General features: G+C 45.1%; 1 long non-coding RNA gene across 1 annotated transcript; it reads right to left on the bottom strand.

The window, feature by feature from the left end:
* Positions 1 to 40,993: 40,993 nt before the first annotated feature.
* LOC143809525 (uncharacterized) lies at positions 40,994 to 53,014 on the bottom strand. Its single transcript, XR_013222318.1, has 3 exons — positions 52,796 to 53,014; positions 51,645 to 51,694; positions 40,994 to 41,240 (listed from the first exon to the last, which is right to left on the bottom strand). It is a non-coding gene; the product is annotated as an uncharacterized LOC143809525 (long non-coding RNA).
* Positions 53,015 to 72,089: the final 19,075 nt, after the last annotated feature.

The following is a 72,089-nucleotide window of genomic DNA, read 5'->3' as shown; positions in this document are numbered from 1 at the left end:
GTTCACCCTGGTGATCTAGTAGCAGTTAAAGAAGAGACATTGCAGGAGACAGAGTTAGGAAGTAAGACCAATGTAGTGGTGTGGGTCTCTGAGACTTGTAATGCAGTGCATGAGCTGCCAAACAATTCCCCAATGGGGGTACCTTTTTTAAAAATAGACTAGTGCCATCGCAGCCCCCTTGCCCAAACCTTACCGGCCTATAACAGTACAGAGCACGTTCACTATGGTGATCTAGTGGCAGTTAAAGAAGAGATATTGCAGGAGACAAAGTTAAGAAGTAGGCCAAATCTAATGTCATGCCCAATTCCCCAATGTGGGGTCCTTTTTTTTTTACTAAAAAAATAGTGCCATCACAGCCCCCATGCCCAAAATTCACCATACAGAGCACATTCAGCCTGGTCATCGAGTGTCAATTAAAGGACACATTGCAGGAGACAGAGTTAAGAAGTAGGCCCAATGTAATGTCATGCCCAATTACCCAAGTGGGGTCCTGTTTTTACAAAATAAAATAGTGCCATCACAGCCCCTGTGCCCAAAATTCACCATACAGAGCACGTTCACCCTGGTCATCGAGTGTCAGTTAAAGGACACATTGCAGGCGACAGAGTTAAGAAGTAGGCCCAATGTAATGTCATGCCCAATTCTCCAAAGTGGGGTCCTGTTTTTACAAAATAAAATAGTGCCATCACTGCCCCGTGCCCAAAATTCACCATGCAGAGCACGTTCACCCTGGTCATCGAGTGTCAGTTAAAGGACACATAGGAGGAGACAGAGTTAAGAAGTAGGCCCAATGTAATGTCATGCCCAATTCCCCAAACTAGGGTCCTGTTTTTACATAATAAAATAGTGCCATCACTGCCCCGTGCCCAAAATTTACTATACAGAGCACTTTCAGCCTGGTCATCGAGTGTCAGTTAAAGGACACATTGGCGGAGACAGAGTTAAGAAGTAGGCTCAATGTAATGTCATGCCCAATTCCCCAAAATGGAGTCCTGTTTTTGCAAAACAAAATAGTGCCATCACAGCCCCCGTGCCCAAAATTCACCGTACAGAGCACGTTCACCCTGGCCATCTAGTGGTTCTGGATGATGAGGATGAGGATAAGGAGGAGGATAACAACAAACAGACCAAATCTGGAAGTGCATACCCATGTGTGGTTGTGAAGAGGTGCATGAGAATACACCTCCCCAAAAGAGAGAATGTATGAGGTTATGTTTCTCTGCTTTCACTTGGTAGTGTACAGAAGTCTTTCCCAATCTAGCCTTTGTTCATTTTTATAAGAGTCAGCCTGTCAGCATTTTCAGTTGACAGGCGGATGCGCTTTTCTGTTATAATTCCACCAGTGGCACTAAAAACCCGCTCTGACAGAACGCTAGCAGCAGGGCAGGCTAGGACCTCCAAGGCGTAGAGAGCCAGTTCATGCCACGTGTCCAGCTTGGATACCCAATAATTAAAAGGCACAGAGGAATCACGGAGGATGTTTGTATGATCTGCAAGGTACTCCCTCACCATCTTGCCAAACATTCCACTTCTTGTGACAGCACCCCTTGCCTCTGTGCTGTCACAATGGGAGGGTCTGAGAAAACTGTCCCAGAACTTTGCCATTGTTCCCCTGCCTGAGCTAGATTGTACTTCTGTCTCTCTCGCTTCGACTCCTTGGTTGTACAACAAACTCTGACGTCTGCTGCCAGCGTTCTCACATGGGAATTTTCTAAGTAATTCTGCTACAAGGGTCCTCTGGTACTAAAACATTTTAGTACACCTCTCTGCCTCTGGTAGAAGAGATTGAAAACTATCCTTGTATCATGGGTCTAGAAATGTCACCAACCAGTAATGAGCGTCACCCAAAATTTTTATAATGCAAGGGTCATGTGAAACGCAGCGCAACATAAAGTCAGCCATGCGTGCCAGACTGCTAACAGGCAAGACTTCCGTGTCCTCACCAACAGGACGACTGACCATGCTGTCCTCCTCCTCCTCATGCTCATCCTCCTCCTCCCTGTCCTCAGGCCATCCCCGCTGAACAGACGGTATGACAGCTGTGTTTGTAGTACCGTCTATAGCACATGAAAGTAGCTCCTGTTCTTCCTCCTCCTCATTGACTACCAATTCATGTTGAGAAGACATGAGGCTGGGCTGAGTGTAATCCCCCTGTATGGTTCCTTGCTCCTTGTCTGTTGTGAACTATACTTTTTGGCTCCCTCTTGTGGTCACTAGTGATTTGGCACTTGGATTGTCTTTTACCAGGTTTGTGCTCACCTGCTTCGTTAGGCCTGGGGTGTTGCTATTTAAACTTCCTGGATTCTCAGTCCAGTGCCTGGCATCGTTGTAATCAGTTCACTTCTGTTTGCTCCTGTCTTCAGGTCCTGGTTCTTTGCAAGATAAGCTAAGTCCTGCTTTCGTACTCTTGATCATTTGCATTGTTCATATTTTTGTCCAGCTTGTACAATATGTGATTCCTGTTATTGCTGGAAGCTCTAGGGGGGCTGATATTCTCCCCCCACACCGTCAGTCGGTTTGGGGGTTCTTGGATATACAGCGTGGATATTTTGCAGGGTTTTTTGCTGACCATATAAGTCTTCTTACTATATTCTGCTATTAGTCAGTGGGCCTCTCTTTGCTAAATCTAGTTCATTCTTACGTTTGTCTTTTCTTCTTACCTCACCGTTATTATTTGTTGGGGGCTTGTATTACTTTGGGGTCTTTTCTCTGGAGGCAACAGAGGTCTTATTTTCCCTGATAGGGGTAGTTAGTTCTCCGGCTGGCGCGAGACGTCTAGGATCCACGTAGGCACGTTCCCCGGCTGCTGTTAGTGTTTGCGCTAGGATCAGGTATATGGTCAGCCTAGTTACCACTTCCCTATGAGCTGGTATTTATGTTTTGCAGACTTTGCTGTAATCTTTGAGGTCCCCTGCCATTGGGATCATAACACTTGTCCTCATGCTCTGCCTGCAATGCATCCTCTTTAATTGTGAGCAGAGAGGTTTTCAGAATACTGAGAAGTGGGATGGTGACGTTAATTATGGCATCATCGCCGCTCACCATCTTGGTGCAGTCCTCAAAGTTTTGGAGGATGGTACATATGTCGGACATCCATGTCTACTTCTGAGGTCTTATCTGTGGATTCTGAACTGAATATTGACGGCCTTGTTGATGTTGGTAGTCAACAACTGCCCTCTTCTGCTCATGAATCCTTTCCAACATATGCAGCGTAGAGTTCCAGTGTGTGGGAACATCACACAACAGTCGGTGAGCTGGAAGCTGCAAACGCTGCTGAAGCACGGCAAGGGTGGCTGAAGCTGTAGCTGACTTTCTAAAATGGGCAGACGGGCGGAGTACTTTCACTAGCAGATCAGGCAGCTCCAAATAGCTTTTCAGAAAACGTTGAACCACGAGGTTAAGCACATAAGCTAAGCAAGGTACGTGTGAGAGCTCACTTTGCCTCAGAGCCGCCACCAGGTTACGGCCATTGTCACACATGACCATGCCTGGCTGTAGGCTTAGCGGTGTCATCCAAACATTCTGACTGCTCTTTCAGTGATGTCCACAACTCTTCTGCATTGTGCGGTTTGTCGCCTATGCAGATTAGCTTCAGCACAGCCTGTTGCCGCTTGGCTGAGGCACTGCTGCAGTGCTTACAGCTTCTGACTGATGTGTTGATTTCACAGATGGAGGATGAAGAAGAGGAGGAGGAGGTGCAGGAGCTGTAGACTGTGGGGGCAACCCTGATTGATGTAGGGCCAGCAATCCTAGGCGTGGGGAGGATGTGTTCCATCCCAAGGTCCGACTGGGTCCCGGCTTCCACTATGTTAACCCAGTGTGCCGTTAGTGTGATGTACCATCCCTGCCCACAAGTACTTGTCCATGTGTCTGTGGTTAGGTGGACTTTCCCTGTAACAGCATTGTTTAAGGCACGGGTAAAGTTGTGGGACACATGCTGGTGTAATGCCGGTACGGCACACCAGGAGAAAGAGTGGCGACTGGGGACCGAGTACCTTGGGACGGCCGCCACCATCAGGTTGTGGAAAGCTTCCATCTCAATGAGCCTAAAAGGCAGCATTTCTAGAGCAAGCAGAAGAGAAATATTAGAATTTAGGACTGTGGCCTGTGGGGCCTTGGCTTGGTATCTCCGCTTGCGTTCCAAAGACTGGGTTATAGACAACTGAAGGCTGTGCTGGGCTGTGCTGCTTGACTGTTGGCCACAGCAGGTGCAGGGCTAGAGTCATCTTCACATGCATGGTGTACTGGGGATTGTCTTCTACGCAAAACAGTGGAAGAAGCAGTGGTGTGACCTGCAGGCAGTGGTCCTGGAGCCTGGGGTTTTGCTGCCACATGCCTGATCATGCTGATTGTGGTCAGGCTGGTTGTTTTGCTACCCGTGCTGATGCGCGCATGGCAGGTGCTGCAAATGGCCTGTTTGGGGTTATCGGCAGAGTCTTTAAAAAATAACCAGACTCAGGAAGATCTAACAGTTGGAATGGCAACTTCCCTCATGTTGGTGTTACGGGGAACGGATGTCCGCCTTCTGTCTGTGGCCACCACACTGCTTCTTCCTGCCTGTTGGAGTGATATGCCTTCTTCTCCATGTGTGCTGCTGGCTGCCCTTGCTCTGTATGTCCTCCTGCCAGGATGGGTCAGTCACATAGTCATCCACCACCTCGTCTTCCACATCCGCACTCTGCTCCTCCTCCTGACTTTCTGGCAATTGTTTCTCATCATCGTCCACCTCTCCTGACACTTTCCCGCCATCACCTTCATGTGACAAAGGCTGGTCAAAGCTTTGGGCATCTCTACATGCGATCTCATCTGTCCCCACTTCAAGTTGACCGGCCGAGAGTTCTGAATCTTGAAATGGAAAATTGAACAGTTCTTCAGAGTGTCCAAGTGTGAGATCAGTTGTCTCAGGGCACTCGGCATGGTGGGAGGAAGGCGGATTAGGGTGAGGAATATCCGGGCCACACTCACGGCTACTCAGACTTGACCATGTGGAAGACATGGTGGTGGTGGTGGCTAAGTGACTGGAAGCGCTATCCAACCAACAACCGTTTCACACTGCTCTGGCTTCAATAGGGGTGTGCTGTGGTCACCTAGAAACTGAGACAGGAAGGTCGAGCGAGAAGATGTGGGTCTTTGTTGTTGCACACTTTCACCTTGCCCACAACCTCGTCCTCGGCATGCACCATCATCATCACGTCCACTTCCCCGTCCTTTGCCCCTTGCCTTTCCCATTTTAAATGGACTACTGCACTATTTCAAATGCTCAACACAAATATATTTATTAATAGTGAAATAATATCTGATCAGTATGCCTGCAAATCTACGATTTTTCAATCCCAAACACCAAGCAGGCCTCAGCCTGATATAACAGACTGTATTCAATTTTGGGGGGCATTTTTGTGAAGTGAATTTATGCAAAATAGTTCTGTATATAAGTAGAGTAACAGACAGCAAAAAAAGGGGTCCACCGGCCTACAATGACCAAACTTGGAGCACGCAGATATATGAGGGCTGTCACGGAAATGCCACACTGGCAAATTGTGGTCTTTTTATAATTTTGGAAGTTAAATAGTGCTGTATAGAATTAGAGTATCAGACAGCAAAAAAAGGGCTACAACGGCCTACAATGCCCAAACTTGGAGCACGCAGATATATGAGGGCTGTCACGGAAATACCACCCTGGCAAATATGTGGCCTTTTTATAATTTTGGAAGCTAAATAGTGCTGTATGGAATTAGAGTATCAGACAGCAAAAAAAAGGGGTCTGTTGTGAATTCCGCTCTTGGGCTCCCTCCGGTGGTTGTAAGTGGCACTTTTGTGAGTTCTGCTCTTGGGCTCCCTCCGGTGGTTTTAAGTGGAACTGCTGCTCCTTGGATTTAGCAGTCAGCAGCTGCTTCCACTGATCGTCTATTCTGGCTCGGCTATTTATCCTGGCTCTAGCCTTCAGCTAGTGCCAGTTGTCAATGGTTCCTGGTTGGATTCACATCTTTCTTGGATTTCCCTGATATTCTGACCAGTTCAGCAAAGTTAAGTCCTTGCTTTGTTCTTTTGCAGTCCACTTGTTGTGGACTTAATCGTTCAGCACATTCTATGTTTTTTCTAGTCCAGCTTGTCAGTATGGATTTATTCAGTTAAGCTGGAAGCTCTGGGAAGCAGATTTACCCTCCACACCTTTAGTCAGGTGTGGAGATTTTTGTAAACTCTGTGGTGGATTTTTCTAGTATTTTAATACTGACCGCACAGTATTCTGTCCTGTCCTATCTATCTAGCTAGATTGGCCTCCTTGCTATATCCTGGTTTCATTCTGTGTATGTCATTTCCCTCTCCACTCACAGTCAATATTTGTGGGGGCTGCCTATCCTTTGGGGATTTTCTCTGAGGCAAGATAGCTTTCCTGATTCTATCTTTAGGGGTATTTAGTCATCCGGCTGTGACAAGGTGTCTAGGGAGTGACAGGAACATCCGACGGCTACTTCTAGTGTTGTGTTAAGTTCAGGGTCTGTGGTCAGTAAAGGTACCACCTCCTCCAGAGCACTTCCCATGTTGCTCCTAAACCATCAGTTCATAACAGGGGGCAACTGGCCTACAATGACCAAACTTGGAGCACGCAGATATATGAGGGCTGTCACGGAAATACCACACTGGCAAATATGTGGCCTTTTTATATTTTTTGATGCTAAATAGTGCTGTATATAATTACAGTATAAGACAGCAAAAAAAGTGGTCCACCGGCCTACAATGACCAAACCTGGAGAACGCAGATATATGAGGGATGTCACGGAAATACCACACTGGCAAAAATGTGGCCTGTTTTTTGTTTAAATGCAAAATAGTGCTGTATAGAATTTGAGTATCAGACAGCAAAAAAAGTGGTCCACCGGCCTACAGTGCCCAAAGTTGGAGCACGCAGATATATGAGGCCTTTTTCAGTGAATTTAAAACACAAAAAAGTGGCACAAGGCTAGCATACACAACTATGCTACGTATGCCTGGCAAACTATGATTTTTCGACAGGCCTCAGTCTGAGAGATCACACTGTTTTTTTTTGGGGGGGGTGAATTTTTGGGAAAAAAAATGCAACTAGGTATATAGTAAAGAAGCTACAGCAGCAGCAGACAGTTATGGAGCTTTGGGAGGGAGGCAGTGGGAGCAATGGAAGCACATACAGTGCCTGCAGGCCTTGCACTGATGTGGATATGCTGTGCCCTGCCTACCTAGCACTGCAATATCGGGACGCACGAATTGGCCCTAAAAAGGACTGTTGGTTTCTGAGGAGTTGTGGATGTAACAGTTGCAGACCTACACTAACTATAAAAACCACGATTCTGACCATCTCGGGAGCAGCTCTCCCTACTCTCGCTGAATCCGGAGCAGAATGCGGTGAGCAGGGCGGTGCCAGGTCTCTTATATTCGGGATGATGCTGTGCTGCCAGCCAATTATTGCACGACCACAAAAAGATGGCTGCGGCGTTTCATGGCCTGGCAGACAATCCCTGCACCATGATTGGGTCCACCAAAACTGCTGGGTGGAGACACTAGTTACCGCCGAATAATCCCGGAAATGTTCGCTGCTCGCCGAGTACGCTGAGCATAGCGATACTCGCGCGAGTAACGAGTAGTGGTGAGCACGTTCGCTCATCACTAGTAACTTTACCATCCTTATCACATCACTATCCGAAAATCCAAAATGACTCTTCAAAACTTTTCACTCCCTGCTAAGTGCTCAAGTACAAGCCCCGGTCACCAACCTCAGTGCTGACAATCTGTCACTTATTTCCTAGAAAAAAGCAACCACATCAATCAGGACATTTTCAACCACTCACCACAGAGCTTTGATCACGTTCCCTCATGCACCTCCAGTTCACTTTACACCTTTGAACTGGTGACAGAAGAATAAGTAACCTGGCTCCTCGCTTCTTCTCACCTTACAACCTTCACCAGTGAACCCATTTCCTCACATCTCCGCCATCTATCAGTCTAGTTTCTGGTCTTTGTACTCTACAGAAACTGCCCTTACTAAAGTCTCTAATGATCTACTAGCTAAATCTAATGGTTTTTGTTCCCTGCTGAGCATTATATAAAGGTGGTAGAATGACATGTGCCACGTCCAGACGACGTCTGTATCAGGGAAAGCCTTGTTTATTTTAGCAGAACAATGGGAAACTACACCCTGCATCAATCACAGCAGTATGAGTTTGTAGAAGAAGAGTTCAGGTGATGAACCAGCTGCCTACAGTCTGGAAGTTTCACCATTGGAAAACATTTGGCGAATTGTGAAGAGATAAATCCTGCAATGACCCCCCCGAACTGTGGAGCAGCGAGAATCTGATAACACGAGGACAACATTTCTCTCCCAAAATTCAATTGATTGTCTCACTTCCCCAATGTTTACAGACTGTTGTGAAAAAGAAGGGTTTTGTCTGAATCGCATTATTGTGGGATTTACATGGAATCTCCAACATAAGTTCTCAGCGTAGCACACAAGAATGTGATCCGAGCCTTATTCTGGAAGCGATCAAAAAATGTTATGCACCCCAAAATGTTACCAACAAAAATCCTAATTTATCTTGCACAAAACCAGCCCCCACTCAGGCCCATCATCTGTCATTGGAAATATCGGGGTTCCCACATTACTGGTAGAACAAAGTCTCTGGAAAAGTGCCATGGCTCCCACCCCTCAAATAAAATCCAGTGAATTCTTTGCTACCAAATCTAAAGACCCCTCCTGAGCCCCACTGTGCATAAACCACAGTAAGCGGCCACACGTTTGGCATTACTGTAGTGGGAAGAGTGCACTTAATTTATGGGGTGCGTGTCACCAGCAGCACAACTGGGCACAATCTATGGGGGTGCTACAATATATGGGTGCTCTACACTTTATGAGGGCACAATGTATGGGCACTAACCTTGCATATTTGCAATTCTCCAGAATAAAGCCTGGCATGGGTGTTACAAAATAGTCACTGCAGCCGTAAATGAATTTATTGAAAAGTGCAATTTCTACAGTGGGGGCACGTTTGGGTTTTTGTCTGCTGTTCTGGCACCTTAGGGGCTCCAAAAATGTCGCCCACAAGCTATTCTAGAAACATCTGTTCTCCAAAAGTCAAATAGTGCTCCATCCTTCCCAGACTTGACATGTGGCCTAACAGTAATTTCTCACGACGTATGAAGCAGCACTGCATTTGGGAGAAACTGCACAATAAATTGTGGGGTCTAGTTTCACTTATTAACCTTTGTGTATCAGACAAATTTGCAGCAAATACAAAACTTAGGCTCTTACCATTAACCCCTTCCCGACCTTTGACGCCATGTAGGTGTCATGAAAACCCGTGCCAATCCGACCTGTGACGCCTATGTGGCGTCATGGAAAGATCGCATCCCTGCAGATCGGGTGAAAGGGTTAACTCCATTTTCACCTGATCTGCAGAGACAGGGGGAGTGGTACTTCAGCCCAGGGGGGGTGGCTTCACCCCCCCCCCCCGTGGCTACGATCGCTCTGATTGGCTGTTGAAAGTGAAACAGCCAATCAGAGCGATTTGTAATATTTCACCTATGAAAATGGTGAAATATTACAATCCAGCCATGGCCGATGCTGCAATAGCATCTGCCATGGCTGGAGACCCCGATCTGCCCCCCCCCCCCCACCGATCGCCCCCCCAGTCGTCCTTTCTGCCCCGATCTCCTGTCCGCTCCCCTCCTCCCTCCTGTCAGCTCCCCCGGTCCTCTTGTCCGCTCCCCCGGTCCTCCGATCCCCCCCCCCGTGTTCCGATCCCACCCCCCCATACTTACCTAGCTTCGATGTCCCTCCCGGTGTCCAGCCGTCTTCTCCATGGGTGCCGCCATCTTGGAAAATGGCGGGCGCATGCGCAGTGCGCCCGCCGAATCTGCTAGCCGGCAGATTCATTACAAGTACATTTTGATCGCTGTGGTAGGTTCTATCGCAGCGATCAAAATAAAAAAAATAATAAATAACCCCCCCCCTTTATCACCCCCATAGGTAGGGACAATAATAAAATAAAGAAAATATTTTTTTTTCTTTTTCCACTAGGGTTAGGGTTAGAACTAGGGTTAGAACTAGGGGTAGGGTTAGGGTTAGGGTTACGGGTAGGGTTAGGGTTAGGGGTAGGGTTATGGCATGTGCACACAGTGCGGATTTGGCAGCGGATCCGCAGCGGATTGGCCGCGGATCCGCAGCGGATTGGCAGCGGATCCGCAGCGGATCGGCCGCGGATTGGCAGCAGATCCGCAGCGGATTGGCAGCGGATCCGCAGCGGATTGGCCGCGGATCCGCAGCGGATTGGCCGCGGATCCGCAGCGGATTGGCAGCGGATCCGCAGCGGTTGGGCCGCGGATCCGCAGCGGATTGGCAGCGGATCCGCAGCGGATTGGCAGCGGATCCGCAGCGGATTGGCCGCGGATCCGCAGCGGATTGGCCGCGGATCCGCAGCGGATTGGTCGCGGATCCGCAGCGGATTGGCCGCGGATCCGCAGCGGATTGGCCGCTGCGAATTCGAAGCAGTTTTCCATCAGGTTTACAGTACCATGTACACCTATGGAAAACCAAATCCGCTGTGCCCATGGTGCGGAAAATTCCGTGCAGAAACGCTGCGTTGTATTTTCCGCAGCATGTCAATTCTTTGTGCGGATTCCGCAGCGTTTTACACCTGTTCCTCAATAGGAATCCGCAGGTGAAATCCGCACAAAAAAACACTGGAAATCTGCTGTAAATCCGCAGGTAAAACGCAGTGCCTTTTACCTGCAGATTTTTCAAAAATCGTGCGGAAAAATCTCACACGAATCCGCAACGTGGGCACATAGCCTTAGGGTTAGGGTTGGAATTACAGTTAGGGTTGGAATTAGGGCTAGGGTTTGAAATAGGGTTAAGATTAGGCTTGTGGTTAGGGTTACGGATAGGGTTAGGGATGTGTTGGGGTTACAGTTGTAGTTAGGGTTGGGATTAGGGTTACGGTTGGGATTAGGGTTAGGATTAGGGTTAGGGTTGGAATTAGGGTTACGGGTGTGTTGCGGTTAGGGTTGTGGTTAGGGGTGTGTTGGGGTTAGGGTTGTGATTAGGGTTATGGCTACAGTTGGGATTAGGATTAGGGGTGTGTTGGGGTTAGTGTTGAAGTTAGAATTGAGGGGTTTCCACTGTTTAGGCACATCAGGGGTCTCCAAACGCAACATGGCGCCACCATTGATTTCAGCCAATCTTGCGTTCAAAAAGTCAAATGGTGCTCCCGCCCTTCCAAGCCCCGACGTGCGCCCAAACAGTGGTTTACCCCCACATTTGGGGTACCAGCGTACTCAGGACAAACTGGGCAACAACTGTTGGGGTCCAATTTCTCCTGTTACCCTTGCAAAAATAAAAAATTACTTGCTAAAACATAATTTTTGAGGAAAGAACAATTATTTTTTATTTTCACGGCTCTGCTTTATAAACTTCTGTGAAGCACTTGGGGGTTGAAAGTGCTCACCACACATCTAGATAAGTTCCTTCGGGGGTCTAGTTTCCAAAATGGGGTCACTTGTGGGGTGTTTCTACTGTTTAGGCACATCAGGGGCTCTGCAAATGCAATGTGACGCCCGCAGACCATTCCATCAAAGTCTGCATTTCAAATGTCACTACTTCCCTTCCGAGCCCTGACGTGTGCCCAAACAGTGGTTTACCCCCACATATGGGGTATCAGCGTACTCACAACAAACTGGGCAAGAAATATTGGGGTCCAAATTCTCCTGTTACCCTTGTGAAAATAAAAAATTGCTTGCTAAAACATCTTTTTTGAGGAAAGAAAAATGATTTTTTATTTTCACGGCTCTGCGTTGTAAACTTCTGTGAAGCACTTGGGGGTTGAACGTGCTCACCACACATCTAGATAAGTTCCTTGGGGGGTCTAGTTTCCAAAATGGAGTCATTTGTGGGGAGTTCCTACTGTTTAGGCACATCAGGGGCTCTGCAAACGCAACCTGATGCCCGCAGAGCATTCCATCAAAGTCTGCATTTCAAAACGTCACTACTTCCCTTCCGAACCCCGACGTGTGCCAAAACAGTGGTTTACCCCCACATATGGGGTATCAGCGTACTCAGGAGAAACTGGACAACAACTTTTGGGGTCCAATTTCTCCTGTTACTCTTGCAAAAATAAAAAATTCTGGGCTAAAAAAATATTTTTTAGGAAAGGAAACACATTTTTTATTTTCACGGCTCTGCGTTATAAACTTCTGTGAAGCACTTGGGGGTTCAAAGTGCTCACTACACATCTAGATAAGTTCCCTTGGGGGTCTAGTTTCCAAAATGGAGTCACTTGTGGGGAGTTCCTACTGTTTAGGCACATCAGGGGCTCTGCAAACGCAACCTGACGCCCGCAGAGCATTCCATCAAAGTCTGCATTTCAAAACGTCACTACTTCCCTTCCGAACCCCGACGTGTGCCAAAACAGTGGTTTACCCCCACATATGGGGTATCAGCGTACTCAGGAGAAACTGGACAACAACTTTTGGGGTCCAATTTCTCCTGTTACCCTTGGGAAAATAAAAAATTGTGGGCTAAAAAATCATTTTTGAGAAAAGAAAAATTATTTTTTATTTTCATGGCTCTGCGTTATAAACTTCTGTGAAGCACTTGGGGGTTGAAAGTGCTCACCACACATCTAGATTAGTTCCTTGGGAGGTCTAGTTTCCAAAATGGGGTCACTTGTGCAAGAGCTCCAATGTTTAGGCACACAGGGGCTCTCCAAACTCGACATGGTGTCCGCTAATGATTGGAGCTAATTTTCCATTCAAAAAGCCAAATGGCGTGCCTTCCCTTCCGAGCCCTGCCGTGCGCCCAAACAGTGGTTTACCCCCACATATGGGGTATCATCGTACTCAGGACAAACTGGACAACAACATTTGGGGTCCAATTTCTCCTATTACCCTTGGGAAAATAAAAAATTCTGGGCTAAAAATCATTTTTGAGGAAAGAAAAATTATTTTTTTATTTTCACTGCTCTGCGTTATAAACTTCTGTGAAGCTCCTGGGGGTTATAAGTGCTCACTATGCATCTAGATAAGTTCCTTGGGGGATCTAGTTTCCAAAATGGGGTCACTTGTAGGGGAGCTCCAATGTTTAGGCACACAGGGGCTCTCCAAACGCGACATGGTGTCCGCTAACGATTGGAGCTAATTTTCCATTCAAAAAGTCAAATGGCACGCCTCCCCTTCTGAGCCTTGCCGTGCACCCAAACAGAGGTTTACCCCCACATATGAGGTATCGGCATACTCAGGAGAAATTGCCCAACAAATTTTAGGATCCATTTTATCCTGTTGCCCATGTGAAAATGAAAGAATTGAGGCTAAATAAATTTTGTGTGAAAAAAAAGTACTTTTTCATTTTTGCGGATCAATTTGTGAAGCACCTGGGGGTTTAAAGTGCTCACTATGCCTCTAGATGAGTTCCTTGGGGGGTCTAGTTTCCAAAATGGGGTCACTTATGGAGGAGCTCCAATGTTTAGGCACACAGGGGCTTTCCAAACGCGACATGGTGTCCGCTAACGATGGAGATAATTTTTCATTCAAAAAGTCAAATGGCGCTCATTCCCTTCCGAGCCTTACCATGTGCCCAAACAGTGGTTTACCCCCACATGTGAGGTATTGGTGTACTCAGGAGAAATTGCCCAACAAAATTTAGAATCCATTTTATCCTGTTGCCCATGTGAAAATGAAAAAATTGAGGCTAAAATAATTTTTTGGTGAAAAAAAAGTACTTTTTCATTTTTACGGATCAATTTGTGAAGCACCTGGGGGTTTAAAGTGCACTGCTCACTATGCTTCTAGATAAGTTCCTTGGGGGGTCTAGTTTCCAAAATGGGGTCACTTGTGGGGGAGCTCCAATGTTTAGGCACACGGGGGCTCTCCAAACGCGACATGGTGTCCGCTAAAGATTGGAGCCAATTTTTCATTCAAAAAGTCAAATGGCGCTCCTTCCCTTCCGAGCCCTGCCGTGCGCCCAAACAGTGGTTTACCCCCACATATGAGGTATCAGCGTACTCAGGACAAATTGGACAACAACGTCCGTGGTCCAGTTTCTCCTTTTACCCTTGGGAAAATAAAAAAATTGTTGCTAAAATATCATTTTTGTGACTAAAAAGTTAAATGTTCATTTTTTACTTCCATGTTGCTTCTGCTGCTGTGAAACACCTGAAGGGTTAATAAACTTCTTGAATGTGGTTTTGAGCACCTTGAGGGGTGCAGTTTTTAGAATGGTGTCACTTTTGAGTATTTTCAGCCATATAGAACCCTCAAAATGACTTCAAATGTGAGGTGATCCCTAAAAAAAATGGTTTTGTAAATTTTGTTGTAAAAATGAGAAATCACTGGTCAAATTTTAACCCTTATAACTTCCTAGCAAAAAAAAAATTGTTTCCAAAATTGTGCTGATGTAAAGTAGACATGTGGGAAACGTTATTTATTAACTATTTTGTGTCACATAACTCTCTGGTTTAACAGAATAAAAATTCAAAATGTGAAAATTGCGAAATTTTCTAAATTTTCGCCAAATTTCCATTTTTTTCACAAATAAACTCAGAAATTATCGACCTAAATTTACCACTAACATGAAGCCCAATATGTCACGAAAAAACAATCTCAGAATCGCTAGGATCTGTTGAAGCGTTCCTGAGTTATTAGCTCATAAAGGGACACTGGTCAGAATTGCAAAAAATGGCAAGGTCATTAAGGCCAAAATAGGCTGGGTCATGAAGGGGTTAAAATATCATTTCCACTTCTCAATGTGATAAAATTCTGTTGGCACCTGTTTGTTTAAAGTACTCACTACACCCCTAGATGAATTCCTTAGGCAGTGAAGTTTCCAATGTGGGGTCACCTGGGGGGTTTCTGCTGTTGTGGCTCCTCAGGGGCTCGACTAATGGAGCCCACAATCTATTCAAAGGGAATCTGGATTCTAAAAGACAAGTAGCGCTCCTTCCCATCCGATTCCTGCCAAGTGCTCACTAGTGTGCAACCACATATGGGGGACTGCCACATCTAGGCAGAATTGCATAATAAATTGTGATGTCCCATTTCTCCTATTACCCCTAGCGTAAATTATACATTTTGTGCTAAAATAGTATTTTAGTGGGATTTTTTTTTTCTTCTCACATCTAAATGTTCTAAAGGTTTGTGAATCATCTATGGTTTAAAAATGCTCAGTGCACTCCTTGATTAATTTCTTGAGGGGTTTAGTTTCCAAAATGTGGTCACCTGTTTGGGGTTTCTGATGTTTTCACATGTCAGGGGCTCTCCAAATGTAACATGACTTTCACAATCTACCACAAACAAGTTGTGCTGTTTCCTTTCCTAGCCCTGCCATGTGCCCAAACTAAAGTTTGTGACTACACATGATGTGTCATTGCATTCAGTAGAAATTGTGTAGCAAATTATGATGACCATTTTTACCTATTATCCATTGTAAAAATTAGAAATTTGGGGCTAAAACAACATTTTTGAGAAAAAAATGAAAGTTTTCACTATGACAACCTAATGTTATCAAATTATGAATAGCACCTGTGGATTTAAAATGCTCACTATACATCTAAATAAAACCATTGAAGGGTCATTTGTTGGGGGTTTCCACTGCTTAGGCACATCAGGGGCACTCCAAACGCGAAATGAAGCCTGCGCAGACCATTCCATCAAAGTCTGAGTTCCAAAATATCACTGTTTCCTTTCTGAGCTCTGCTGTGCACGCAAACAGTAATTTTCCCCCACATATTGGGTATCGGCATAGTCAGGAGAAATTGCACAACAAATTTTGAGGTCCATTTTCTTCTGTTACCCTTGGTGAAAATAAAAAAATTTGGGTCTAAACGTATATTTTTGTGGGAAAAATATTATTTTTTTATTTTCACAGCTCTGTGTTATAAACTTCTGTGAAGCACCTAGGGGTTCAAGGAGCTGGCCACTCATCTATAGTACAGACCCAAAGTTTGGACACATCTTCTCATTTAAAGATTTTTCTGTATTTTCATGACTATGAAAATTGTACATTCACACTGAAGGCACATGTGGAATTATATACTTAACAAAAAAGTGTGAAACAACTGAAATTTAGTCTTATATTACACTGGTCAACAGCATTTTTGGTGCCAAAGATATTTCATCGAATTTAGGGTATTTTTGGGGGTGCTGATTCTGAATATGTCATCAGTTTTGCCAGATTGGCTCAAGTTTTTGAGATTTTTGGTATCTTATTTATAGCACTTGTTGGTAAATGCGACGCATCATCTCATTAATTTCTTTGGATTAGTACTTGAACTGAGCAGTTCTCAATATAGTTTTGTGTTAATTAGTGTTCTAAAAGTTTGTTCATAGCTTGATTTTTGCACTAACTTTATGTTGTTGTCTGTTTTCCAGTGAAAAGCATGAACTCATCAAGAAGAAGTTGTCTTAACGATCCAGACTCATTCTGTTACATTTGTGGTGAATACACACTGCCAAAACATAGAAGAAACATAACAGACTTCGTAAAAAAAGTGTATTTTGCCTATTTTGGGGTTATGCTTGGGGACCAAGACAAGTTTTGGGCACCACACATAGTGTGCAAAGCATGTATCGAAGTATTACGAAAATGGAGCAAAGGACAAAGAAAAAGCTTCAAATTTGGTGTTCCAATGGTGTGGAGAGAGCCAAAAAATCATCATGATGACTGTTATTTATGGTAAACACAGGTACAGGCACATCTTCACAATGAGGGACAGGCCTTCTTGCAGATTCCATGTTACTCCCATTTTCGTTTCTTATGCTTATTGAATCCTTGCACTTGCACTGCACAGAAATAACAGTCATCATGATGATTTTTTGGCTCTCTCCACACCATTGGAACACCAAATTTGAAGCTTTTTCTTTGTCCTTTGCTCCATTTTCGTAATAATATTGTATATATTATACCTTTGTCCACAATACTGTTTGATGTCTGTATGGTATAATTTGGTGGTATGAGTATTTATTAGTGTACGTGTTTCAATTCATATGCACGCACCTTCTCTAAATATTTGTTACATTGTTCAGTGCTAAAATGACATTTGTCTCCAACTGTCTGGGGGGTTGCATGTAGCCTACTAGCTATGTGCTGTTTTTTCTGTTTTTAAATGCTTTTAAATGTATGTCTCGTTTTGATGTGCCTTTTTGAATAAAGTTGCTATCTTTTCATGGTCGATCCCAGTGTTATGCATATCCTTTTTCTTAGTTTTTTTTCATAGTCTTTCTCATATGCATATGGTTGATCCCTGACTCACTTATGCTTTGTGGTGCCCGCTACCTTTTTTGTATAGGTTCTTCAAAGTAGCCACCTTTTGCTTTGATGACTGCTTTGCACACTCTTGGCATTCTCTTGATGAGCTTCAAGAGTTAGTCACCAAGAATGGTTTTCACTTCACAGTTGTGCCCTGTCAGGTTTCATAAGTGGCATTTCTTGCCTTATACATGGTGTTGGGACCATCAGTTGTGTTGTTCAGAAGTCTGGTGGATACACAGCTGATAGTCCTACTGAATAGACTGTTAGAATTTGTATTATGGCAAGAAAAAAACAGCTAAGTAAAGAAAAACAAGTGGCCATTAGTGTTGAGCATTCCGATACCGCAAGTATCGGGTATCGGCCGATACTTGCGGTATCGGAATTCCGATACCGAGATCCGATACTTTTGTGGTATCGGGAATTGGTATCGGGATTAATATCAATGTGTAAAAGAAAGAATTAAAATAAAAAATAGGGATATACTCACCTCTCCGACGCAGCCTGGACTTTACCGCCGTAACCGGGAGCCGTTGTACCTAAAAATGCGCGCTTGAAGGGCCTTAGATGATGTCACGGCGCTCTGATTGGTCCGTAGCGGTCGCGTGACCGCTAGGCGACCAATCACAAAGCAGTGACGTCACCTAAGGTCTTTCAAGCGCTTGAAATACCTTAGAAGACGTCCGCAGCTTCTGATTGGTCGCGTAGCGGTCACGTGACCGCTACGCGACCAATCACAAAGCAGTGACGTCACCTAAGGTCTTTCAAGCACTTGAAAGACCTTAGGGTGACGTCACGGCTTTGTGATTGGTCGCCTAGCGGTCACGCGACCGCTACGGACCAATCAGAGCGCCGTGATGTCATCTAAGGCCCTTCAAGCGCGCATTCTTAGGTACAACGGCTCCCGGTTACGGCGGTAAAGTCAAGGCTGCGTCGGAGGGTGAGTATATCCCTATTTTTTATTTTAATTCTTTCTTTTACACATTGATATGGATCCCAGGGCCTGTAGGAGAGTTTCCTCTCCTTCAGACCCTGGGAACCATACAGGATACCGTCCGATACTTGGTGTCCCATTGACTTGTATTGGTATCGGGTATCGGTATCGGATTAGATCCGATACTTTGCCGGTATCGGCCGATACTTTCCGATACCGATACTTTCAAGTATCGGACGGTATCGCTCAACACTAGTGGCCATCATTACTTTAAGAAATGAAGGTCAGTCAGTCCGAAAAATTGAGAAAACTCTGAAAGTGTCCCCAAGTGCAGTGGCAAAAACCATCAAGCGCTACAAAGAAACTGGCTCACATGAGGACCATCCCAGGAAAGGAAGACCAAGAGTCACCTCTGCTTCTGAGGATAAGATTATCCAAGTCACCAGCCTCAGAAATCTCAGGTTAACAGCAGCTTAGATTAGAGACCAGGTCAATGCCACACAGAGTTCTAGCAGCAGACACATCTCTACAACAACTGTTAAGAGGAGACCTTGTGCAGCAGACCTTCATGGTAAAATAGCTGCTAGGAAACCACTGCTAAGGACAGGCAACAAGCAGAAGAGACTTGTTTGGGCTAAAGAACACAAGGAATGGACATTAGACCAGTGGAAATCTGTGCTTTGGTCTGATGAGTCCAAATTTGAGATCTTTGGTTCCAACCACCATGTCTTTGTGCAACGCAGAAAAGGTGAACGGATGGACTCTACATGCCTGGTTTCCACGGTGAAGCATGGAGGAGGAGGTGTGATGGTGTGGGGGTGCTTTGCTGGTGACACTGTTGGGGATTTATTCAGACTTGAAGGCATACTGAACAAGCATGGCTACCACAGCATCTTGCAGCGGCATGCTATTCCATCCGGTTGGCGGTTAGCTGAACCATCATTTATTTTTCAACAGGACAATGACCCCAAACACACCTCCAGGGTGTGTAAAGGCTATTTGACCAAGAAGGAGAGTGATCGGGTGCTACGCCAGATGACCTGGCCTCCACAATCACCAGACCTGAACCCAATTGAGATGGTTTGGAGTGAGCTGGACCGCAGAGTGAAAGAAAAAGGACCAACAAGTGCTAAGCATCTCTGGGAACTCCTTCAAGATTATTGGAAGACCATTCCCGGTGACTACCTCTTGAAGCTCATGAAGAGAATACCAAGAGTGTGCAAAGCAGTCATCAAAGCAAAAGGTGGCCTCTTTGAAGAACCTAGAATATAAGACATCATTTCAGTTGATTCACACATTTTTGTTAAGTATATAATTCCACATGTGTTAATTCATAGTTTTGATGCCTTCAGTGTGAATGTACAATTTTCATAGTCATGAAAATACAGAAAAATCTTTAAATGAGAAGGTGTGTCCAAACGTTTGGTCTGTACTGTAGATACATTCCTCAAAGGTTCTAGTTTCCAAAATTGGGTCATGTGGAGGTTTCCACTGTTTATACACATCAGAGGCTCTCCAATTGTGACATGGTGTCCGCTTTCGATTACAGCCATTTTTGCATTCAAAAAGCCAAACAGTGCTCCTTCTCTTTCGAGCCCTGCTATGCACCCAAACAGTAGTTATTCCTCATGTACGGGTTGTCGATGTAATCAGAAGAAATTGTACAACAATTTTTGGGATTATTTTTCTCCTGTTACCCGTCTTAAAATAAAAACATTAGGGCCAAAGTAACATTTTTATGAAAAAAAGGAAAATGTTCATTTTTTTTCCTTAGACATTGCTTTAATTCTTGAGTTTGATTTTGAGGCCTTTGAGGGGATACATTGGTGGAAATTTTGAGTTATTTCTGTCATATAGGCCCCTTAAAGTCACTTCAAATGTGGTCCCTAAAAATAGTTTTGTAAATTTTGATGGAAAAATGAGAAATTGCTTTTCATGCTTTAACCCCTTAAGCCCCGAGGGTTGTTTGCACGTTAATGACCAGGCCAATTTTTACAATTCTAACCACTGTCCCTTTATGAGGTTATAACTCTGGAATGCTTCAACAGATCTTAGCGATTCTGACATTGTTTTCTCGTGACATATTGTACTTCATGATAGTGGTAAAATTTCTTTGATATAACTTGCGTTTATTTGTGAAAAAAATGGAAATTTGGCGAAAATTTAGAAAATTTCGTAATTTTCGAACTTTGAATTTTTATGCTACAGTTTATAACGCAGAGCCGTGAAAATAAAAATTCTTTTTTTTTCACAAAAATGATTTTTTAGCCCTCAGTTTTGTATTTTCACAAGGGTAACAGGATAAATTGGACCACAAAAGTTGTGGTCCAATTTGTCCTCAGTACGCTGATACCCCATATGTGGGGGGAACCACTGTTTGGGCGCATGGCAGAGCTCAGAAGGGAAGGAGCGCCATTTGGAATGCAGACTTAGATGGATTGGTCTGCAGGTGTCACGTTGCATTTGCAGAGCCCTTGATGTACCCAAACAGTAGAAACCCCCCACAAGTGACCCCATATTGGAAACTGGACCTCTTAAGGAACTTATCTAGATGTGTTGTGAGAACTTTGAACCCCCAAGTGTTTCACTACAGTTTACAACGCAGAGCCGTGAAAATAAAAAATCTTTTTTTTTTCCCACAAAAATGATATTTAGCCCCCCAAATTTTTATTTTCCCAAGGATAACAAGAGAACTTGGACCCCAAAAGTTGTTGTCCAATTTGTCCTGAGTACGCTAATACCCCATATGTTGGGGTAAACCCCTGTTTGGGCTCACAGGAGAGTTCGGAAGGGAAGGGGCACTGTTTTACTTTTTCAACGCAGAATTGGCTGGAATTGAGATCGGACGCCATGTCGCGTTTGGAGAGCTTCTGATGTGCCTGAACAGTGGAAACTCCCCAATTCTACCTGAAACCCTAATCCAAACACACCCCTAACCCTAATCCCAATGGTAACCCTAACCACACCCCTAACCCTGACACACCCCTAACTCTAATCCCAACCCTAATCCCAACCGTAAATGTAATCCAAACCCTAACCCTAACTTTAGCCCCAACCCTAACCCTAACTTTAGCCCCAACCCTAACCCTAACTTTAGCCCTAACCCTAACTTTAGCCCCAACCCTAACTTTAGCCCTAACCCTAACTTTAGCCCCAACCCTAACCCTAACTTTAGCTCCAACCCTAACCCTAGACCTAACCCTAGCCCTAACCCTAGCCCTAACCCTAGCAATAACCCTAACCCTAGCAATAACCCTAACCCTAGCCCTAAACCTAGCCCTAACCCTAACACTAGCCCTAACCCTAGCCCTAACCCTAATGGGAAAATGGAAATAAATACATTTTTTAATTTTATTATTTTTCCCTAACTAAGGGGGTGATGAAGGGGGGTTTGATTTACTTTTATAGCATTTTTTATTGCCGATTTTTATGATTGGCAGCTGTCACACACTAAAAGACACTTTTTATAGCAAAAAAGTTTTTGCGTCTCCACATTTTGAGACCTGTAATTTTTCCATATTTTGGTCCACAGAGTCATGTGAGGTCTTTTTTTTTGCAGTTTTTATTGGTAACATTTTTGGACACATGACAGTTTTTGATCGCTTTTTATTCCGATTTTTGTGAGGCAGAATGACCAAAAACCAGCTATTCATGAATTTCTTTTGGGGGAGGCGTTTATACCGTTCCACGTTTGGTAAAATTGATAAAGCAGTTTTATTCTTCGGGTCAGTGCGATTACAGCGATATCTCATTTATATCATTTTTTTAATGTTTTGGCGCTTTTATACGATAAAAGCTATTTTATAGAAAAAAATAATTATTTTGGCATCGCTTTATTCTGAGGACTATAGCTTTTTTATTTTTTGCTCAAGATGCTGTATGTCAGCTCTTTTTTTGCGGGACAAGATGAAGTTTTCAGCGGGACCATGGTTATTTATATCCGTCTTTTTGATCCCGTGTTATTCCACTTTTTGTTCGGCGGCATCATAATAAAGCATTGTTTTTTGGCTCGTTTTTTTTTTTTCTTACGGTGTTCACTGAAGGGGTTAACTAGTGGGACAGTTTTATAGGTTGGGTCATTGCGGACGCGGCGATACTAAATATGTGTACTTTTATTGTTTTTTTTTTATTTAGATAAAGAAATGTATTTATGGGAATAATATATATATTTTTTCTTTATTTAGGAATTTTTTTTTTTTTTTTTTACACACATGTGGAATTTTTTTGTTTTACTTTTTTACTTTGTCCCAGGGGGGGACATCACAGATCGCTGATCTGACAGTTTGCACAGCACTTACCAGCGCCTGCTCTGGACCCGGAAGTAGTCCCTGCAGGACCCGGATGCAGCCCCGCAGCCATTTTGGATCCGGGGCCTGCAGGGATAGGAGGTAAGAGACACTCGGAGCAATGCGATCACATCGCGTTGCTCCGGGCGTCTCAGGGAAGCACGCAGGGAGCCCCCTCCCTGCGCGATGCTTCTCTATACCGCCGGAACACTGCGATCATGTTTGATCGCAGTGTGCTGGGGGTTAATGTGCCGGGGGCGGTCTGTGACCGCTCCTGGCAAATAGTGCCGGATGTCAGCTGCGATAGTCAGCTGACACCCGACCGCGATCGGCCGCGCTCCCCCCATGAGCGCGGCCGATCGCATATTATGTACTATCCCGTCGGTGGGAATTAAGGCCCACCTCACGTCGACGGGATAGTACGTCATATGGGATTAAGGGGTTAACTCTTATAACTTCCTAACCTAACTTTCTGATTTAAGGTTATAAAAATTAAAAGTTTGAAAATGTAATCATTTTCAACAAATTTATGATATTTTCACAAATAAATGCAAGGCATATCGACCAAATTTTACCACTATCAAGAAGTACAATGTGTCAGACACTGGTCAGATTTATAAAATTTGGCCTGGTTATTAAGGTTAAAATTGTCTCTGTCACTAAGGGGTTAATGAAAATGATTAAACAAAAATATCCTGTGAAATGTTTAGAAATTGCAGCCATTTTCCCACAAAGCCTCCTCATTGCCGGACCTCAGAAGTAATTGGAAAAATTAACTTTTCAATAAATAAATTGTTCACTTTTACTCCTTTGTAGAGAATCCTTTCCAGTAATGATGGCCTGAAGGCTGGAGGTCATGGATGTCAACATTGCTGGTTTCCTCCAATGTGAGGCTTTGCCACCTTTACTGCAGTGACTTCAGTGGCTGAGATCTGGTGATGACTTGGCCATTTGCAGAATATTCCACTTCTTTGCTTTCTTTGTTCATGTGTCTTCTGAAGTGATATCAAATCAACCTTGCTGTATATGGCTGAGTCTGAGCAGAACGTATGACCCTGTACACACAGAATTCATCCAGCTGCTTCTGTCTTCAGTTACACCATCAGTAAACACCAGTGACCCAAGGCCATGGGAAGCCATGCATGCCTGCGCCATCCCACTGCCTCTGCCATGTGTTGCAGAGGATGTGATCTTTCTAGGAACAGGAGCCGCTCCAAGCTTTCTCCAGACTTTCTTCTTCCCATCATTCAGGAGCAGGTTGATCTTAGTTTTCCTTTTCCAGAACTGGGCGACTTCTTGTTTTGGGAGAGAGTCTAATCTGGCTTTTCTATTTTCCGGCTGATTAATGGTTTAAATGTGCTAGCGGTGACATCATGAAGTTACGGCAGTTCATCGGCCAGCTCACACTGACCTAAGTGTGGAACAGCTGGCTTTGACCTGCGGTAACCTCTATGAAGTTAACGCTAGTCACTGAAGCTGCATATCACTTTCAGCTCACTGTTTACTGGATTCATGGCTGAGTGGTCGCATCATGAAAGTTATGGCAGTTCATCGGCCAGCTCACATTGACCTGAGCATGGGAATAACTAGCTGTGACCTGCGGTAACCTCTATGAAGTTACCGTTCATCACTGAAGCTGCATCTCAAGTTCAGCTCACTGTTTACTGGATTCATGGCTGAGCGGTCACATCATGCAGGCTATGGCAGTTCATCGGGCCAGCTCACACTGACCTGAGCATGGGAGCAGCTGGCTGTGACCTGCGGTAACCTCTGTGAAGTTACTGCTCATCACTGAAGCTGCATCTCAAGTTCAGCTCACTGTTTGCGGGATTCATGGCTGAGTGGTCGCATCATGCCACCACTCAGCTAAGCAATCCAGATGTAGCAGAGGTGGAGTTCTTTGTGGGACCAATAGATTGTTGTTAGACAGGTGAGGAATATGGTGTTTTATTATTTTAATTTTTACAGTAATGGAAAAAGAAGATGGTTTATTTCAAATAATGGAGTCAGTGTCTTTCCTTCTATTAATGGGCTTTATTCTGGCTGTGTGTTTTTTAGAATATGACTAGTGATGGGCGAATCCAAACAGTAAAGTTTGAGGTCTGTATCGAACACCTACTATTGTGACACGGACCCCGAACATGGACTTCTCAAGGACGTCCGTGTTACTGTTCAGGTTCAGCATCCCGAACAAAGGATGTTTCCCACGCTGTCATCTGCATGACAGCAACTCTGATTGGCGGTATGATTATTAAAATTCGGATGATTTGAAGACTGTGTGACCGCTCTCACCGTCAGCTGGCACAGCAGTGTAATTAATCCTGTCAGTGGCTAGAGTTAATCTCCCGCAGTGAGAAAGTTCACCGGAGTCCATAGCTGAACTCCGGTGAACTCACTTGCGTCAGAAAGTGAGTTCAGCAAATCTGAAGGCAGGCCACTCATTACTCTGATCATGCATTGCTGGACCCCAAAGTCAAAATCCAGTTCTACACTTACTTTTGGGAAATTCCTCTATTGGCCTCCAGCTAATTCAATGGTAAACCAAGGTCCTTGCTGTATCCCCTATGGTCGAATCACTCAGAAATAAGCCCTCCAGCACAACCTCATGTAAGTGCTTTCTTTGATGATTGGAATAACTCTGTGATCGTACTAGTGCCCGAACATGGGTGTCTGAGTCAATAGAGAAGTCAATTTGGAAGAGTATATTTGGCTGTAAATAATTAATAGGCTGATTTAGCGAAGGGTCAGTGCTCATTTGACCAGCAGGGCAGGTGGCCTGCAGATGCCCAGAATGCCCACATCGATAACATCTGTGCTGCATTGCACTCCCTCCTATTTGCATTCTGGGGCAGGAGGTAAGGGAATCTGCATGCTGAAGATGCAGAAGATGGATATTGAATTGACTCCTCCACTAGACATGTGGCCTGCCAATGCCCGGGATATCCACAACCATAGCACCAGTGCTCTACTACATTCTCTCCTCATCGCATTCCAAAAAATGTGATAGGAGCAACAGAAGACATATTCACTCCTGGTAGTGTGAACAAAACATAAAGGTGGCGACTACAGAATTCATTGCAGAGGTTTCTAGTATTAGAGAAACGTGGCTACTATCTTCCAAAAATAGTGTCACACCTGTTCACAGGTGGTGCATGGTATTGCTGCTCAGTGGCTGTTATTTCCATGGAGTCAAGTTGTAATACCAGTCACCACCTGTAAACATTAGTGGCGTTAGTGTTGGATGACGACAGCCATGATTTATGAAACCTGACCGTCCCTTGAGTGTATATTTTGAGATCTGACTCTTTAGGTAGATGTCTATTATAACATAGCCCCTATTATATGTGGCACATGGACAGCAGTAAATGAAGCCGTAAGCAGAGCGCGGTGCGGAGTGTCAGATATTTTATATAGAATGGCTATTTTAGAGGGATTCTTCAATTTCCTATTTTTACTTTTTAAGCAATTTCCTGTGGCAGGTCGAGCAAAGTCTCATGTTAGCGCTGTGCCACTGGCCACATGATCCCGCCTGCGCTGTCTGTGTATCACTCTGCTGATGTGACATCGACGAGTCACGTGGTTGAAGGTCTACAAGGCAGCGCTTTGTCGATGGGACCTCAGCACTCATGCTCCTCCCACTTGTCTTTGATTGACATTCTATTCTAGCATTCCTTTGCAGTAGGGCAAGAGCTAAATGGTGGAGAAAGTGGAGAAGAGCGCGGAGGAGACAATGAAACCACACTGCCGACATGGCCTGTGATGTGTAGAAGACAAAGAAAGAGGAGTCAGGAAACCAGTGGGCACAGCGCAGGTTTGGGACACCGCGTAGATAAACCAGCAGACGGAAGATGATAGGCCTGCCAATTGGAACAGCTTAAGAAGTAAGACAGGAAAAAGGGACAACCACTTTAATGTAAGGTCCATTGGCTTAAAAAAGGCAGCGTAGGGCGTCCATCTTATGACTGTTTGCTACATCGGGAAATTCACTAAAGTATCTCGTGGCCTAAAAGTTATCGCAGGTCAGTGCAGTGTTCTGTGTGTGCAAACGGCAAAAGAAGCGGAAATCTGCCGCAAAGGCGCTTCCAGCAAATGAAACACAACCTAACATGCAAATTACCATGGAAATTTCGGAATTGTCCCTTACCAACCCTGTAGAAATGCCGCATGAGATCATTTTCAAGTACACATAAGCTTTTATCTCTCTCATCTCCCTCCCATTTCTCGCTGCCAACCCTTTGTGATCCGTTACCTGCACTTTATATTATAGCGACTTCTGCTTCTTTCAGGTTCTGATCATGATTTACAGTCATAAAACAATAACTCATTTCATGCCGCACAATGTTTGCAATCTATGGCTGGCCTTTATTGAGGCAGACTGACACTGAGCACAATTTATTCCACTGACAGTTGACACTCGTGGCTCTGAATAATAAACTCATTTACTTCCGACTGGTTGACAATCAACAGAAATGACTGTAGTTGAGCTTTTTTTCCTGTTTTTTTAGTGATTTTATTTTTTTTGTTGGGAACTTGTTACAGCTCAGTATATTGAATGAATCGTACAAGAGATGCATTAAACCTTTTTAATACATTTTACTAAGGAATGGTGTCTCCCTCATCATCTTGGAGGTTCTTCTTCTCTGCGTGAGAAATCCCTACAAAAGTCACAGACCTTCTGACTTACCAAAAAAATCCATCCCTAGCGACACAGAACAAAACAGATGGGAGTGAGGGAAGAGGGGGATGCAGCTGGAGCAAGTTCTTGCCTCAATATCTCTTTGCTGTGAGAGGGGTTAGACACATTTTCTGTGCCAGTGTAAGCCTCCATGAGAGGAGACATCTGATTGGTTCACACCCAGCTGAGCCCTTCTTACATCGGACCAGGAAGTGAAGAAGCCTCGTAACTGAGGGAGATTGACACAATGGGCTTTTCTGCTAGAGACTGATAAAAAATGAATGGCTTCAAGGGCGAAGACAGTGTCCGTCTACTGCTGGAATCATCACCAGAACCTTGTTCAAAAAGGAAAGAGTCACATCGTACATCCAGGGCAGATTTCCTGAAACACTTGTAACCTGAGAGTGAAAATAACTCTGTGGTACCAGCCATCTCTCCACATTGAAAGATGGAACAAGACTTGCCCTGATCCAAAAGAAAAGAGATCGGGTAACCTGAAGGAAGAACTCAACACAACCAATTTGGGTCAGCTGCATCAGGACCAAATAAAGGCCCCGTCTCACTAAGCGATTTACCAACGATCACGACCAGCGATATGACCTGGCCGTGATCGTTGGTAAGTCGCTGTGTGGTCGCTGGGGAGCTGTCACACAGACCGCTCTCCCCAGCGACCAACGATCAGGGGAACGACTTCGGCATCGTTGAAACTGTCTTCAACGATGCCGAAGTCCCCCTGCAGCACCCGGGTAAGCAGGGTAAACATCGGGTTACTAAGCGCAGGGCCGCGCTTAGTAACCCGATGTTTACCCTGGTTACCAAAAAAAACAAACACTACATACTCGCCTTTCGGTGTCCAGGTCCCTTGCCGTCTGCTTCCTGCTCTGACTGAGATCCGGCCGTACAGCGAGAGCAGAGCGCAGCAGTGACGTCACTGCTGTGCTCTCACTTCTCACTGTACGGCCGGGAGTCAGTGAGAGCAGGAAGCAGACGGCAAGGGACCTGACGGACATCAGAAGGCGAGTATGTACTGTTTGTTTTTTTGTACATTTACGCTGGTAACCAGGGTAAACATCGGGTTACTAAGCGCGGCCCTGCGCTTAGTAACCCGATGTTTACCCTGGTTACCAGTGAAGACATCGCTGGATCGGTGTCACACACACCGATTCAGCGATGTCAGCGGGGCCTCAACGACCAAAAAAAGGTCCAGGCCATTCTGACACGACCAGCGATCTCGCAGCAGGGGCCTGATCGCTGGTACGTGTCACACATAGCGAGATCGCTATGGAGGTCGCTGTTGCGTCACAAAACTAGTGACTCAGCAGCGATCTCGCTATGTGAGACGGGGCCTTAACAGTTACCTGACTTCCTTGTGATCTGCAGAACTGTGAGTTACACCTGTGTTAACTGTGTTAGGGTGTAGAGCAGGGTTCTTGCATTGCAGTAGCTGGAGAGCAGCTTGTGTGATGTGCTCCAGTAATCTCTCTCTGCATCTAATATTACTGTTCTGTATACAATAACTGTTAGCCTTATTGCCTGGCATAGAATCCTTAGTTTTTCAATAAAGCCGCTGTTTTGTTTTTGACTCCTTGTCTACTGTACTGTACTTGAGCCCTGCCTAGCGGTGCCGTTCAGTCATCGCTTCACCCACAGAAGGCACAGACATGTTTCACATTGAAGGAAACTGAGACTGAGACTGAGGCAAATGTAGATCGGGTTTTGTAACTTAGGGTGAAGAGATGCTTAGATTGTCAATTAGTAACTACACTGAAGTCTGACTATAGTTCACAAGAAAATTCCAAGAAGAATCAAGGGACCCAGTGTGCTGTGTCATGCAACCTTATTGTGATACTATGCCATAAACAAGACCGTCAGTCTTGTTAAAACATGGGCTGGCTGGACTATTCTTTTGTGTTTTATGTGTGTTCTTATGAATAAAGAAGGATTTTAATGATTTTGAAGTGCTGAAGTATCTCACCTTTATGCTGCATGCAAATGTAATATTTCATGCTAAGGCAGACCTGCTCAAAAACGTGGCCTGCAAGCCACATCCAGCTCTTTGACTGCTTCTATGTTTATAAATGGTCTTGTGCAGCAAGAGGACTGGAAAAAGTTGCTCATGCCTATCCAACATCCTAATTTCACTGGTATCTGTATTATCAGGATGAATATCATGGTGGAGGAGTGAATTGTCGACTGTGTCTTGTTGAGTCATCATTTTGTGTGTGTGGAATCTGTGGATGGGCATCATACTATGTGTGGGGACAGAAAGAGCATCATTCTGTGTGGGAACTGTGGGGGAATCATACTTTGTATTTGGACTTTGGGGGCATCATAAAGTTTATGGGGACTGTAGGGATGTCTTACTATGTGTGATGGCTGTGGGGTTGTCATATTTTGTGTGGAAACTGTGGGGGCATCATACTGTGTATGAGGACTGTGTGGGCATCATACTCTTTGTGGGGACTGTGGAGATGTCATATGGATCGTGGGAACTGTGGAACATCATACTTTGTGGAGAACTATGGAATCATCATATTGTGTGTTCGGATGCCTCGGCACTGCTGTAGGATATAGCAGGACTAGGGGCTCATTTCAAATCTCTAAAGATAGGGGCGCTCTAGATATCCTTGTTCCCCAGATTACCTCTGATGGTGAAGACGCCAGGGCCACGTGCCTTGCTGAGATCCTAATTCAGCCCTTATCTGTCTCCTCCCCCACCCAGGGAAGTGTGGAGTTGTAGTGTATAAGAATGCACAAACCAGATTAAGAAAGGAAGATGTACAGGGATAAATGAAAATACCAATCATACAAATATGCACTCAAAAACAACAGAGTGGAACACTGGGAAGTAAAGGAAGGAAAAATGAAAATAGACGAGGATGAGGATATGCACAGCTGAGCAGTGTTAATCCCAGATATATTTGAAACCATGGGTATGATCCAGACTTTAGTCTGATTCAGGCATCTTTCAAATTCCATCTTTCAAATTACAGATTTCTAATTACATTACTCTGAATTAGACTTGAATTCTAGAATGCATTTGGCCACTCGTCACTGCTACAATATTATCATCATCAACATCACCATCTGTACCATCTAATTTGAGCTGTTCTCCTCTTCCCACAGGTGTGCAGTGACTGTCCCCAGCTCTCCCTGGTTCCTGAATGTCTCTGTAAATTGCATTGATTTTCTATGGTATGCTGTGCTTACCCCATCACTTTGTGTCCACAATATATTTCAGTACAGTAAATGGTCAGCACAGCCCAATGGTAGAGGTGCCTGATAGTAGGAGAGCAGGAGGGAGACGACCGTTACCAGACTTGCGGTGGATAACGCGTCTCCCTCCTGCTCTCCAGCTGTTTCTAACTTAATCGGCTGGCCTAGCCCTCTATCTACAGGATTGCCCGTTTACCCAAATAGAAAAATCTTTTTGATGCAATATCCTTCTCAAGGGTTTATTTCACATACCCTTCTCCGATTAGCTATACAGCACACTGATGAAGGTCATTTGCAGACCGAAACATTTGTGAACATTGTGAATACTGTATGTATTAAACACTTTGTTGCACCAGACTCCCCAGAGTGTGCCTAAGTATATCTTTATCACAATATATTTCACTGCTCCTGTGTTTGCAGGCATATCTGCGTGGTCAGTGTAACCCCTCTGCCCTCTTTTATGGCCTTTGCTTAACTGTGAACTTGTTTTCTGGCCCCACTCACCCACATTCTCTCACAGCAGAGCAGTGTTAATCCCAGATATATTGGAAGCCATGTGTCTGATCCAAACTTTAGTCTGATTTAGGCATCTTTCAAATTCCATCTTTCAAGTTACAGATTTCTAATTACATTACTTGGAAATAGACTTGAATTGGACTGGAATCTGAATATAAGGTAACGAAATATAAAACCACCACAATGTTTTGGTTTCTTTTCTCTTTCACACCTATACTGCTCTATTTTTCCCTACCTCCTGTAATCCCCCCACCTAGTAAGGAACTAGTAATTTCACCCTCCATTCTCCCCAGCCATCTCACCTGCTCCTGACAGCAGTTCTTCCACATACAATCCTTTTTCTCCAGACACACACGGCCGCATCATGTCCTATCCTGCTCTCACCTTCTAACGCTTTCTGCTATTCCTCACTGCTGGTGATGTATCCCCAAATCCTGGCCCTCCTCAGCACATCCCCACACTCAGTTCTAGCCCCATGCCACGATCCTCTACACGTTTTCCCAACCATGGTAACCTCATACCCATTCATCTAGCCCACACTCCACCGGTCCCCCTACTTGGAGCACTATGGAATGCACGCTCCGTCTGCAACAAACTGCCATTTATCCATGACCTCTTCATCACCAACAAACTCTCCTTCCTCGGCATCACTGAAACCTGGCTCACCCCCTCTGACTCAGCTTCTCCGGCTGCACTTTCCTATGGCAGATTCCACCTCTCTCACACCCTTCGCCCCAGCACCAAATGTGGTGGAGGAGTTGGCTTGCTCATGCCTGACACCTGCTCCTTTACTCCAATCCCGCTAACACCCTCCGCTACTCTTCCCTTGTTTGAGGTGCACTCAGTCAGCATGTATTCCTTCTCCAACCTCCAGCTGGCTGTTATCTACCGCCCCCCAGAACTAGCCATCTCCACCTTTCTTGACCACTTCACCACCTGGCTACTTAATTTCCTTTCTGGTGACAGCCCCACTATCATCATGGGTGACTTCAATATCTCCATTGATTCTTCCACCTCAGCTGCCTCTAAACTTGTATCGCTCACTGCTTCCTTCGGCCTCACTCAATGGTCCTGTGCGGCCACTCACAAAGATGGTCACACACTAGACCGTATCTTTACCTGCTTCTGTTTCCTTACTAATCTAACTAACTCACCCCTCCCCCTGTCTGACCACAACCTACTGACTTTCTCTTCCCTCTTCTCTCCTAGTGTGCAACCCCAACTCCACAAACTCACTCACCCTTGCAGAAATTTCAAACACCTCAATTTACAATCTCTCTCTGAGTCCCTTCTCCCTCTTACAGACATAGCTTCCCTTCATGACACAGATGCTGCTGCCTCTTTTTATAACACCACAATAACAGCTACACTTGATTCAGCCACCCCCTCATGCATAGCAAAACTCGTAAAATCAACAGGCAGCCCTGGCTGACCAGCCTGACCAAAGAACTGAGACAGACTTCCAGAGTTGCTAAATGGAGATGGAAGTGATCTCGCTCTGCCGACCACTTCATTGCATACAAGCAGTCCCTCGCCAGCTTCATGTCCGCGCTCACGGCTGCAAAACAAACTTACTGCTCATCTCTCATATCCTCCCTGTCTCACAATGCTAAACAGCTTTTCAACACTTTCAATTCGCTACTCTGTCCCCAGCACATCCTCCCTCCCCTCTCATTTCTGCTGAAGACTTTGCCTCTTTCTTTAAACAGAAGATCGATATGATCAGAGAAAGCTTTGGCCCACAGCACCCAATGCCCCTCTTAGCTGCTCAACCCTGTTCCTCCAAAACCAGCTTCTCCACCATGACAGAAGATCAGCTCTGCATCCTCATGTCAAGATCACACCTAACCACTTGCACGTTTGACCCGCTCCCGTTCCACCTCATCCCTAACCTCACCACAGTCTTCATCCCAACCCTAAAACACCTCTTCAACCTCTTACAACTCGTGTCTTCCCCTCATCCTTCAAACATGCCAAGATCACACCCATCCTCAAAAAGCCCTCCCTCCACCCATCCTCGGTGTCTAGCTATCGCTTAATATATCTTCTCCCTTATACCTCAAAATTACTGGAACAACATGTCCATCTTGAACTGTCCTCCCACCTCTCCTCCTGTTCCCTCTTTGACCGGTTACAATCTGGCTTCTGACCCCATCACTCAACTGAAACTTCCCTAACTAAAGTCACCATGACATACTAACCGCCAAGAGCAAGCAACACTACTATGTCCTCCTTCTCCTGGACTTGTCTTCTACCTTTGACACTGTGGACCACTCCCTCCTGCTACAGATTCTCTAATCTCTTGGCATCACAGATTTGGCCCTATGCTGGATCTCGTCATATCAAACAGACCGAACATTCAGTGTCTCCCTCTCCCACATCACCTCCTCAGCTTGCCCCTTGTCTGTCGGTGTTCCTCAAGGCTTAGTACTAGGACCCCTACTCTTTTCCATTTACAACTTCAGCCTGGGAGAGCTTATAGAATCCCACAGTTTGCAGTACCATCTCTACGCCGATGACACGCAGATCTACCTATCCGGACCTGACATCACCTCCTTATTCAACAAAATCTCACACTGTCTGTCTGCTATCTCAGCCTTCTTTTCTGCTCGCATTCTAAAACTGAACATGGACAAAACAGAATTCATCATCTTTCCCCCATCTCACTCTACCTCTCAACCAGACCTATCTATCAATGTCAATGGCTGCTCACTTTCCCCAGTCCCGCATGCTCAGTGCCTCGGGGTGAGCTGCCCTACTCTGCCCTCTCTTTCATATCACATATCCAAGCCCTTGCCTCCTCCTGCCGTCTCAAACTCAAAAATATTTCCCAGATCCGTGCATTCCTTGACCACGAAACCACAAAAACACTAGTGCATGCCCTTATCTCCCGCCTTGACTACTGCAACCTCCTACTCTCTGGCTTCCCCTCTAGCACTCTGGCACCACTCCAATCCATCCTACACTCTGCTGCCCGACTAATCTACCTGTCTCCCCGCTATTCTCCAGCCTCTCCCCTATGCTAATCCCTTCACTGGCTTCCTATCGTCCAGAGACTCCAGTTAAATAGATAACCTACAGCCACCCTACTCTTTATTTTTATCTCCATCTCCCAAAGAACGGTATGTCAGCTTCATTCACCTACTATGACTGAGCCTCAATATTTTTTCTTCCCTCACACCAGCACTTTCACATACAATTTTGCTACTTTGAAAATATGTACAAAATTGTTTGCATATTTTCTTGTATATACTTTGTTTGCTTGTTTATCTTTTTATTTACCTTTGCTTTATGAATTTGTCCCACTCATGTAATTGATATATTATATACCTATGTATACTTCTACAGTTACTGATGAAGGTCTCCTGTTGGGACTGAAACATTTGACTTTTTTGGGACTGAATAAAACCAACTTCTTCTCATTATAAAGTTGAGTGCCGGGTTCTGCTTTAGGCTAGGTTCACATTGCATTAGTGGGTGATCGCTAACGGACAGCGTTGCACGGCAAAAATTTCGCAATTAACGCCGTGCAACGGGTCCGTTAGCGCACCCATTGACAGCAATGTTGTTTTAGCCTGAAGCGCATCGCTAGCGCGTGCCTTTTTCGGCTCGCGCTAGCGATGTGCCGTTCTTTTGTGCCGCGCCTTGGACGCTGCTTGCAGCGTCCGCGGCGAGCCCGAGGTCCGTTCCCCGCTCTCGCAGATCGGGGATCTGCAAGAGTGGGGACATTAGCGCGACCCCTAAACGCGGCCCCTACAAATACATTGCGTTAGCGCAATCCACTAGCGCTAGTGCTAAACGGATTGCCCTAACGCAATGTGAACCTAGCCTTATATGTAATATGGTTTGGGAACCTACCCGAGAACCTTTTTTTGTGGCTGTGCACACGCCTATTAATTACAAAACCCTTACTATGACATACAAAGCCATCCACAACCTGTCTCCTCCATACATCTGTGACATGGTCACCCAGTACTTACCTACACGCAACCTTCGATCCTCAAAAGATCTCCTTCTCTACTCCCCTCTTATCTCTTCTTCCCACAACTGCATCCAAGACTTCTCCCGTGCTTCCCCCATACTCTGGAACTCTCTACCCCAACACATCAGACTCTCGCCTACCGTAGAAGCCTTCAAATAGAACCTGAAGACTGACCTGCAGTGACTCAACTACAGCCTGCAGTGATCCTCAACCTACTGAAACGCTGCATGATCAGCTATACCCTCTCCTAGTGTATCCTCATCCATCCCCTGCAGACTGTGAGCCCTCGTGGGCAGGGTCCTCCCTCCATCTAAAACTACACAACAAGACCCATGAAGTGTAACAGGGCACCAAAAAACTGGACACGTAATATAAACAACAACAAGAGAAAACAGTATAGGGTGCCAATAAAAAACAACATTTATTTAAACATCATTAAAAACCATAGTAGCATACATGGTAACTGCATTCCAAAATGGGAGAAGCCACTACACAGATTGTAATCCTCTTTGTGCTTTACTAAAGATAATCTAACACAAGCCTGAAATGCCACATACTGTTTGTAGGATATATTGTTCCCTTATATAAGTCTGGCTATAGTAAAGTAAAGTAAATCAAAGCACTTACATAGGTAGAGAGTCTGTGTATGGCGGCCCCCGCTACCCCAACACATCAGACTCTCGCCTATCGTTGAAGCCTTCAAATAGAACCTGAAGACTCACCTGCAGTGATTCAACTACTGCCTGCAGTGATCCTCAACCTACTGAACCGCCGCACGACCAGCTATACCCTCTCCTAGTGTATCCTCATCCATCCCCTGCAGACTGTGAGCCATCGCGGGCAGGGTCCTCCCTCCCTATGTACCTGTGTGCCTTGTTTTTTGCTCATGTTTATTGTATTTGTCTATATTTACCCCTTTTCACATGTAAAGCGCCATGAAATAAATGGCGCTATAAAAAATGTATAATAATAATATGCACACAGCCAAATCATAAAACAACAATCTTCTTGTCATGGGTTCCTTCTCTGGTATCACACAATCAACAGAGGAAGAGAATAGTGAACAATTCCAAGACCTTTATTTAGGCAAAACACGAAAGGTCCATATATACGATCCATCACACAAAGGATTAAATATTCCAGAACACGAATGCAGTTCAGTTACAGAATAAAACTCCAACAATCCAGCACAGAGGATAACAGTCCATATTCCCTTCTTTCTCTCTGATATGCTCTTCACATCCAGGTTCCACACAAGACTGATCTCGGTGTCTCCCCCCTCATTCACAGGCCAGGAGGGGGAAGGTCTCAGGGGCTCATTGTTTCAACAAGCTAGGTCAACATGTCATTAGCATATTAGCAAACAATATCATTCACTGACCCTGTGGAGAGATAACAATACAGAACTGTGGGGAGAATATCAGATGGCAAATAACTCATCCTACAAGATACAGTAACACCATGATAATCAGTAAAATAGAAATATACACAAAAATGATACCCACATAGCATATCACACCATCACAACCTCTCCCCCCTCATAATAAGTGAGCACACCATTAGGTCTACACAGACCTCTGGTCTGCTCACTTTAGTTCACTTTACTCCACTGTTTATAGTTCCTTGTACAGTGGCAGGGGTTGCAATAATCATGAGCACTTGTCCATAAATTCCCGGGTCCTGGCTTTATGCTCATACCAGGCTTTTTGACTGGACTGGGCCGTTCGCTGATGTTCATTAGCCAAGGTAGCTAGCTGGGCGAGACAGTCTCTGAACTCTAGAACGTAGGGAATGATGGGCATTACAGTATCTGCGATATCTCCCTCCAATTGTTCTTTCAGAAGAAGGAGAGGCCCATGGAGCTTTTGCTCCCACAAAATGACTTTGCAACTCCCCAATTTCATTTCCAAGGAGGATATCTGCAGGAAGTCCTCCCATAACGCCAATCCAACACAGTTTTTCTCCAAAACCGTAATCCAAACGTACCAAAGCTCTCTGTATATATTTGTGGACACCCCCCGCCAGGACAATGGGAATTCCCGGGCCTGGTCAATTGCCTCGGGTCGAACCACATGGGGGTCAGCGATAGTCAGGAATGCCCCTGTGTCTCTAAATCCCAACACTTTGTATCCATCAATTAAGACATCCTGCAGGTGGCAATGCCGTTGCTGTGTATTTCTGATGGAGAAAGGCCGGAGTCTGTGCACTCCAGGAGGGGTATCTATGGTGCCGTGGTCAGTGGTCCACTCTGGTGGGGGTGGTGGTTCCTCTTCCTCAGGCGGGATGGAGTGCACAAGATGCACTGGACGATGTGGGGCTGCGTGGGGCTCCCTCTGAATCCTTGAGGGACAGCCAGACTGCAAATATCCAGGTTGCCCACACCCGTAACATCTCCTCTCTGTGACACCCCCAGGTTGTGGTCGGAACTGTTGGGGCCCAGGATTGTGAGCTGTGATTGTCATCGGCCTGCGGCTGGGTGGAGGGGCAGATATAATTGGAGGGGGATGGGGCGCGGTCGAAGGCCGTGGTTCATTGTCCAGAAGCCTCCTCCATTGCGGTCGGATAGTAAGGGCTTCATCGGCCAGGGCTGCAGCTCTATCCGCGGTGCACGGCGTGTGCTCCCGGACCCATTCCCGTACCTCTGCGGGGCACTTGGCAAGAAATTGTTCTATAAGGAATGCCTGTATAACATCTTCCACAGTAAAGGCATTTTCTGATTCCAGCCATCTCCGACATGCCTAGGAGATCTTATGTGCATACATCCTAAACGATCCCCCCGTAGTGCATGGGAGGTCTCGGAAATTGGCCCTATATGAGTCTGGGGTGATAACATGGTAATCCAGGATAGTCTGCTTTACAATGTTATAATCCCGATTCTGCTGTGAGTCAATGGTTCGGTAAGCCTCCGCCAGGATACCGTTCAGGAGTCCCACTAACAAACACATCCAGCCAGAGTGGGGCAACTCCATCACAGCACATTGCTGCTCAAAGTCCTTGAAGAACCACTCCACATCTCCGGAAGCCTCATCAAATGGCTTAAACTCTGTCCGGGTGATCCGTACAGGCTCCCGGATCATTGGGTTTACTTTCCACATTGCGTTACTCCCTCTTTCAAGCTCCATTGCTTCTTGTCTCCGCTGTGCCCGGCGGGCAGCCTCCTCCTTGTACTCCTGAGAGACACCTGGGCCCAGAACCACCATCTCTTCTTCGTACCACACCACCCACTGGCTTTTTGGGGTGGGGGTCCTCGTCTCCAGTGCTCGTCCTTCAGACATATGGGAGTAGGTGGTCTGGCTAGCACCCACCAGTAGATCGATTAAGGCCTCTTTAGTCAGTCCCTGGTAGTTCAGGCCCAGGTCTCTGGCTCTCTCCTGTAAACTGGATATAGTCCAATTTCTGTACTCACTCTGTGTGTGGTTCTCCATTAGGTTACGCTCTGTTGATCCCACTGCTGCCACCAGTTGTCACGGGTTCCTTCTCCGGTATCACACAATCAACAGAGCAAGAGAACAGTGAACAATTCCAAGACCTTTATTTAGGCAAAACACGAAAGGTCCATATATACGATCCATCACACAAAGGATTAAATATTCCAGAACACAAATGCAGTTCAGTTACAGAATAAAAGTCTAACAATCCAGCACAGAGGATAACAGTCCATATTCCCTTCTTTCTCTCTGATATGCTCTTCACATCCAGGTTCCACACAAGACTGATCTCTGTGTCTCACCTCCCTGATATTTACAAGTCTCCCCCCTCATTCACAGGCCAGGAGGGGGAAGGTCTCAGGGGCTCATTGTTTCAACAAGCTAGGTCAACATGTGATTAGCATATTAGCAAACAACATTATTCACTGACCCTGTGGAGAGATAACAATAAAGAACTGTGGGGAGAATATCAGATGGCAAATAACAACTCATCCTTCAAGATACAGTAACACCATGATAATCAGTAAAATAGAAATATACACAAAAATGATACCCACATAGCATACCACACCATCACACTTCTGAACAACACTCTAAATGCCTCTTCAAACAACCAAAACCGTCAACTCCAAAACCACCAGGCAGTGTGAAACTAACATTGGCAATCCTTCATTGCCAGAGGTGAGTAGAATCATAGAATGTTACAGCTGGAAGGGACCTCCATGGTCATCGTGTCCAACCCTCTGCACAATGCAATTGTTCACCCTTCTCTAGATCCTTTTGAATCCTGTCTCTGCTCTAGTGTTAGCTATCTCTCTTAGCTTTGCATAGTTTGCAAATGTGATTAGTTTACCTACAGTTCACTTATCTAGATCATTTATAAAAATGCTATACAACACTGGGACCAGGAGAGAGCCTTGTGGTACCCCACTTGAAACACTCTTCCAATTGGATGTGTAACCATTTATTATCGCTCTTTGAGTATGATCACTGATCCAGTAATGAATCCATCTAATCATAGCCTTAGCAATCCCATGCTTGTTCATTTTTCAATAAGGATAGTATGAGATACTTTATCAAAGTATATGTAACAGATATAACAGAGGGGAGTGGCCAACACTGAACAGCTGAGCTCATCAAAGCAGGAAAGCTCCAGGAGCTCTCAACTGAACAGATTAACTGCACTGCTAGCAGAAACCTGCAAACCTGTTTAATATGATGGTGAAGTGTGTCTAATTAGTGCAGAAGTATGGGAAATCAGACACTGTGGTTTTCTGACACCTCTCTTTTGCAGTAAACCTGTGACATGGGGTCATTATATTGTGTGGAGGGACATCATTCTGTGTGTGGGGACTGTAGGGTGCATCATACTATTTGTGAGGACTATATTAAAGTCATACTGTCCATGGAGACTGTGGTGATGTTATACTGTTCGTGGGCACTATTGGAACATTATACTGTGTGTTCGGATTGTGGGAGTGTCTTGCTGTGTATGGAAACTGATGAGGTCATACTGTGTGTGGGAACTGTGGGAGTCTCATACTTTGTGTGGGGACTGTGGAGGTGTCATACTGTGTGTAGGGACTGTGGGGGTGTCACACTTGTGTGGTGACTGTGGGGGTGTCACACTGTGTGTGGAGACTGTGGGGCATCGTACTGTGTGGGGACTGTGGGGATGTTATATTGTGTGTGGGGATTGTGGGGGCATCATACTGTGTATGGGGACTGTGGGGGCAATATACTGTGTGTGGGAACTGTGGGGGCATCATACTGTGTTTGTGGACAATGGAGGTGTCATACTGTGTGTGAGGACTGTATGTAGGGATTGTGGAGGTGTCATTCTGTGTGTGGGGACTGTGGGAGCATTATAGTTTGAGAGGGGACTGTGGGAGCATCATACTGTGTGTGGGGACTGTGGAGGTGTCATACAGTGTGTGGGGTCTGTGGGAGCATCATACTGTGTGTGAGGACTGTGTGCGTGTCCTACTGTGTGTGGAGACTGTGGGGGCATCATACTGTATGGGGACTGCGGGCATGTCATACTGTGTGTGTGGACTGTGGGGACATTATAATGTGTGTGGGGACTGTAGGGGCGTCATACTGTGTGTGAGGACTGTGGGGTGTCATATTGTGTATGTGGACTGTGGGGGCATTATACTATGTGTGGGTATTGTGGGAGCATCATACGTTGTGTGGAGACGATGGAGGAGTCATACTGTGTGTCAGGACTGTGGTGATGTCATACTGTGTGTGAGGACTGTGGGGTTTCCATACTGTGTGTAGAGACTCTGGGAGCAGATATTCCATTTCCCTTTAGTGCCTCCGCAGGTGAAATTATGTATTACATATTACTGTTGGGCTTGTGGTCCTCCAGAGAAAGTAAAGGTTTTTCAGCCACTATGCCCATAGATAAACATCCTGAGTGGAGCCCCCTCCATGAGATCAGAATTCCCTAATAAGAATTAGCAAACATGTCCTTCAACACAACCTCTTTAAAATACATCTGTATAACTTTGTTCAAAGAAAGTCATTAGAATAAACTTTAGAAACTTTAATAACTTAGCAGAACAAAGAAAAAATATTTAAATTCTGTGCAAGATGTTCCCTTTATTTGTGTGCATCAAATTACCCTGGAATCCCATTTCCATTATCCAAAATTACCAAATAAGTGAGACACGTTAATTGCCTTCTGTTAGTCACATCTCCAGAATATTATGGATGGAATATCATAACATTGCTGAAAGGTAATGGAGGAATGAGGAAACACAAACTACAGCGGGAGTGCGGTAATGAAGGGTCCACGTTTCCTACGACAGGCGCTTTTAATTCTCTTCTTAAGCATCTCATGGGTATAAGTGCATTTATATTGTCTGTGTCACTGTGATGTCTTTATGGTTTTTGCTGAAGGTCACAGGGGTGTGTAGAGTAGAAAGTCCACGTCTGAAAAGATTTATGAATTCCCAATTAGAACAAGAAGCAAAAACAAGAGGGCAGAAAATGTCATCCTTCACATAGAGGCGAAGGCTGCGTCTCCATGAGCCGATCTGCAAAATAATAACTGTGGGAGAAAAGATGCGACCCTCAAACACACGAAGAAGCGATCTATAACAATGGTAATTACTGACGGCGAGAGACCACTTCTGACGGGACCTAAGGATAGAGAAGGAAAGAAAAAATGCTGCAAAATGCACAACTTCTGCTTAAAATCCATATGTGCAGAACGGTGAGGCGGAGATCAATATTAAACTTGTGCAGTAATTAGATACATTGGATTAGATGCTGGCTGTGTATAAGGCCCCTTCACTCGTCCTGATGTTTCCAGTCCTGGAAAAATCAGTACCGGTGTTATCCGGGTGTCAGTGTACCATCATCCGTGTGCAGTCTGTGTGACATCGGAATAGAATCCAGAATAGCAATGACAGATAATAGATAGTTAGGCAACAGAGAGATAGATAAATAGATATATGGATAGACGATAGATAGATAACTAATAGATAAATAGATAGATAATAGATAGATAATATAGATAATAGATAGATAATTAATAGATAAATAGATAGATAATAGATAGATAATACATATATAGATAATAGATAGATAATAGCAAAAAAGTGAGAGCAGCACAGAAAAGAAAAACAAAAATCAGGGTGCAGGGCCCCTCAGGCATGTACCAAACCTTGTCATAGAAGTCCAAAAATCAGAGGCAGCACACTATTCTGGATAAAGTTATGAAGGTATTCAAATTTAATAGCCCATAATGGCAACGTTTCGGCCCGTGGAGAGCCGAAACGTTGAGAAAGGCTTGAGAAAGGCTCTCCACGGGCCGAAACGTTGCCATTATGGGCTATTAAATTTGAATACCTTCATAACTTTATCCAGAATGGTGTGCTGCCTCTGATTTTTGGACTTCTATAATAGATAGATAGATAGATAGATAGATAGATAGATAGATAGATAATAGATAATAAATAGATAGATAATAGATAAATAATAGATAGATAGATAATAGATAGCTAATAGATATATAGATAGTAGATAAATAGATATATAGATAATAAATAATAAATAAATAGCTAGATAATAGATAAATAATAAATAATAGATAGATAATAGATATATAGATAATAGATAGATAGATAGATAGATAGATAGATAGATAGATGAGAGATAGATAGATAAATAGATAGATAATAGATAGATGATAGATAATATATAGATAATAGATGATAGATAATAGATAGATCGATAGATAATAGATAAATAGTTAGATAATAGATAGATAATATATACTTATCCAAAAAAGTTGAGGCAGCACACCAAATCCAAAATTATAAAGTGCTTTTTAATAGCCCATGTGGCGACGTTTCGGTCCTGGGTACAGACCTTTCTCAAGCCTGTACCAAGGACCGAAACGTCGCCACATGGGTTATTAAAAAGCACTTTATAATTTTGGATTTGGTGTGCTGCCTCAACTTTTTTGGATAAGTATTTACTAGGACTGGTATGTACCTGTCAGGCGTCTGCACCCTACTTCTTAACTGTGCTGTTTTTTCTATTTTTTTTTAGATAATATATAGATAGATAATTAATAGATGATAGATAATAGATAGATAATATATAGATAGATAATAGGTGATAGATAATAGACAATAGATAGATAATATATAGATACCGTGTATACTTGTGTATAAGCCGAGTTTTTCAGCACTTTTTTGTACTGAAAACGCCCCCTCCCAGCTTTAACACGAGACAATTGTCCCAGAAAGCAGGGGGAGGGGGAGTGGCGGGTGACAGAGGCAGGCGTCGGCAGCTGTAGCTAAAGCCTGGGCTGCTGCTGTGGCACCCCAGGAGTCCGGTTGCCACAGTGGCATTGCCTCCCTCACAAGGGGTGATGTCATGCCTGGAAGCAAGGAGGGGTCCCCTTACCAGGTAACTCCAGCATCCAACACTTTTCCTGCTGCAGTCCAGAAGGGGGAACTCTGGCACCCGGTTTCAGGGGAGCTTCCCTATCAGTTCTGGCCTGGAAGCGTAGTTAGTTAGCCAGAGTCTGAGACAGGAGAGGAAAGGAGAGAAGTTGAGGAGAACCTGGGGAGTGGAGTTGTAACCAAGCTCACCCCAGAGCAGCTAAATCTGGAGGGCAGGAGACTGCAGGTCTCCTGGCCCAACTAACACCCAGCGGCACAGCAGCATCCCAGAGCCCGGAGCCGCCGTGAAGGAGCGACAACTGTAATAGGCTCAAGCGGCCTGCCATGTGGGTACTGTTTTATTTTGACTGCCAGACAGTTAGAGGGACTTGAGCAGAGCTTAAGGCAGCAAGGAACTAACAGGAAAGTGCAGTAGGAAGGCCTCCGAACCCACCTGGCTAGGTGGATCCCAAATTGCTTCCTGGCTGCCCTGATCTCCATGACCATGTGTTACCTGTGCCCCAGACTGCACCTTCAGACATCAAGTAAAGGTAAAGAAAACTACAGCCCTTGAGTCCGCCAGTCATTTCTCGCACACTCAGTCCTGCACCCCAACGTCCACGATCCCTTACAACAGTACCGGTAGCCCTGGGGGCCCCTCTCCACCTATGCAGAGCAGAACCATCCCAGCTGCATCACCATTGGCTCCAGCGGTCCCCTTAAGCAGAGTCGGCCGTCCATTTCCGAACACCACAGGTGGCGTCACAAACTAATCCCCTTATTCCCCTTCATTTTCAATGTTCATTGGACGCCCAGGGCCACGGACCGGGTTACCGAGTACCCCACGGCCCTAGCGGGCACTCCACTGCTATAAAGAAACGAATAATAATTTCTCTTATAGCGCACACTGTGACACTCGCAGCTGCCGGCTTCCAGAAGACATCCTACTCACACTCTTGCACGCCCTCGGAGAATCTCACAATGGAAGTAATGCCATAGTAGAAGATTAAAATGTCATTTTATTACATATATACGTACGATACAAAAAATAAATAAAAGGGGGAACTGTTATGACCTGGTGGTTAGGAGCACCTGGAATGACCTGATGGTTAAACTAGAAAACAGGACAACCTCTGGGGAGTGGGATCTCTGCTGACCGCAAACTCTAATCCTATCGCACACACTAGAAATAGCCGTGGAGCGTACCTAACTCTCCCTAGACGCCTCTTCACAGCCTAAGAGCTAACTACCCCTAAAGATAGAAAATAAAGCCTTACCTTGCCTCAGAGAAATTCCCCAAAGGAAAAGGCAGCCCCCCACAAATATTGACTGTGAGTTAAGAGGAAAGTCACAAACACAGGAATTAAACAGGTTTTCAGCAAAGGAGGCCAGACTTACTAAATAGACTGAGGATAGGAAAGGAATCTATGCGGTCAGCACAAAAAACTACAAAAAGCCACGCAGTGTGCAAAAAGACCCCCGCACCGACTCACGGTGTGGAGGTGCCACTCTGCACCCCAGAGCTTCCAGCTAGCAAGGCAATATCATGTTAGCAAGCTGGACTAGAACTTAGCAAGTACTAATAAATATATTCAGTACACAATGAACAACAAATGAACTAGCAGGGACTTAGCTTCTGCTGGAGTAGACAGGTCATCAGAAAGATCCGAGAGAGATCTGAACCAGTACCGATACATTGACAGCTGGCATGAAGTAACGATCTGAGTGGAGTTAAATAGAAAAGCCAGCCTAGCCGCAAACGAGGGCAGCTGAGGAAACAACCTCAGAACCAGCAGTTCCACTCACAGCCACCAGAGGGAGTCCATGGACAGAACTCGCCGAAGTACCATTCATGACCACAGGAGGGAGTTCGAGAACGGAATTCACAACAGTACCCCCCCCTTGAGGAGGGGTCACCGAACCCTCACCAGAGCCCCCAGGCCGATCAGGACGAGCCAAATGAAAGGCACGAACCAAGTCAGCAGCATGGACATCGGAGGCAACAACCCAGGAATTATCCTCCTGACCATAGCCCTTCCATTTGACCAGGTACTGAAGTTTCCGTCTCGAAACACGAGAATCTAAAATCTTCTCCACCACATACTCCAACTCCCCCTCGACCAACACCGGAGCAGGAGGGTCAACGGAGGGAACCATAGGCGCCACATATCTCCGCAACAACGACCTATGGAACACACTATGGATGGCAAAAGAAGCTGGAAGGGCCAAACGAAACGACACAGGATTGAGAATTTCAGAAATCTTATAAGGACCAATGAAACGAGGTTTAAACTTAGGAGAAGAAACCTTCATAGGGACATAACGAGACGACAACCAAACCAAATCCCCAACACGAAGTCGGGGACCAACACGGCAACGGCGGTTGGCGAAACGTTGAGCCTTCTCCTGGGACAATGTCAAATTGTCCACTACATGAGTCCAAATTTGCTGCAACCTGTCCACCACAGAATCTACACCAGGACAGTCCGAAGGCTCAACCTGCCCTGAAGAAAAACGAGGATGAAAACCAGAATTACAAAAAAAAGGCGAAACCAAAGTAGCCGAACTGGCCCGATTATTAAGGGCGAACTCAGCCAATGGCAAGAAGGTCACCCAATCATCCTTATCAGCAGAAACAAAGCATCTCAGATAGGTCTCCAAAGTCTGATTAGTTCGTTCGGTTTGGCCATTTGTCTGAGGATGGAAAGCCGAAGAAAAAGACAAATCAATGCCCATCTTAGCACAAAAGGACCGCCAAAACCTTGAAACAAACTGGGAACCTCTGTCCGACACGATGTTCTCCGGAATACCATGCAAACGAACCACATGCTGGAAAAACAATGGAACCAAATCAGAGGAGGAGGGTAATTTAGGCAAGGGTACCAAATGGACCATCTTAGAGAAGCGATCACAAACCACCCAGATGACCGACATCCTTTGAAAGACAGGGAGATCTGAAATAAAATCCATGGAAACATGCGTCCAAGGCCTCTTCGGGACTGGCAAGGGCAAAAGTAACCCACTGGCACGAGAACAGCAGGGCTTGGCCCGAGCACAAGTCCCACAGGACTGCACAAAAGAACGCACATCCTGTGACAAGGAAGGCCACCAAAAGGACCTAGCCACCTAATCTCTGGTACCAAAAATCCCAGGATGACCAGCCAACACCGAACAATGAACCTCAGAGATAACTCTAGTAGTCCATCTATCAGGGACAAACAGTTTCTCCGCTGGACAACGGTCAGGTCTATCAGCCTGAAACTCCTGCAGCGCCCGCCACAAATCAGGTGAGATGGCAGACAGAATTACCCCCTCTTTGAGAATACCAGCCAGCTCAGAAACTCCCAGAGAATCAGGCACAAAACTCCATGAAAGGGCATCGGCCTTCACATTTTTAGAACCCGGAAGGTATGAAACCACAAAATTGAAACGGGAGAAAAACAGCGACCATCGAGCCTCTCTAGGATTCAACCGTTTGGCAGACTCGAGATAAGTCAGATTCTTGTGATCCGATAAAACCACCACGCGATGCTTGGCTCCCTCAAGCCAATGTCGCCACTCCTCGAACGCCCACTTCATAGCCAACAACTCCCGATTGCCAACATCATAATTACGCTCAGCAGACAAAAACTTTCTAGAAAAGAAAGCACATGGCTTCATCACAGAGCCATCAGAACTCCTTTGAGACAAAACAGCCCCTGCTCCAGTCTCAGAAGCATCAACCTCGACCTGAAAAGGGAGCGAAACATCTGGCTGACACAACACAGGGGCCGAAGAAAAACGACGTTTCAACTCCCGAAAAGCCTCAACGGCCGCAGAGGACCAATTCACCACATCAGCACCTTTCTTAGTCAAATCAGTCAACGGTTTAACAACACTAGAAAAATTAGCGATGAAGCGACGGTAAAAATTAGCAAAGCCCAGGAATTTCTGAAGGCTCTTCACAGATGTAGGCTGATTCCAATCAAAAATGGCCTGAACTTTAACAGGATCCATCTCGATAGTAGAAGGGGAAAAAATGAAGCCCAAAAAAGAAACCTTCTGAACTCCGAAGAGACATTTAGACCCCTTCACAAACAAAGAATTAGCACGAAGGACCTGGAACACCATTCTGACCTGCTTTACATGAGACTCCCAATCATCCGAAAATACCAAAATATCATCCAAATATACAATCATGAATCTATCCAAATACTTTCGGAAGATGTCATGCATAAAGGACTGAAACACAGATGGAGCATTAGAAAGCCCGAATGGCATCACCAGGTACTCAAAATGGCCCTCGGGCGTATTAAATGCTGTTTTCCATTCATCGCCCTGTTTAATACGCACAAGATTATACGCCCCTCGAAGATCTATCTTGGTGAACCAACTAGCCCCCTTAATCCGAGCAAACAAATCAGACAGTAGAGGCAAAGGGTACTGAAATTTGACCGTGATTTTATTAAGAAGGCGGTAATCTATACAAGGTCTCAGAGAACCATCCTTCTTGGCCACAAAAAAGAACCCTGCACCCATCGGTGACGACGACGGGCGAATATGCCCTTTCTCCAAGGACTCCTTTATATAACTCCGCATAGCGGCGTGTTCCGGCACAGATAAATTGAAAAGTCGTCCCTTAGGAAATTTACTACCAGGGATCAAATAATAGCAGAATCACAATCCCTATGAGGAGGTAGGGCACTGGATTTGGGCTCATCAAATACATCTCGGTAATCTGACAAAAACTCAGGGACTTCAGAAGGAGTAGAGGAAGAAATTGACAACAACGGAACATCACCATGTACCCCTTGACAACCCCAACTGGACACCGACATTGATTTCCAATCCAATACTGGATTATGGACCTGTAGCCATTAGTGTTGAGCATTCCGATACCGCAAGTATCGGGTATCGGCCGATATTTGCTGTATCGGAATTCCGATACCGAGATCCGATATTTTTGTGGTATCGGGTATCGGTATCGAAACAACATTAATGTGTAAAAGAAAGAATTAAAATAAAAAATATTGCTATACTCACCTCTCCGACGCAGCCTGGACCTCACCGAGGGAACCGGCAGCGTTCTTTGCTTAAAATGCGCGCGTGTCCTGCCTCCCGTGACGTCCCGGCTTGTGATTGGTCGCGTCGCCCATGTGGCCGCGACGCGACCAATCACAGCAAGCCGTGACGTAATTTTAGGTCCTTCAGGATTTTAAAATTACGTTCTGGCTTGTGATTGGTCGCGTCGCGGTCACATGGGCGACGCGACCAATCACAAGCCGTGACGTCACGGGAGGCAGGACAAGCGCGCATTTTAAAATGCGCGCTTGTCCTGCCTCCCGTGACGTCACGGCTTGTGATTGGTCGCGTCGCCCATGTGACCGCGACGCGACCAATCACAAGCCAGAACGTAATTTTAAAATCCTGAAGGACCTAAAATTACGTCACGGCTTGCTGTGATTGGTCGCGTCGCGGCCACATGGGTGGCACGCGACCAATCACAAGCCGGGACTTCACGTAAGGAAGTAAACGCGCGAATTTTAAGCAAACAACGCTGCCGGTTCCCTCGGTGAGGTCCAGGCTGCGTCGGAGAGGTGAGTATAGCAATATTTTTTATTTTAATTCTTTCTTTTACACATTAATATGGATCCCAGGGCCTGAAGGAGAGTTTCCTCTCCTTCAGACCCTGGGAACCATCAGGGATACCGTCCGATACTTGAGTCCCATTGACTTGTATTGGTATCGGGTATCGGTATCGGATTGGATCCGATACTTTGCCGGTATCGGCCGATACTTTCCGATACCGATACTTTCAAGTATCGGACGGTATTGCTCAACACTAGTAGCCATGGCAAACCCTACACGACCACATCATGCAAATTATGCAACACCAAAAAGCAAATATCTTCCTGATGTGCAGGAGCCATGCACATGGTCAACTGAGTCCAATACTGAGGTTTATTCTTGGCCAAAGGCGTAGCATCAATTCCCCTTAATGGAATAGGATACTGCAAGGGCTCCAAGAAAAAACCACAGCACCTGGCAAACTCCAAGTCCATCAAATTCAGGGCAGCACCTGAATCCACAAATGCCATAACAGAGTAGGACGACAAAGAGCAAATCAGAGTAACGGACAAAAGAAATTTAGGCAGTACCAATGGTGACAGACCTAGCGAACCGCTTAGTGCGCTTAGGACAATCAGAGATAGCATGAGTGGAGTCACCACAGTAAAAACACAGCCCATTCTGACATCTGTGTTCTTGCCGTTCAGCTCTGGTCAAAGTCCTATCACATTGCATAGGCTCAGACCTCTGCTCAGGGGATACCGCCAAATGGTGCACAACTTTGCGCTCACGCAAGCGCCGATCGATCTGAATGGCCAAGGACATTGATTCATTAAGACCAGCAGGCGTGGGGAACCCCACCATAACATCCTTAAGGGCTTCAGAAAGACCCTTTCTGAAAATTGCCACAAGGGCACACTCATTCCATTGAGTAAGCACAGACCACTTTCTAAACTTCTGGCAATATACCACCGCTTCATCCTGACCCTGACACAAAGCCAGCAAGATTTTCTCTGCCTGATCTACAGAGTTAGGTTCATCATAAAGCAATCCAAGCGCCAGAAAAAACGCATCTACATTAAGCAATGCAGGATCTCCTGGCGCAAGGGAGAATGCCCAGTCTTGAGGGTCGCCACGTAACAAAGAAATAATGATTTTCACTTGCTGAATGGGGTCACCAGAGGAGCGAGGTTTCAAAGCAAGAAACAGTCTACAATTATTTTTGAAATTCAGAAATTTAGATCTATCCCCAGAAAACAAATCAGGAATTGGAATTCTAGGCTCTAACATCGGATTCTGAACTACATAATCTTGAATGCTTTGTACCCTCGCAGTGCGTTGATCAACACAAGAGGACAGACCTTGAATGTCCATCTCTACACCTGAGTCCTGAACCACCCAGAGGTTAAGGGGAAAAGAAAGACAAAACACACTGCAGAGAAAAAAAAATGGTCTCAGAACTTCTCTTATCCCTCTATTGAGATGCATTAACACTTTGTGGGCCAGCTGTACTGTTATGACCTGGTGGTTAGGAGCACCTGGAATGACCTGATGGTTAAACTAGAAAACAGGACAAGCTCTGGGGAGTGGGATCTCTGCTGACCGCAAACTCTAATCCTATCGCACACACTAGAAATAGCCGTGGAGCGTACCTAACTCTCCCTAGACGCCTCTTCACAGCCTAAGAGCTAACTACCCCTAAAGATAGAAAATAAAGCCTTACCTTGCCTCAGAGAAATTCCCCAAAGGAAAAGGCAGCCCCCCACAAATATTGACTGTGAGTTAAGAGGAAAGTCACAAACACAGGAATGAAACAGGTTTTCAGCAAAGGAGGCCAGACTTACTAAATAGACTGAGGATAGGAAAGGAATCTATGCGGTCAGCACAAAAAACTACAAAAAGCCACGCAGAGTGTGCAAAAAGACCCCCGCACCGACTCACGGTGCGGAGGTGCCACTCTGCACCCCAGAGCTTCCAGCTAGCAAGGCAATATCATGTTAGCAAGCTGGACTAGAACTTAGCAAGTACTAATAAATATATTCAGTACACAATGAACAACAAATGAACTAGCAGGGACTTAGCTTCTGCTGGAGTAGACAGGTCATCAGAAAGATCCAAGAGAGATCTGAACCAGTACCGATACATTGACAGCTGGCATGAAGTAACGATCTGAGTGGAGTTAAATAGAAAAGCCAGCCTAGCCGCAAACGAGGGCAGCTGAGGAAACAACCTCAGAACCAGCAGTTCCACTCACAGCCACCAGAGGGAGTCCACGGACAGAACTCGTCGAAGTACCATTCATGACCACAGGAGGGAGTTCGAGAACGGAATTCACAACAGGGAACAACACAAAAACAGCCGCAGAAACACAATGTATTGCACTCAAAAATGCTATAAAATATCTAAATAGTATACGTTGAATGCTTTTTCAGCCTACTCCAACAATCACAGTATTTAGTTCTAAGGCTGGGTATATCAATCAAGAATCAATATTACTAATTCATAATAAATACTTAGTGTATAAAATAAAGATAGTACTCCCAGATAAAGGAACACAAAATACCAAGCTGCCCTTCAATCGTATAAGACACAATTACTGCACAATAGTCTAATAGATACAATATCATGTAACCATATAAGCAATATTTCTCAATAGACAAAAAAACACAAAAAAACACATCACAAGAAATATATAAAAAAGTGCCAAGTGACAAGACAAAAGTTTACCATACATAAGAGTTAATTTTAAATAAATACCCGCAATAATCAAAGTCCATAAAGACATAAGAAAGTGCCATGTGTCAAGGTATAAATAGCAGCTAAATAGTTAATGCATAAGTGCATTGTGCTGACAAGAGTGGAGAGAGGCTAAAAATAGAGTCAATAAACTTACCCAGTTTTCTGTGGCAAAATTAGGTGCTTTGGCTTATACTTGAGTATATACTGTAATAGATAAATAATAGATAAAAAGATAGATAGATACTAGATAGATAATAAATGGATAGATGATGGATAGATAATAGAAACGTAGGTAGATAATAGATAGATAATAGATAAATGATAGATAGATAGATAGATAATAGTGATGAACGAATACATTTGGCATTATTCATTATTCGGCGAGTAATTAGGTATTCAGTTGCAGAAATAAGAGGAGGAGGAGCAGGAGGAGGTGATTTCATGAGGAAAATGGGTTTGGATGGTAAGGGATGGATGTTAAGACAACTTCCCAAGCAAAACATTTGGGCTGCATTTACATTACGTTGCTGTCATGCACAGGGCTGCCACTAGGAATTTCGGGGCCCCATACTGGCAAAATTTTCAGGGCCCCCTTGAGACTCCGCCCAGGCTCCACCCCAGCTCCGCCTCCACCCCTCGAACTGTCCACAGCCCCAACGCTCTCTCTTGGAAAAACTCCACTTCTCACCTATCACACATTAACAGTTCCCATCTCCAGATCACTCATATAACAGCAGCTTTTGTTTTGGCCAAAAGATTTTTCTAATCTGCCACCAAGACACGGCAGACTCTTTTGGTTGGGCCCTATGCTACTGTAACCTATTAAAAATTTGTTAAAATATGCAATACAATTTAGGTATATTTTTATTTATTTTTAAATTTTTAAAATGACCAATAATATCACATACAAGGGACAAATACCACTACACCATAACCAGACACCATATTACCACCACAGTGACCGAATAATACCACATACAAGGAACAAATATCACCGCATCATGTCCAAATCACATATTACCAACACATGGTGGTCAATAATACCACATACAGGGAACAAATGCCACCACACCATGACCAGACCACATATTACCACCACAGTGACCGAATAATAGCACGTACAAGGGACAAATACCACCGCACCATGACCAGACCACATATTACCACCACATAAAGACTGAATACTGCAATACTGATCATTAATAAAAAAAAACCCACAATACTAATATCACCATATGTGCCATTATACACAGGAGATCTGTACTTAGTATGCAGTGTCCATGTACAGGTAACACACTGACTCACCAGTGACGTCTCTAGATGAAGTCCTTCAGCCTCGCTTTCCATCTTCATCCAGCACAGACCGCCATCACGTCTTCCAGCCAGGACTTGTCTCTGCAGGAAATAACACAGTTATCTAGAGCTCCTCTTGCAGAACACATTGCTTAATTTTTTCCACAACTTCTACACTACACCAGATGAAGAAAAAAAGGCGACATAGTATCACTCTACACAGTAACAAGACCGCCCCCCCCCATTTAAAACAGTATCCTCAAAAAACAAAATAAATACATCACTGCACTAATAATATCCCTTAATTAGCCCCTATGGTAATAACATCCCCCATCCTGGCCCGTGTATCTCATTCCTGGCTCCAGCCATATGTTCTCACATTCTGCCCCCATATGATCTCCCCATCTGTCCCATGATCCTGCCGCCCCATCTGTCTCCATCGTATCCATCCTGCCCCATCTGTCTCCATCCTGCCCCATCTGTCTCCATCCTGCCCCATATTCCTGCCCCATCTGTCTCCATCCTGCCCTATATTTCTGCCCCATTTGTCTCCATCCTGCCCCGTGTCTCCATCCTGCCCCATGTCTCCATCCTGCCCCATATCCCTGCCCCATCTGTCTCCATCCTGCCCCATATTCCTGCCCCATCTGTCTCCATCCTGCCCCATATTTCTGCCCCATTTGTCTCCATCCTGCCCCGTGTCTCCATCCTGCCCCATGTCTCCATCCTGCCCCATATCCCTGCCCCATCTGTCTCCATCCTGCCCCATATTCCTGCCCCATCTGTCTCCATCCTGCCCCATCTGTCTCCATCCTGCCTCATATTCCTGCCCCATCTGTCTCCATCCTGCCCCATCTGTCTCCATCCTGCCCCATATTCCTGCCCCATCTGTCTCCATCCTGCCCTATATTCCTGCCCCATGTCTCCATCCTGCCCCATATCCCTGCCCCATCTGTCTCCATCCTGCCCCATACTCCTGCCCCATCTGTCTCCATCCTGCCCCATATTCCTGCCCCATCTGTCTCCATCCTGCCCCATCTGTCTCCATCCTGCCCCATCTGTCTCCATCCTGCCCTATATTCCTGCCCCATTTGTCTCCATCCTGCCCTGTGTCTCCATCCTGCCCCATGTCTCCATTCTGACCCATATCCCTGCCCCATCTGTCTCCATCCTGCCCCATGTCTCCATCCTGCCCCATCTGTCTATATCCTGCCCTATATTCCTGCCCCATTTGTCTCCATCCTGCCCCGTGTCACTTATTCTACCCCCTGTGTCACACATTCTGCCCCGTGTTTGCCTTCCTGCCCCGTGTCTCACATTCATGCCCCCTGTGTTTTCATTCCTGCCCCGTGTCTCACATTCCTGCCCTGTGTCTCACACTCCTGCCCCTTGTCTCACATTCCTGCCCCGTGTCTCACATTCCTGCCCCGTGTCTCACATTCCTGCTCCCTGTGTTTTCATTCCTGCCCCGTCTCACATTCCTGCCCCCGTGTCTCCATCAAGCCCCTGTGTCTCCCATCCTGCCCTCTTGTCTTTATCATGCCCGGGCTTGCCGCATTCAGTAAAAAAAACAAAAAAAAAACCTTTCTCCTTACCTGGTGGGTCTCCAGCGCCGACGTCCATCGCAGGCATTTCAGCACGGAGTCGCCGGCGAATGACGTCCGTGCGCGCTGACGTCGCTGCCAGCCTCTGATTGGCTGGCAGCTTTAACTGTTGTCTTGTGGGCCTGGACGGGCCCGCAAGCATCAGAGGACACTGAACCTGCGTCTCAGATGCAGGTTCAGTGTACCGTCTGAAGCCTGCCGCTGGGGCCCGGGCCCGATGGGCAGATGAGACGGTGCCCGATGTGGGCCCCCTCTGCCCACCGGGCCCCATACGCCAGTTACGGCCGTAATGCCCTGATGGCGGCCCTGGTCATTCATAGGGCTTGCAAAGTCGGAGGAAATCCAGCCCTTGTTCAATTTTAGAAGAGTAAGCCTTTCTGCATTTTCAGTTGACAGCTGTGTGCGCCTATCCGTTATGATTAATGTTGAGCGATACCTTCCGATATCCAGAAGTATGGGTATCGGATTGGATCGGCCAATATCCAAAAAATATCGGATATCGCCGATACCGATACCCGATACCAATGCAAGTCAATGGGACACAAATATCGGAATGTAAAAAAGCCCTTTCTGTGCTTCTACATCCTGTTCCGGAGCGGGGGAAGAGTGTGCACGCTGCGCAGGCGGACACTGTGCGTGTCTGTGTGTGTGGGCGGGGTCTGTGCGGGCCTGCCGGGGATCTGTACGGGCATCTCGGGGCTATGTGCGGGCTGCCGGGGCTCTGTGCTGCCGGCCGGGGCTCTGTGCGGGCTGCTGGGGCTCTGTGTGGGCCTGACGGGGCTCTGTGCTGCTTGCCGGGACTCTGTGCGGGCTGCCGGAGCTCTGTGCATGTACAAGTCCCATCGGACGATGCCTGGTACAGTGACAGTGATTGACACATTAGCCAATGATGGGACAGTAGTAGTCCCATCATCCGGCTAATGTGTTAAATGTTAAAAAAACTACATACATACATACATACATACTACATACTACATACATACTACATACATACATACTACAAACATACTACATACTACATACATACTACATACATACTACATACATACTACATACATACTACATGCATGCATACTACATACAGACTACATACAGACTACATACATACTACATACATACTGCATACTATATACATACTACATACATACATACTACATACATACTACACACATACATACTACATACCACATACTACATACATACTACATACTGTACAATACATTCATACATTACATACAATACATACATATAGACATACAGTACATTAAACATAGATTACATACTCACCATTACTTGTCACTTTGTTCCCCGAAGCCAGTGTCATCTGTAAAAAAGATTAAAATAACAAACAACCAATATACTCCCTGTCCGCAGAAATCCTCGAGTGTCCCACAACGATCTCCCGTGGAGAATGGCAGCATCAGCTCTCCAGAGGCTCCTGGAACACAATGACGGGAGGAAGGTATCCTTCCGCACTGTATTCGTCCGCCGCTGTAAAAAAAAAATAGTCCTTAGTCTCACTTTATGCCATTGCTGTGTGAGAAATTTTCCCACGCAGCAATTGCCATAAAGTGAGACTCAGAGGTTACTATAGTTCAGTGATGCACTGCAGGAGCCATTGTCTCCTGTCAGTGTGTCACTGAAGGTTCTATAGAGCAGTGACATCACCCGATATCACTGTTCTATAGGGGAGATCATCGTGGGACACTCGTTATTAATTGGACTACGGCGGACAGGTAGTATACGGTTTATTATTTTACATTTTTTGCAGGCGCTGAAGTATGGTAAGTGTTGTGAAATTGGATTTTGGGCTCCCCCGGTGGCCACTGGTGGAATTGAACTTGTGTGCATCATCCCCTCTGTTCACCTGTTCCCATCAGGATGTGGGAGTCGCTATTTAACCTTGCTCCTCTGTCACTTCCATGCCGGTCAACATTGTAATCAGAAGCCTTTCTGTGCATGTTCCTGCTACCAGACAACTTCCAGCTAAGTCGGACTTTTGTCCTTGTTTGTTTTTTGCATTTTGTTCCAGTTCACAGCTGCAGTTTCGTTTCTGTGTCTGGAAAGCTCTTGTGATCTGAAATTGCCACTCTGATGTTATGAGTTAATACTAGAGTCTTAAAGTAATTTCAGGATGGTGTATTGATAGGGTTTTCAGCTGACCATGAAAGTACCCTTTCTGTCTTCCTGCTATCTAGTAAGCGGACCTCGATTTTGCTAAACCTATTTTCATACTATGTTTGTCATTTTCATCTTAAATCACCGCCAATATATGTGGGGGCCTCTGTCTGCCTTTCGGGGAAATTTCTCTAGAGGTGAGCCAGGACTATATTTTCCTCTGCCAGGATTAGTTAGTCCTCCGGCCGGCGCTGGGCGTCTAGGGATAAAACGCAGGCTACGCTACCCGGCTACTGTTAGTTGTGCGGCAGGTTTAGTTCATGGTCAGTTTAAGTTTCCATCCTTCCAAGAGCTAGTTCCCATGTATGCTGGGCTATGTTCTCTTGCCATTGAGAACCATAACAGTTTGACCGGCCCACAAAGGGTTAAATTAATTGGCAGAGAAAGGAGAGAAAAAAGAAGTCTGCTGAAAAAAATTTTTTTTTTTTTTTTTTCCTTCAGTTCTGAGTGTGCTTTCAATTGAATCACTTGCAAGTCTGCCTATATTGCAGCCTTCCTCTCTCTCTCTCCTTCTAATCCTGGAATGGCTCTGTGTTCACCTGTTTAAAATGGATATTCAGAGTTTAGCTGCAGGTTTGAATAATCTCACCACGAAAGTTCAAAATTTACAAGATTTTGTTGTTCATGTTCCTATATCTGAACCTAGAATTCCTTTGCCTGAATTTTTCTCGGGGAATAGATCTTGCTTTCAAAATTTCAAAAATAATTGCAAGTTGTTTTTGTCCCTGAAATCTCGCTCTGCTGGAGATCCTGCTCAGCAGGTCAGGATTGTGATTTCCTTGCTCCGGGGCGACCCTCAAGATTGGGCTTTTGCATTGGCTCCAGGGGATCCTGCGTTGCTCAATGTGGATGCGTTTTTTCTGGCCTTGGGGTTGCTTTATGAGGAACCTCATTTAGATCTTCAGGTGGAAAAAGCCTTGATGTCCCTATCTCAGGGGCAAGATGAAGTTGAAATATACTGCCAAAAATTCCGTAAATGGTCTGTGCTTACTCAGTGGAATGAGTGCGCCCTGGCGGCGAATTTCAGAGAGGGTCTCTCTGATGCCGTTAAGGATGTTATGGTGGGGTTCCCTGTGCCTGCGGGTCTGAATGAGTCCATGACAATGGCTATCCAGATCGATAGACGTCTGCGGGAGCGCAAACCTGTGCACCATTTGGCGGTGTCTACTGAGAAGACGCCAGAGAATATGCAATGTGATAGAATTCTGTCCAGAAGCGAACGGCAGAATTTTAGACGAAAAAATGGGTTGTGCTTTTATTGTGGTGATTCAACTCATGTTATATCAGCATGCTCTAAGCGTACTAAGAAGCTTGATAAGTCAGTTTCAATTGGCACTTTTCAGTCTAAGTTTATTCTATCTGTGACCCTGATTTGTTCTTTATCATCTATTACCGCGGATGCCTATGTCGACTCTGGCGCCGCTTTGAGTCTTATGGATTGGTCCTTTGCCAAACGCTGTGGGTATGATTTAGAGCCTCTTGAAACTCCTATACCTCTGAAGGGGATTGACTCCACCCCATTGGCTAGCAATAAACCACAATACTGGACACAAGTAACTATGCGAATTAATCCGGATCATCAGGAGATTATTCGCTTTCTTGTGCTGTATAATCTACATGATGTGTTGGTGCTTGGATTGCCATGGCTGCAATCTCATAACCCAGTCCTCGACTGGAACGCTATGTCTGTGTTAAGCTGGGGATGTAAGGGGATGCATGGGGACGTACCTTTGGTTTCCATTTCGTCATCTATTCCCTCTGAGATTCCTGAATTCTTGTCTGACTATCGTGACGTTTTTGAAGAACCTAAGCTTGGTTCATTACCTCCGCACCGGGAGTGCGATTGTGCCATAGATTTGATTCCGGGTAGTAAATACCCTAAGGGTCGTTTATTTAATCTGTCTGTGCCTGAACATGCTGCTATGTGAGAATATATAAAGGAGTCCTTGGAAAAGGGACATATTCGTCCTTCGTCATCTCCCTTAGGAGCCGGTTTTTTCTTTGTGTCTAAGAAAGATGGCTCTTTGAGGCCGTGTATTGATTATCGGCTTTTGAATAAAATCACGGTTAAATATCAATATCCGTTGCCACTGCTGACTGATTTGTTTGCTCGCATAAAGGGGGCCAAGTGGTTCTCTAAGATAGATCTCCGTGGGGCGTATAATTTGGTGCGAATTAAGCAGGGGGATGAGTGGAAAACCGCATTTAATACGCCCGAGGGCCACTTTGAGTATTTGGTGATGCCTTTTGGCCTTTCAAATGCCCCTTCAGTCTTTCAGTCCTTTATGCATGACATTTTCCGTGATTATTTGGATAAATTTATGATCGTGTATCTGGATGATATTCTGATTTTTTCGGATGACTGGGACTCTCATGTCCAGCAGGTCAGGAGGGTTTTTCAGGTTTTGCGGTCTAATTCCTTGTGTGTGAAGGGTTCTAAGTGCGTTTTTGGGGTTCAAAAGATTTCCTTCTTGGGATACATTTTTTCCCCCTCTTCCATCGAGATGGATCCTGTCAAGGTTCGGGCTATTTGTGATTGGACGCAACCCTCTTCTCTTAAGAGTCTTCAGAAATTTTTGGGCTTTGCTAACTTTTATCGTCGATTTATTGCTGGTTTTTCTGATGTTGTTAAACCATTGACTGATTTGACTAAGAAGGGTGCTGATGTTGCTGATTGGTCCCCTGCTGCTGTGGAGGCCTTTCGGGAGCTTAAGCGCCGCTTTTCTTCCGCCCCTGTGTTGCATCAGCCTGATGTTGCTCTTCCTTTTCAGGTTGAGGTCGACGCTTCTGAAATCGGAGCTGGGGCGGTTTTGTCGCAAAGAAGTTCCGACTGCTCCGTGATGAAACCTTGTGCTTTTTTTTCTCGTAAATTTTCGCCCGCCGAGCGGAATTATGATATTGGGAATCGGGAGCTTTTGGCCATGAAGTGGGCTTTTGAGGAGTGGCGTCATTGGCTTGAGGGGGCTAGACATCAGGTGGTGGTATTGACCGACCACAAAAATTTAATTTATCTTGAGTCCGCCAGACGCCTGAATCCTAGACAGGCGCGCTGGTCGTTGTTTTTCTCTCGGTTTAATTTTGTGGTGTCATACCTACCGGGTTCTAAGAATGTTAAGGCGGATGCCCTTTCTAGGAGTTTTGAGCCTGACTCCCCTGGTAATTCTGAACCTACAGGTATCCTTAAGGATGGAGTGATATTGTCTGCCGTTTCTCCAGACCTGCGGCGGGCCTTGCAGGATTTTCAGGCGGATAGACCTGATCGTTGCCCACCTGGTAGACTGTTTGTTCCTGATGATTGGACCAGTAAAGTCATTTCTGAGGTTCATTCTTCTGCGTTGGCAGGTCATCCTGGAATCTTTGGTACCAGGGATTTGGTGGCAAGGTCCTTCTGGTGGCCTTCCCTGTCACGAGATGTACGAGGCTTTGTGCAGTCTTGTGACGTTTGTGCTCGGGCCAAGCCTTGTTGTTCTCGGGCTAGTGGATTGTTGTTGCCCTTGCCTATCCCGAAGAGGCCTTGGACGCACATCTCGATGGATTTTATTTCGGATCTTCCTGTTTCTCAGAAGATGTCTGTCATCTGGGTGGTGTGTGACCGTTTCTCTAAGATGGTCCATTTGGTTCCCCTGCCTAAGTTGCCTTCTTCTTCCGAGTTGGTTCCTCTGTTTTTTCAAAATGTGGTTCGTTTGCATGGTATTCCGGAGAATATCGTTTCTGACAGAGGAACCCAATTCGTGTCTAGATTTTGGCGGGCATTCTGTGCTAGGATGGGCATAGATTTATCTTTCTCGTCTGCTTTCCATCCTCAGACTAATGGCCAGACCGAGCGGACGAATCAGACTTTGGAGACATATTTGAGGTGTTTTGTGTCTGCAGATCAGGATGATTGGGTTGCTTTTTTGCCTTTAGCGGAGTTTGCCCTCAATAATCGGGCCAGCTCTGCCACCTTGGTGTCTCCTTTTTTCTGTAATTCGGGGTTTCATCCTCGATTTTCCTCCGGTCAGGTGGAATCTTCGGATTGTCCTGGAGTGGATGCTGTGGTGGAGAGGTTGCATCAGATTTGGGGGCAGGTGGTGGACAATTTGAAGTTGTCCCAGGAGAAGACTCAGCTTTTTGCCAACCGCCGGCGTCGGGTTGGTCCTCGGCTTTGTGTCGGGGACTTGGTGTGGTTGTCTTCTCGTTTTGTCCCTATGAGGGTTTCTTCTCCTAAGTTTAAGCCTCGGTTCATCGGCCCGTACAAGATATTGGAGATTCTTAACCCTGTGTCCTTCCGTTTGGACCTCCCTGCATCTTTTTCTATTCATAATGTTTTTCATCGGTCATTGTTGCGCAGGTATGAGGTACCGGTTGTGCCTTCCGTTGAGCCTCCTGCTCCGGTGTTGGTTGAGGGCGAGTTGGAGTACGTTGTGGAAAAAATCTTGGACTCCCGTGTTTCCAGACGGAAACTCCAGTATCTAGTCAAATGGAAGGGATACGGTCAGGAGGATAATTCTTGGGTGACTGCCTCTGATGTTCATGCCTCCGATCTGGTCCGTGCCTTTCATAGGGCTCATCCTGATCGCCCTGGTGGTTCTGGTGAGGGTTCGGTGCCCCCTCCTTGAGGGGGGGGTACTGTTGTGAAATTGGATTTTGGGCTCCCCCGGTGGCCACTGGTGGAATTGAACTTGTGTGCATCATCCCCTCTGTTCACCTGTTCCCATCAGGATGTGGGAGTCGCTATTTAACCTTGCTCCTCTGTCACTTCCATGCCGGTCAACATTGTAATCAGAAGCCTTTCTGTGCATGTTCCTGCTACCAGACAACTTCCAGCTAAGTCGGACTTTTGTCCTTGTTTGTTTTTTGCATTTTGTTCCAGTTCACAGCTGCAGTTTCGTTTCTGTGTCTGGAAAGCTCTTGTGATCTGAAATTGCCACTCTGATGTTATGAGTTAATACTAGAGTCTTAAAGTAATTTCAGGATGGTGTATTGATAGGGTTTTCAGCTGACCATGAAAGTACCCTTTCTGTCTTCCTGCTATCTAGTAAGCGGACCTCGATTTTGCTAAACCTATTTTCATACTACGTTTGTCATTTTCATCTTAAATCACCGCCAATATATGTGGGGGCCTCTGTCTGCCTTTCGGGGAAATTTCTCTAGAGGTGAGCCAGGACTATATTTTCCTCTGCCAGGATTAGTTAGTCCTCCGGCCGGCGCTGGGCGTCTAGGGATAAAACGCAGGCTACGCTACCCGGCTACTGTTAGTTGTGCGGCAGGTTTAGTTCATGGTCAGTTTAAGTTTCCATCCTTCCAAGAGCTAGTTCCCATGTATGCTGGGCTATGTTCTCTTGCCATTGAGAACCATAACAGGTAAGTATGGTTAAATGAAGAATATTAAAATACTTTTTTCCTAATGTGTGTGTTTTATTAACCCTTTACTAGTAGGGTTGAGCGAAACGGGTCGGCCATTTTCAGAAGTCGACGACTTTTGGCAAAGTGTGGGGTCGGCCATGAGGTCGGCGATCTTCTGAATCTGGTATCGGAATTCCGATACCGAGTTCCGATATGTTTGCGATATCGGGAATTGGTATCGGAATCCATATTTAAGTGTAAAATAAAGAATTAAAATAAAAAATATTGATATACTCACCCTCGGACGCGCCCTGGTACTAACCGGCAGGCTTCCTTCCTAAGAATGAGCGCGTGAATGACCTGCGGTGACGTCACGGCTTGTGATTGGTCGCGAGCGGTCACATGGACAAGCCGCGACGTCATCTAAGGTCCTTCACGCGCTCATTCTTAGGAAGGAAGGCTGCCGGAAAGAAGCAGGGCGCATCCGAGGGTGAGTATATACCTAATAGGAATATACTCACCCTCGGACGCGCCCTGCTTCTTTCCGGAAGCCTTCCTTCCTAAGAATGAGCGCGTGAAGGACCTTAGATGACGTCGCGGCTTGTCCATGTGACCGCTCGCGAGTCGCGACCAATCACAAGCCGCGACATCACCGCAGGTCATTCACGCGCTCATTCTTAGGAAGGAAGCCTCCCGATTAGTACCAGGGCGCATCCGAGGGTGAGTATATCAATATTTTTTATTTTGATTCTTTATTTTACACATTAATATGGATCCCAGGGCCTGAAGGAGAGTTTCCTCTCCTTCAGACCCTGGGAAACATAGTATCCCATTGCACTGCATTGGGTTTCGTGTTTCGGCCGACCCCGACTTTTTTATAGGATCGACCGATTTCACTCGACCCGACTTTTGAGAAAGTCGGGTTTCGTGAAACCCGACCCGATCCTATAAAAATAAAAGTCGCTCAACCCTATTTACTAGTATTGGATTAATAATGGATAGGCGTCTTATTGACGCCTCTCCGTTATTAACCCGGCTTAATGTCACCTTACGATAGCAAGGTGACATTAACCCCTTATTACCCCATATCCCACCGCTACACGGGAGAGGGAAGAGAGGGGCTAAGTGCCGGAATTGGCACATCTTACAGATGCACCATTTCCGGGACGACTGCGGACTGGTATTTGTAACCAGGGAGGGCAATATCCATGGCCCCTCTCTCTAGGCTATGGATATCAGCCCGCAGATGTCAATATTTGTAGCCTGCTATGAATATCAGCCCGCAGCTGTCTGCGTAGCCTTTACTGGCTATTAAAATAGGGGGACCCCCAAAAAAATGACGTGGGGTCCCTCTATATTTTATAGCCAGAAAGGCTACGCAGACAGCTGCGGGCTGATATTCATAGCCTAGAGAGGGGCCATGGATATTGCCCCCCCGGCTACAAATACCAATCCGCAGCTGCCCCGGAAATGGCGCATCAGTAAGATGCGCCAATTCCGGCACTTAGCCCCTCTCTTCCCTCTCCCGTGTAGTGGTGGGATATGGGGTAATAAGGGATTAATGTCACCTTGCTATCGTAAGGTGACATTAAGCCGGGTTAATAACGGAGAGGCGTCAATAAGACGCCTATCCAGTATTAATCCAATACTAGTAAAGGGTTAATAAAGCACACACACATTAGGAAAAAAGTATTTTAATATTCCTCATTTCACCATACTTACCATACTTACCATACTTCAGCACCTGCAAAAAACGTAAAATAATAAACCGTATAGTACCTGTCTGCCGTAGTCCAATTAATAACGAGTGTCCCACGACGATCTCCCCTATAGAACAGTGACATCGGGTGATGTCACTGCTCTATAGGACGTTAAGTGACACACTGACAGGAGACAATGGCTCCTGCAGTGCCTCACTGAACTATAGTAACATCTGAGTCTCACTTTATGGCAATTGCTGCATGGGAAAATTTCTCACACAGCAATGGCATAAAGTGAGACTAAGGACTATTTTTTTTACAGCGGCGGACGAATACAGTGCAGAAGGATACCTTCCTCCCGTCATTGTGTTCCTGGAGCCTCTGGAGAGCGGTCGCATCAGCTCCACGGGAGATCATCGTGGGACACTCGTGGATTTCTGCGGACAGGGAGTATATTGGTTGTTTGTTATTTTAATCTTTTTTACAGATGACACTGGCTTCGGTGATCAAAATGACAAGTAATGGTGAGTATGTAATCTATGTTTAATGTACTGTATGTCTATATGTATGTATTGTATGTAATGTATGAATGTATTGTATGTAGTATGTATGTAGCATGTATGTAGCATGTATGTAGTTTGTATGTAGTATGTATGTAGCATGTATGTAGTATGTAGCATGTATGTAGCATGTATGCAGTATTTTTTTTTTACATTCAACACATTAGCCGGATGATGGGACTACTACTGTCTCATCATTGGCTAATGTGTCAATCACTGTCATTGTAGCATGCATCGTCCGATGGGACTTGTAGTCCCATCGGACGATGCCTGCACAGACACAAAGACCCCCCGGCAGCCCGCACAGACCCCAGAGAGGCCCATACAGACCCCCCGGCAGGCCGCACAGACCCCCCGGCAGGCCACACAGACCCCCTGGCATAGTTACATAGTTACATAGTTATTAAGGTTGAAGGAAGTCTTTAAGTCCATCTAGTTCAACCCATAGCCTAACCTAACATGCCCTAACATGTTGATCCAGAGGAAGGCAAAAAAAACACATGTGGCAAAGAGTAAGCTCTACATTGGGGAAAAAAATTCCTTCCAGACTCCACATACGGCAATCAGACTAGTTCCCTGGATCAACACCCTATCAACGAATCTAGTATATATACCCTGTAACATTATACTTTTCCAGAAAGGCATCCAGTCCCCTCTTAAATTTAAGTAATGAATCACTCATTACATCATACGGCAGAGAGTTCCATAGTCTCACTGCTCTTACAGTAAAGAATCCGCGTCTGTTATTATGCTTAAACCTTTTTTCCTCCAGACATAGAGAATGCCCCCTTGTCCCTGTCTCAGGTCTATGAGTAAAAAGATCATAAGAAAGGTCTTTGTACTGTCCCCTCATATATTTATACATTAACATAAGATCACCCCTTAGCCTTCGTTTTTCCAAACTAAATAGCCCCAAGTGTAATAAACTATCTTGGTATTGCAGACCCCCCAGTCCTCTAATAACCTTGGTCGCTCTTCTCTGCACCCGCTCTAGTTCAGCTATGTCTTTCTTATACACCGGACACCAGAACTGTGCACAGTATTCTAAGTGTGGTCGAACTAGTGACTTGTATAGAGGTAAAATTATGTTCTCCTCATGAGCATCTATGCTTCTTTTAATGCATCCCATTATTTTATTTGCCTTTGTAGCAGCTGCCTGACACTGGCCACTAAATGTGAGTTTGTCATCCACCCATACTCCCAGGTCTTTTTCATTGACGGTTTTGCCCAGAGTTTTAGAATTAAGCACATAGTTATACATCTTATTACTTCTACCCAAGTGCATGACCTTACATTTATCCCCATTAAAGCTCATTTGCCATTTATCAGCCCAAGCTTCTAGTTTACAAAAATCATCCTGTAATATAAAATTGTCCTCCTCTGTATTGATTACTCTGCAGAGTTTAGTGTCATCTGCAAATATTGAAATTCTGCTCTGTATGCCCCCTACAAGGTCATTAATAAATATGTTAAAAAGAAGAGGGCCCAATACTGATCCATGTGGAACCCCACTTCTAACCGCGACCCAGTCCGAGTGTGCTCCATTAATAACCACCCTTTGTTTCCTATCCCTGAGCCAGCTCTTAACCCACTTACACATATTTTCCCCTATCCCCACTATTCTCATTTTATGTTTCAACCTTTTGTGTGGCACCGTATCAAAAGCTTTTGAAAAGTCCACATACACTACGTCCACTGGGTTCACTTGGTCCAGTCGGGAACTTACCTCTTCATAGAAACTGATCAGATTAGTCTGACATGAACAGTCCCTAGTAAACCCATGCTGATATTGGGTCATGAGGTTATTCCTCTTCAGATACTCCAGTATAGCATCCCTTAGAATGCCCTCCAGGATTTTACCCACAGTAGAGGTGAAGCTTACTGACCTATAATTTCCGAGTTTAGTTTTGTCCCCTTTTTGAATATTGGCACCACATTTGCTATACGCCAGTCCTGTGGTACAGACCCTGTTATTATGGAGTCTTTAACCCCTTAAGCCCCGAGGGTGGTTTGCACGTTAATGACCGGGCCAATTTTTACAATTCTGACCACTGTCCCTTTATGAGGTTATAACTCTGGAACGCTTCAACGGATCTTGGCGATTCTGACTTTGTTTTCTCGGGAGATATTGTACTTCATGGTAGTGGTAAAATTTATTTGATATAACTTGTGTTTATTTGTGAAAAAAATGGAAATTTGGCAAAAATTTTGAAAATTTCACAATTTTCCAACTTTGAATTTTTATGCCCTTAAATCACAGAGATACGTCACGCAAAATACTTAATAAGTAACATTTCACATGTCTACTTTACATCAGCACAATTTTGGAACAAAAATTTTTTTCGTTAGGGAGTTATAAGGGTTAAAAGTTGACCAGCAATTTCTCATTTTTACAACACCATTTTTTTTTAGGGACCACATCTCATTTGAAGTCATTTTGAGGGGTCTATATGATAGAAAATACCCAAGTGTGACACCATTCTAAAAACTGCACCCCTCAAGGTGCTCAAAACCACATTCAAGAAGTTTATTAACCCTTCAGGTGTTTTACAGGAATTTTTGGAATATTTAAATAAAAATGAACATTTAACTTTTTTTCACACAAAATTTAATTCAGCTCCAATTTGTTTTATTTTACCAAGGGTAACAGGAGAAAATGGACCCCAAAAGTTGTTGTACAATTTGTCCTGAGTACGCCGATACCCCATATGTGGGGGTAAACCACTGTTTGGGCACATGACAGAGCTCGGAAGCGAAGGAGCGCCATTTGACTTTTCAATGCAAAATTGACTGGAATTGAGATGGGACGCCATGTTGCGTTTGGAGAGCCCCTGATGTGCCTAAACATTGAAACCACCCACAAGTGACACCATTTTGGAAAGTAGACCCCTTAAGGAACTTATCTAGATGTGTGGTGAGCACTTTGACCCAACAAGTGCTTCACAGAAGTTTATAATACAGAGCCGTAAAAATAAAAAATCATATTTTTTCACAAAAATGATCTTTTCGCCCCCAATTTTTTATTTTCCCAAGGGTAAGAGAAGAAATTGGACCTCAAAAATTGTTGTGCAATTTGTCCTGAGTACGCTGATACCCCATATGTGGGTGTAAACCATTGTTTGGGTGCATGGCAGAGCTCGGAAGGGAAGGAGCGCCATTTGACTTTTCAATGCAAAATTGACTGGAATTGAGATGGGACGCCATGTTGCGTTTGGAGAGCCCCTGATGTGCCTAAACATTGAAACCCCCCACAAGTGACACCATTTTGGAAAGTAGACCCCTTAAGGAACTTATCTAGATGTGTGGTGAGCACTTTGACCCAACAAGTGCTTCACAGAAGTTTATAATGCAGAGCCGTAAAAATACAAAATCATATTTTTTCACAAAAATGATCTTTTCGCCTCCAATTTTTTATTTTCCCAAGGGTAAGAGAAGAAATTAGACCACAAAAATTGTTGTGCAATTTGTCCTGAGTACAACGATACCCCATATGTGGGGGTAAACCACTGTTTGGGCGCATAGCAGAGCTCGGAAGGGAAGGAGCGCCATTTGACTTTTCAATGCAAAATTGACTGGAATTGAGATGGAACAAACAAAAGGATCTCAGGTGCACTACCAATATACACTCACCGGCCACTTTATTAGGTACACCATGCTAGTAATGGGTTGGACCCCCTTTTGCCTTCAGAACTGCCTCAATTCTTCGTGGCATAGATTCAACAAGGTGCTGGAAGCATTCCTCAGAGATTTTGGTCCATATTGACATGATGGCATCACACAGTTGCCGCAGATTTGTCGGCTGCACATCCCAAAGATGCTCCATACAAGGCAGGATGGATCCATGCTTTCATGTTGTTTACGCCAAATTCTGACCCTACCATCCGAATGTCGCAGCAGAAATCGAGACTCATCAGACCAAGCAACGTTTTTCCAATCTTCTACTGTCCAATTTCGATGAGCTTGTACAAATTGTAGCCTCAGTTTCCTGTTCTTAGCTGAAAGGAGTGGTACCCGGTGTGGTCTTCTGCTGCTGTAGCCCATCTGCCTCAAAGTTCGACGCACTGTGCGTTCAGAGATGCTCTTAGGCCTACCTTGGTTGTAACGGGTGGCGATTTGAGTCACTGTTGCCTTTCTATCAGCTCGAACCAGTCTGCCCATTCTCCTCTGACCTCTGGCATCAACAAGGCATTTCCGCCCACAGAACTGCCGCTCACTGGATTTTTTTTCTTTTTCGGACCATTCTCTGTAAACCCTAGAGATGGTTGTGCGTGAAAATCCCAGTAGATCAGCAGTTTCTGAAATACTCAGACCAGCCCTTCTGGCACCAACAACCATGCCACGTTCAAAGGCACTCAAATCACCTTTCTTCCCCATACTGATGCTCGGTTTGAACTGCAGGAGATTGTCTTGACCATGTCTACATGCCTAAATGCACTGAGTTGCCGCCATGTGATTGGCTGATTAGAAATTAAGTGTTAACAAGAAGTTGGACAGGTGTACCTAATAAAGTGGCCGGTGAGTGTAGATAGCCTATCCAAACTGAGCCTATGCACATAAATAAATGAATTGCATAGGGTGCTGCCAAACTGCATAGAAATAGCATGACCATAAAAAGAAAAAGAGCCTATGCATAAATCAGCGCACACCTGAATATATTGGACAAATGATGTAGAAAAATATGAACAATTTTTATTAAGCAAAATGCCAAGACAAAAACACATCAAACAATTTAAAAACAATTAAAACCAAGTGGAACAACCACCCTTCCCCCTGGAAAAATAATATAACCAGAAATAAAGTCCGCTCCCATGTAGATGATACATAGTAATGCTTACTGAAAAGACACATTACAGCACATCAAGATACAATATATCAACAGTGTGTCAATTCTCCCTAACCAACAATATAACCAAAATTGGGCGTCCCCAATAAAATAATCAAAAACAATATCAGCCCAAAGGAGGATGAATAGTGTGTGAGCTGGTAATGGAGGTTATGGGTCCAAGAAATACTCAAGGAATATGTATGGTGCAATAGCGCAGCAGCACAATGATGATGATTGATAGTGGGGGTAAACCCATAATAAAAAAAGAAAAATGCAAAGTCAAATAAGACAAAGAATAATAATATATGATCTGTGCTGCCCACAAATGCGCTGAAGAACCACTATCAATGGAACCCAATACCATACCCTGAGAGCCAAAGGGAAGAGAAAACGGACCGTCTCCAAAATGTCAGGAGGTGGGACGCCAGGGGGAAGGAGTGGGAAGAGATCCCACGCGTATCGCTGCCTCTGTGCAGCTTCGTCACAGAGGCAGCGATACGCGTGGGATCTCTTCCCACTCCTTCCCCCTGGCGTCCCACCTCCTGACATTTTGGAGACGGTCCGTTTTCTCTTCCCTTTGGCTCTCAGGGTATGGTATTGGGTTCCATTGATAGTGGTTCTTCAGCGCATTTGTGGGCAGCACAGATCATATATTATTATTCTTTGTCTTATTTGACTTTGCATTTTTCTTTTTTTATTATGGGTTTACCCCCACTATCAATCATCATCATTGTGCTGCTGCGCTATTGCACCATACATATTCCTTGATTATTTCTTGGACCCATAACCTCCATTACCAGCTCACACTATTCATCCTCCTTTGGGCTGATATTGTTTTTGATTATTTTATTGGGGACGCCCAATTTTGGTTATATTGTTGGTTAGGGAGAATTGACACACTGTTGATATATTGTATCTTGATGTGCTGTAATATGTCTTTTCAGTAAGCATTACTATGTATCATCTACATGGGAGCGGACTTTATTTCTGGTTATATTATTTTTCCAGGGGGAAGGGTGGTTGTTCCACTTGGTTTTAATTGTTTTTAAATTGTTTGATGTGTTTTTGTCTTGGCATTTTGCTTAATAAAAATTGTTCATATTTTTCTACATCATTTGTCCAATATATTCAGGTGTGCGCTGATTTATGCATAGGCTCTTTTTCTTTTTATGGAATTGAGATGGGACACCATGTCGCGTTTGGAGAACCCGTGATGTGCCTAAACATTAAAACCCCCCACAAGTGACACCATTTTGGAAAGTAGACCCCCTAAGGAACTTATCTGGATGTGTTTTGAGAGCTTTGAACCCCCAAGTGTTTCACTACAGTTTATAACGCAGAGCCGTGAAATTAAAAAATCTTTTTTTTTTCAGAAAAATGATTTTTTAGCCCCCAGTTTTGTATTTTTTCAAGGGTAACAGGATAAATTGGACCCCAAACGTTGATGTCCAATTTGTCCTGAGTATGCTGATACCCCATATGTGGGGAGGAACCACTGTTTGGGCACATGGCAGAGCTCGTAAGGGAAGGAGCGCCATTTGGAATGCAGACTTAGATGGATTGGTCTGCAGGCGTCACGTTGCATTTGCAGAGCCCCTGATGTACCCAAACAGTACAACCCCCCACAAGTGACCCCATATTGGAAACTAGACCTCCCAAGAAACTTATCTAGATGTGTTTTGAGAGCTTTGAACCCCCAAGTGTTTCACTACAGTTTATAACGCAGAGCCGTGAAAATAAAAAATCTTTTTTTTTCCAGAAAAATGATATTTTAGCCCCCAGTTTTGTATTTTCACAAGGGTAACAGGATAAAATGGACCCCAAAAGTTGTTGTCCAATTTGTCCTGAGTACGCTGATACCCCATATGTGGGGGGGAACCACTGTTTGGGTGCATGGCAGAGCTCGGAAGGGAAGGAGCGCCATTTGGAATACAGACTTAGATGGATTGGTCTGCAGGCGTCACGTTGCATTTGCAGAGCCCCTGATGTACCCAAACAGTACAAACCCCCCACAAGTGACCCCATATTGGAAACTAGATCTCCCAAGGAACTTATCTAGATGTGTTGTAGGACTTTTGAACCCCCAAGTGTTTCACTACAGTTTATTACGCAGAGCCGTGAAAATAAAAATTCTTTTTTTTTCACAAAAATGATTTTTTTAGCCCCCAGTTTTGTATTTTCACAAGGATAACAGGATAAATTGGACACCAAAAGTTGTTGTCCAATTTGTCCTGAATACGCTGATACCCCATATGTGGGGGGAACTACTGTTTGAGGGCATGGCAGAGCTCGGAAGGGAAGGAGCGCCATTTGGAATGCAGACTCAGATGGATTGGTCTGCAGGCGTCACATTGCATTTGCAGAGCCCCTGATGTACCCAAACAGTAGAAACCCCCACAAGTGACCCCATATTGGAAACTAGACCTCCAAAGGAACTTATCTAGATGTGTTTTGAGAACTTTGAACTCCCAAGTGTTTCACTACAGTTTACAACGCAGAGCCGTGAAAATAAAAAAATCTTATTTTTCCCCCAAACATGATTTTTAGCCCACCAAATTTTTATTTTCCCAAGGATAAAAAGAGAACTTGGACCCCAAAAGTTGTTGTCCAATTTGTCCCGAGTACGCTGATATGTTGGGGTATGATATGCTGATATGTTGGGGTAAACCCCTGTTTGGGCGCACGGGAGAGCTCGGAAGGGAAGGAGCAGTGTTTTACTTTTTCAACGCAGAATTGGCTGGAATTGAGATTGGACACCATGTCGCGTTTGGAGAGCCCCTGATGTGCCTAAACAGTGGAAACCCCCCAATTATAACTGAAACCCTAATCCAACAACAACCCTATCCCTAATCCCAACGGTAACCCTAACCACACCCCTAACCCTGACACACCCCTAATTCTAATCCCAACCCTAATCCCAAAAGTAAATGTAATCCAAACCCTAACCCTAACTTTAGCCCCAACCCTAACCCTAACTTTAGCCCCATCCCCAACCCTAACCCTAACTTTAGGCCCAACCCTAACCCTAACTTTAGCCCCAACCCTAGCCCTAACTTTAGCCCCAACCCTAACCCTAACTTTATCTCCAACCCTAGCCCCAACCCTAACCCTAGC

This window comes from Ranitomeya variabilis, chromosome 2 (assembly GCF_051348905.1).
Source record: "Ranitomeya variabilis isolate aRanVar5 chromosome 2, aRanVar5.hap1, whole genome shotgun sequence".
Lineage (NCBI taxonomy): Eukaryota > Metazoa > Chordata > Amphibia > Anura > Dendrobatidae > Ranitomeya > Ranitomeya variabilis.
Note: the sequence above shows the minus strand (reverse complement) of the source record. Positions and strands in the feature narration are given on the sequence as shown.